This window comes from Geotrypetes seraphini, chromosome 10 (assembly GCF_902459505.1).
Source record: "Geotrypetes seraphini chromosome 10, aGeoSer1.1, whole genome shotgun sequence".
Classification (NCBI taxonomy): domain Eukaryota; kingdom Metazoa; phylum Chordata; class Amphibia; order Gymnophiona; family Dermophiidae; genus Geotrypetes; species Geotrypetes seraphini.
In genome coordinates this window covers 120804447-120855080 of record NC_047093.1, presented here as the reverse complement: position 1 = coordinate 120855080, position 50634 = coordinate 120804447, and the positions used below count along the sequence as shown (strand labels likewise).

Sequence of the window (50634 nt, the reverse complement as noted above, 5' to 3'; positions counted from 1 at the left end):
AACATGACATTTTGTGTTTTTCCATTCACCTATGATAGTGAACACTATTTGCACAGAGGGTGCACTATTTCAGAAAGACTATGTACTCTCAGTGAGCAGTCTTTTCTAATAGTGCATGCTCCTTGCTAATGGCACACATGCTTTGCTAAAAGTGAGCAGGTTTTGCTAATAGTGCAGGTGTGTTTGGTAGGAAGTACAGTGCAGCAAAAAAGCAGCCGCTCTTGGGTCTGCACATATTAAGAGTGGTTCTAATATTTGTAAGCTGTGATTCAGCTAATTATGCATGTTGTTAGTGAATTTTATTAAAACTGCAGATTGCCAAGGAATTGAATAAGTGATCAAGCTCCAAAATTCAAACTTTGCCATTCTGAGGTGGTTTTTGAACACCAAAGAGAGAAGCACAATTCACTCGTCAATCACTCCACCAAACCTGAACTCTAAGCAAAGGGTTAGCAAGGGACTATGTACGACTTGACACAGGTTTAAATAAGGCTTGGGGATTTTTCCTGGATAAACTTGAATTGCCATTGATAAATATGGGCTATAAAATAATCTGAAGGATGACCCAGAATATGCACCCAGCAATCTGTGCACGCAGTAACGTGTACTTCTTAAGAAGCACCTCTAAGATTAATTTTTACTTCTGCGTACCAATCTGTCTAGTACATACAGTCACAGCCTGTATTCCTAGAAAATCATCAAATAGAAATGGCAGTGGTGATCAGTGCCCATGACAGACATTCATGTCAACACTGGGGTTGTATGTGGGGTTGGCTTTATAAGAGACCACACACAGGTATATCTTGGCTTGTGTATTGAGAATCAACCTGCTTAACGTAATCCAATGCTGGAAGCTGATTTGCTGCTGGATTTCCAGAGGATGAGCAATGGTGTTGAAGAGGACCTGACAGCTGAAGAGTGAAGGGAAGGGGATCCCTGACACATCTCTCTGTGTAGGTAACAATGAAAGGGAACAATGGAGGATGAGGCAGAGGTGACACCTTCAATGCAATTGATTAGGGGTAGATTGAGTAAAGCTTAAACCCAAGGTAAATCTGCAAGTCAAGTTATTACAGAATTTACCTTTACGTGTGTGAAAATTATAACGAGAGCCATGTTGAGTGAGACCCAAATCCATCGCACCCAACAGAAGCCAGTCTGAGCCACCTGGCAGATCCTAAAAAGTAGATGTTTCTCCTAGTTCATTTCTCGAGATGAGCATTGGCTCTCCCAAGTCTACTTGGCTAATCATGTTTCTGTACTTCTCTCGAGGAACTTGTCCAATTCTCTTTTGAATCCTGCTATATTGGCTGCCTTGATCACATCCTCCAGCAACAGATTCCAAAAACCAACAACAACTTTGCATGACTTCTTTTCCATGGAGTGTCCTCTTGGGGGGGGGGTTGTGTTGTTTGAAAGATTAAACAACCATTCTTTTCAGATCTCCCCCTGCAGACCCTCCCTGTGCTGCTATGGCTCCTCCACTCCTCTACAGAATTAGGACAATGTGACTTTGGATTCACCTTCGCTGCCAAGCCTTGGGTAACTAACATTCATCTCATGAATGTCCCAGCTGCAGGATATATAGGAGAGATGCAGATTCCAGCCATGGCAGGCCAAGTGGGTAATAGGTCATTTTCTGCTAACAACAGCCCCAGTAAATTGTATAGAAGAAGGAAGCCAATTTACGGCAGTGCCGGGGAGGAGGTTGGCATGAGATGTGTGTGTGCACGGTCATGATAGTAAGCCAGTTCCTAATATCCAGCAGAGAAGGGCAGCAGAAATGTGGCCAGGTTTTGATGTTGGGGAGAGCAGACCTTTTGCAGAACAGATGCTGATGTGAGGCACCCTTGCTCCCTTTGCACCCCACCTAGCTACACCTCGACAGCAGTACTGGTGAGGAGGCTGGCAGCCATCTGATCCAACAAGGAGACACGAAGCATTTGCACATTATCGCTTAGTGCATCTTTGCTTGGGGAATGGTATGGGACACTGGGCAGTTTCATTGAATGAACACATCAAAGTCTGATAGATGTCTGATCCGCCCCTTGCCAGGTTGCCAAAGGATCACATGGCGTGCATTTCCTGTGGTTCCTGCATCCGGATATGTAGGACATAGGCACAAGGTATAATAGTGCTGGGAATTGCTTAATCTTACTAATACAAAAACAATATCTTGTAGAATAAGAAATTAGGAGGCAGAATCCACTGACACCCAGGGCCTTACTGAATAGTTTCTGTCCCTAGTTGATCAAGCTATATTTAGTGAAGGTCTGTGTGTGCTCAGTAAGAGTGTATAGGCAAGATGGCTTCTTTACTTTATCCATTAGCAAGGAGCGGAGTGTCGGGGCATCAAAGTTGCAGAGCTGCCTTTTCCTAGGTAGGCTGCTTGGCAGTAAGAGCGGTTTGGGTGTGGTTGGTGCTGAGCTGAATTTAAGACTAGCCTTACTGGGTCAGACCAATGGTCCATCAAGGCCAGTAGCCCGTTCTCACGGTGGCCAATCCAGGTCACCAGAACCTGGCCAAAACCCAAAGAGTAGCAACATTCCATTCAGAATCCTAAAGAATAGCAAGATTCCGGAATCCCAGAGAGTAACAAGATTCTAGACCCCCAAAGAGTAGCAACATTCCATGCGGAATCCCCTGAGTAGCAACATTCCATGCTACCAATCCAGGGCAAGCAGTGGCTTCTCTCATGTCTTTCTCAATAACAGACTATGGACTTTTCCTCCAGGAACTTGTCCAAACCTTTCTTCAAACTCTTACCACAATCTCTGGCAATGCGTTCCTGAGCTTAACTAGTCTCTGAGTGAAAAAAATATTTCCTCCTATTGGTTTTAAAAGTATTTTCCTGTAACTTCGAGTGTCCCCTAGTCTTTGTCATTTTTGACGGAGTGAAAAATTGATCCCCTTGTACCCATTCTACTCCATTCAGGATTTTGTAGACTTCAATCCTATCTCCCCTCAGCCGTCTCATCTCCAAGCTGAAGAGCTCGAACCGCTTTAGTCTTTCCTTATACGAGAGGCGTTCCATCCCTTTTACCATCTTGGTCGCTCTTCTTTGAACCTTTTCTAGCGCCTTTTGCTCATTTGTCTGGTTGCACAAAGAGCTCATCATATCCTGCCACAGCAATATACAGCACTGGTAGCTGAGATTTAGGATAGAGAATGACACGGTGACAAAATTCATCACTGTTCCCGTCCCCGCGGATAACTGCGGGAAACCATCTTCATGTCATTCTTTAAAGAGAGAGGGAAGAGTCAGAGTATGAATGGCCACAACCACTGACCCGCAAGCTTTGCTTTGAAGAATGCTGGTGTAGAAGGACTGAGGCTGAAACAGACACTACAGAATGACAGTCTCTGGTATCCAGAGCAGATATTGTGATGTCATAATGCCTCATTCCACCAGTGCCTAAGAGCCAATCCCATCAGTGATGTCACAATGACTCACATAAGAATCAGAGTATGAATGGCCACAACCACTGACCCACAAGCTTTGCTTTGAAGAATGCTGGTGTAGAAGGACTGAGGTTGAAACAGACACTACAGAATGACAGTCTCTGGTATCCAGAGCAGATATTGTGATGTCATAATGCCTCATTCCACCAGTGCCTAAGAGCCAATCCCATCAGTGATGTCACAATGGCTTTATTATCCTTGGCTCACACAAGAATGAGAGTATGAATGGCCACAACCACTGACCCTCAAGCTTTGCTTTGAAGAATGCTGGTGTAGAAGGACTGAGGCTGAAATAGACACTAGAAAATGACATGGGATTATTTCCCGCGGTTATCCGCGGGAACGGTGATGAATTTTGTCACCGTGTCATTCTCTAATTTAGGATAAAAAATCAACGGGGAGCTGGTGGAATTTTCTCCAGAAATGTCCAAGTAAAAATCCAATGTCTGTTTTATGAAATAAAAGCCAATTATAAGGGAAATGTTGGCTATAGATTCAGGCCCCATGTTTCCTAGTCACACATTGCGCTCTGGCTCCCAAATTACCTCTTAATGGGACCTAAGGAAATAGCACAGAAAACCATTAAGAACAGATAGAAGATGGATTTAAGGAGTCTCATTTTCTGGTGGAGATTGAGGCAGAAAAAGAGAGTCTTTGCTCCAAGCCCAGCAGGGATGCTAAACACCCCTTCAGTCTGAGGCAGGCTTATGCCCCCCTGTGGTAGTTGCCCCCGTTGCTACCCTCTAACTCCAGCCCTGAAGCCCAAGAGCAGAAGGGATAGAGCCTTTTGCACACCTCACGCTCTCTGGAGGAAAACCATTTCCTCTGATTTATTCTGACTTTATAAGCTTTTAAAACCTCTTGTGACATTTGGAAGGAACTGGGCTCAGATCCAGAAGGTCCATCATTCTGACTGAAAGGAGCAGGGGCTTTGCCAGCATGGGATGCCATGGTGAGACATGCCAAGTGGAGTCTGATGCCGCCCCAGGGCTCTGAGATCTGCTTCCTCCACCCAGCCCTTAAAGCACGGCTCTACCCTTCCTCCTACCGGTCATATCGCTCTATGTTAAGTACCGTAAAGGTATCCTAAATTCACATCGTAATTGTACACATCACTGCCCCTGGAGTACAGATGTGGTTTCTAGTCTCCGGAACAAAGAAGGGGTCTGCTCATGCCTACAGAGAACAGGTCGACATCCCATCAGATTTCGCAGTAAGGAAGGTGCACCGTTGGGATTTGCCTATGTCCTGGTATGCCGTTACCACATGAAAAAAAGCACAAGGGCATGCTTTGTCCTTTTCAAAAACAGCGCACGTGCTTTGCCACTCATGGGGACACAAACCATTGTGTGTGCACAAACTTGGGAAAAGAGTGTGCCCTGTTTCATCACAAGTTGAAAATAGGTCAAAATAGCCCGAAAAATCCGAATAAAGTGAAAATTACCACCAGCTCGGAGATATGCATCGATTTTTAAGGAGGGCTGGCTTCACTCCAGACTTTATGTAAGAGATTAAGGGGGGCCATTCTCCTTTATTTTTATTGCTTATATAACCTATCAGGTACCCAGAATCTGTGAACCCTCGTACAGTATTTATTTGGTTAAGAATTCTCTGGGAGGCTGTGGCCATCTTCTCATGCTCTTTCCTTTTCTTCCAATTTCCCACAAACTGGCAAAGTCAAATATTTACTGCAACTATGACCCAAACCAACTGAATTAGTTAAGTTAGGATGTCTTTGGTACTTTGTACTCTGAAGTCTAAATCCCCAGAGAAAGATGAACTCTCCTATATGAAGGTAGCAGTTCACAAGTCGGTTCTTGTTAGGACTGGTAAGGCACTCTGATGCGGGTCTTGGAAGTCTGGATCAGATGGGAATCTTTCCTCAGCCAAGTAGGTGTTCGGGACCACCAGGGGATGGAAACAGTCCTGATAGCCTTGTCCTGCAGCCCAGGATCTCCCTTCTCCTCCCCATCCCACCAGCATCTGCAGCCCCAATTCACCCAGGGAGTAGAATAATGACCTGAGCAGGGAACTGATCAGCTTACAGGCATTTAAACAAATTAAAAAAGTCTGCAGTGTGCAGTTTAGGGGGAGGAGGGGAGAGGGAATGGCAAAATCATTATTGCAGGGTCTTGGCACTGTTAATGTGGCCGCTGGCACTGCTGTGAGCGATACTCGCCATGCCATGTCCGTCTGGTTCTCTGCAAAATTCATGCATTTTCTGGATCAGAGAGTCAGAAGGAGTGGAAAGGCTGAGGGGGTCACACATCTCACAGCATCTAAAGTAAGGAAGGAGGGACACCGCAGAAGAAATGCAGGTGTGGATATTCAAGAAACAAGTGCATGCAGGGACTCAGGGCAGAGCCCGGGCATCCTGAAGGCTCCTTACCCCTGCCAATTTTACATATCCCATTGCTGCCTTACGATCAGGCTGGCTGTGCAGGCTGATTCCCAGCCTTCACTCCTTTCCATGGAGTTTCTCAGTGCCCTCTTCCTCAGCTGGAGTGCTCACGAAACCAGGTGGGCACAATTCCAGAGGGCTGGTTTGGCTTACATGCGTGCGGATACAAGCAGGCACAATGTAAGCAGGGGTCAGCTTGTGTGCTCACGAAGACATGTGCGCACAATGCAAGCAACACGGAACCTCGTGCACCGGATCCAATCAGTGGACGCACAATTCATGAGGGTCCAGTGCATTCATCCTTCTCCTGCATCCCAGGTATTTCTTTGATGATTCAAGGTGATGAGCAGAAAAGTTGTAATGGAGAGCTGTAGAAAATCCGACCGATGGGAACGGGCGGAAACTAAAGACTGGAGATTAGGGGGAAGCAGGGGGAAATGGGTAGTGCTCGGGCATGCCCAGTGGGGCCCAGGCACTGCACGTGCTCAGAGAGAGAGAGAAAAAAAAAATCTCTGAGCTATTGGAGAGCTTATCCGCAAATTGGGAGTTGTTGGGACAACATCCATATGTGGCTGACTCATCCTGCTTGTCCTAGGGGAGAAACAAGTTACACAACATCAAGAGAAGGATAGAGTTATGGATTTGACATACCACCTTTCTGTTTTACAACATAGAAACATGATGGCAGATAAAGGCCAAACTCCTCCTCTCCCTATTGGCTAAGGCTCTTAACAGTTGCATTGTGATGTCATAGAGCTTTATGGTTATAGAAACATGATGGCAGATAACCATCCACAGCATCCACTATCTCCTCCTCTCCCTATTGGCTAAGGCTCTTAACACATGCATTGTAATGTTATAGAGCTTTATACTTACCGTCGTGGATGTAATGTAGGGGAAATATTACGTCACAGAGAGATTCCGATAGAGATCAGGGGGGAAGTTAATGCCGGAAGGGGCCATAGGCCATGTGGCCAATGTGTACATTGTCAATTTGTTAAGCAAGGTCTGGAATTAGAGATTCCAAACTGTGGTAGTAATAAGAAAAAGTTCAAATTGCTTACGAACACTGATTGTTCCTCCGCGGCAGTGGTATATTGTATTATATGCCCTTGTGGCAAACTTTATTTTGGTCTCACTAAAAGAAGGATAGCTGAACATTTAAGTAATATCCGATGTGGCCGTATATCTGCCCCTCTGGTCTCCCATTGGATAGACATGGGCTATGTGAGCTAAGATCTGCGATATAGTGTTATTACATGTGCCAGTATATAGGGGGGGATGTCACTCAGATTTTAATGGAGAAAGAACACCATTTTATTTATAATTGGCAGACATTGAGCCCTAAGGGACTTAATGAAATCGATTGGTTTCAGATTTAAGGTTACCGTCCCTCCCCCGTATATGGCTGCAAGTACGTTGATCACCAATGAGTTAGAGGGAGGAGTTAGGGTTATGCCGCTGTTCTCTCTATTTAAGTTGTGGTGGAGAGTCAGCGTGTTGAGCTCTGTTGGAGCGGTTTGGATGTGTTCATTCATGGAGGCTGGTTTAAGGTATTTCATTTTTGATAAGTTTATTAATGTATTTCATGAGGAGTAGTTTAGTGTTTATGTATTTTGGGGGTAATGTTTTTTGATTTGGTAGATAATCCCTTCCTGAGGAAGCACGCACTATGCGAAACTCGAGTCGAAGGGAGGACTCGTGTTTCTTGGCTTCCAGAAGTTTTTATAATATGCACGAGCACTTTATAACACTAAGCTGCCTATCACGTGACCATCGGCTGTGAATCAACCACCATAAAAAGATAAGTTAATTCTACAGAAAATGGACTTGAGATTGTTAACTGGTGGTACAGACATGAATAGTGCCATGATGGTCTGACGGCTGCCGGTGTTGTGTGTTTTTACACTTTAACACTAATGGTTGTGGGTCTGAACACTATTTAAATTAATTTATTAATATTGTGATATGAATGTAGTTTAGTTTATTATCACAATTGGACATTATTTTCATCCCTACATTTATTTATAGAAACATGATGGCAGATAAAGGCCAAATGGCCCATCCAGTCGGCCCATCCGCAGCATCCACTATCTCTTCCTCTCCCTATTGGCTAAGGCTCTTAACATTTTCATCTCCTCTTCCTATTGGTTAAGGCTCTTTACACCTGCATTGTGATGTCATAGAACTTTATGATTATAGAAACATAGAAACCTGATGGCAGATAAAGGCCAAATGGCCCATCCAGTCGGCCCATCCGCAGCATCCACTATCTCTTCCTCTCCCTATTGGCTAAGGCTCTTAACATTTTCATCTCCTCTTCCTATTGGTTAAGGCTCTTTACACCTGCATTGTGATGTCATAGAACTTTATGATTATAGAAACATAGAAACCTGATGGCAGATAAAGGCCAAATGGCCCATCCAGTCGGCCCATCCGCAGCATCCACTATCTCCTTCTCTCCCTATTGGTTAAGGCTCTTAACATTTGCATTGTGAGATCATAGAGCTTTATGGTTATAAAAACATAGAAACCTGGGCCAATGATCTCCTTTTGCCCAGGGTCAAAAGGAGCTGCAATGGAAATAGATCCCAGTTCAACTAATTTTTCAACCCCTGTCCTCCACTAATGTGAAAGACCACCAGGAACAAAGTCCAGAGTGCTCCTCCATTTCCCAGCACTGGGCTGGTTTCTCAGAGTGAAATACAGAAACCCAACACTACCTAAATGAAACCACCACTGATGTCAACTATTCCTAGGGGAAATGTATGAGTTCCAGTCTTATCTCGGTGACGCTGTCTGGAGCTGTAGCACTGGAATGTCTTATGTTGACCTTGGCTTCCCCTTCACACTAGTCAGCCTTTGGATTAGACTCAGTTCAGAAGAGAATAGAGATTTTTATCTCATCCTAAAATAGAATAACAGTGCCCTGCTTCCCCATCTTCCTGCTTATGGCTTTGGAACTGCCAAATCTATTGTGCTAAGTACGGACTAGGGGGCCTTAAGGCATTTTCAATGATCCAAACTGGTGAGTGATTTGCAATGGCCAGACTTTACCCCTCATACTTAATGATTCTCTGTGCTAATCCCAGACTTTACCCCTCACATCTAAGGATCTTCTGTGCTAATCCCAGGCTTTACCCCGCACACTTAAGGATCCTCTGTGCTAATCAAAGACTTTACCCCCTCACACCTAAGGATCCTCTGTACTAATCCCAGGCTTTACCCCTCACACTTAAGGATCCTCTGTGCTACTCATAGACTTTACCCCACGCACCTAAAGATCCTCTGTGCTAATCCCAGGCTTTACCTCTCATCTAAGGATCCTCTGTGCTAATCCCAGGCTTTACCCCTCACACTTAAGGATCCTCTGTGCTACTCATAGACTTTACCCCACGCACCTAAAGATCCTCTGTGCTAATCCCAGGCTTTACCTCTCATCTAAGGATCCTCTGTGCTAATCCCAGGCTTTACCCCTCACACTTAAGGATCCTCTGTGCTACTCATAGACTTTACCCCACGCACCTAAAGATCCTCTGTGCTAATCCCAGGCTTTACCTCTCATCTAAGGATCCTCTGTGCTAATCCCAGGCTTTACCCCTCACACTTAAGGATCCTCTGTGCTAATCAAAGACTTTACCCCCTCACACCTAAGGATCCTCTGTGCTAATCCCAGGCTTTACCCCTCACACTTAAGGATCCTCTGTGCTACTCATAGACTTTACCCCACGCACCTAAAGATCCTCTGTGCTAATCCCAGGCTTTACCTCTCATCTAAGGATCCTCTGTGCTAATCCCAGGCTTTACCTCTCATCTAAGGATCCTCTGTGCTAATCCCAGGCTTTACCCCTCACACTTAAGGATCCTCTGTGCTACTCATAGACTTTACCCCACGCACCTAAAGATCCTCTGTGCTAATCCCAGGCTTTACCTCTCATCTAAGGATCCTCTGTGCTAATCCCAGGCTTTACCCCTCACACTTAAGGATCCTCTGTGCTAATCAAAGACTTTACCCCCTCACACCTAAGGATCCTCTGTGCTAATCCCAGGCTTTACCCCTCACACTTAAGGATCCTCTGTGCTACTCATAGACTTTACCCCACGCACCTAAAGATCCTCTGTGCTAATCCCAGGCTTTACCCCTCACACTTAAGGATCCTCTGTGCTAATCCCAGGCTTTACCTCTCATCTAAGGATCCTCTGTGCTAATCCCAGGCTTTACCCCTCACATCTAAGGATCCTCTGTGTTAATCAAAACCTTTACCCCTCACATCTAAGGATCTTCTGTGCTAATCCCAGGCTTTACCCCTCACACTTAAGGATCCTCTGTGCTACTCATAGACTTTACCCCACACACCTAAGGATCCTCTGTGCTAATCCCAGGCTTTACCCCTCACACCTAAGGATCCTCTGTGCTAATCCCAGGCTTTACCCCGCACACCTAAGGATCCTCTGTGCTAATCCCAGACTTTATCCTGTCATAAAGCATATGTGGCAGGCTTAGAGCCCCATATACTTTGGAGGAAAGGCAGGCGAGGGGAGATATGTTTGAGATGTTTAAATACTTACATGCCATAAATAGGCATGAGGCCAATCTCTTTTAGTAGAAAGAAAACTCGAGGGAGAAGGCATGGGATGAAGTTGAGAGGCGATAGGCTCAGGAGTAATCTAAGGAAATACTTTTTTACAGAAAGGGTGGCAAATGCGTGGAATAGTTTCCTGGTAGAGGTGAAGGAAACAAAGACTGTGTCTGAATTCAAGAAAGCATTGGGATAGGCATGTGGGATCTCTTAGGGAGAGGAGACAGTGGATGGAGCAGATGGCCCTTTGGTCTTTATCTGCCATCATATTTCTATGTTCGAGAAATGTTCTTCAATGTGATCTATTTTGATGTATCATTGCTCACTTTTAATATAAGCTTGTTCTCTTCTGCTGTTGGGTGAATTTCTTCAAAAAAGCACTTAGGGCTAGTTTCACTACCCCCCCCTTTACCTTTCTGATCTGATCCGTGGCCGGGTGAAATATTCATGAGTCTTCATGTAAATTGACGTACTTGGAGGTACGCCCCACACCGACCACACGGATCACTGAAGAGCGATCCTGACACATGCGCAGATCGCACAAGCGAGACCAAAACAAAGAAGGGGGGGGGGGGTTAACAGCAAAGGCCCTGCTGCTCCAAGAAAACCCCCCAAAACATGCTGCTGTCTTGTATGGAAACCTGTCTTGAATTATTCTGGATCTGCATGATAGAGACTTTCAAGATCATGAAGGGCATAGAGAGGGTGGAAAGGGACAGATTCTTCAGATTATTCGGAACCACAAGCACAAGGGGGCACTCAGAGAAGCTGAAAGGGGACAATTTTAGAACCAATGCTAGGAAGTTCTTTTTTACGCAGAGGGTGGTGGACACCTGGAATGCGCTTCCGGAGGTTGTGATAGGACAAAGTACACTACGGGGGTTCAAGGAAGGATTGGATAAATTCCTGAACGATAGGGGAATTGAAGGATACAGATAGAGGTAGAGATAGGTTTTAGACAGAGTATGGATAGAAGGATAAAAGGGATTAGAGAAGGATCACATTACAGGTGATGGGCCGCCGCAGGTGCGGCGATGGACCTCGGGTCTGACCCAGCGGAGGCAACTTCTTATGTTCTTATGCACAAAAGGTTTTTAGAATTTTTGCTTGACTAACAGAGTATGGTTGCATAAACTAAAGTTGTTTCCCCCTCATGTACAACCCACAAATCGCAGGATCCAGACATATGTATTTGGACAAAACAGCAGGGTGGACTTGCGAGCCTGTGGTTTTAACCCACGGGTTTAAAGCGGGGCTGCACTACGGCTCGTTCTGTTCGGTTTCAGAACATGACGTAGTGCAGCCCCGCTTTAAACCTGCGGAGAGAGGCAGGATGGCAGAGAGGAGGTTTGCTTCTATTTCAGACCCTGTGCACCCAGCAGGATCAGTATAAATATATCTTCCCTACCGCTTTTCTGGATGTAATTGATATATGCTGTCAGTCCAGAGAGGCAGGGTGGCAGAGACGTGAGTGGCTGGTCCTCAGCAGTCGCTTCTTTTTTGATCGGTGCTCTTGAAATTGTTTAGTGAATTGCTGCCTCGCCATTTAACTCATTTGCATGCTCAGATCGGGAGGAAGGTTAGTGAATCTGGGCCTTAATAATGCTCAACAAACCAATACTGTTGGTCCTTCTAGCTATAGGTGGATTTTTTCTGTGCATTCATAAGGATACCAGACATCCTTGATTTTCGGGAACTGACCACTAATTTAGAGTCTTAACTTTTCTTCATGTTTACTAAAAGCATAATTGGAAGGAGAGCAACAATCTCCCTATTTGGGGTGAAATGTGGCTAGTGGGTGCCATAGTCTTCCAAATTAAAGCTATTGAGGAGGTGGGGATTCTCTTTTATTTCTCCTCCTCTTGGGAGGGAATGTGGCCAATCAGTGGGGATTCTCTTTTATTTCTCCTCCTCTTGGGAGGGAATGTGGCCAATCAGTGGGGATTCTCTTTTATTTCTCCTCCTCTTGGGAGGGAATGTGGCCAATCAGTGGGGATTCTCTTTTATTTCTCCTCCTCTTGGGAGGGAATGTGGCCAATCAGTGGGGATTCTCTTTTATTTCTCCTCCTCTTGGGAGGGAATGTGGCCAATCAGTGGGGATTCTCTTTTATTTCTCCTCCTCTTGGGAGGGAATGTGGCCAATCAGTGGGGATTCTCTTTTATTTCTCCTCCTCTTGGGAGGGAATGTGGCCAATCAGTGGGGATTCTCTTTTATTTCTCCTCCTCTTGGGAGGGAATGTGGCCAATCAGTGGGGATTCTCTTTTATTTCTCCTCCTCTTGGGAGGGAATGTGGCCAATCAGTGGGGATTCTCTTTTATTTCTCCTCCTCTTGGGAGGGAATGTGGCCAATCAGTGGGGATTCTCTTTTATTTCTCCTCCTCTTGGGAGGGAATGTGGCCAATCAGTGGGGATTCTCTTTTATTTCTCCTCCTCTTGGAAGGGAATGTGGCCAATCAGTGGGGATTCTCTTTTATTTCTCCTCCTCTTGGAAGGGAATGTGGCCAATCAGTGGGGATTCTCTTTTATTTCTCCTCCTCTTGGGAGGGAATGTGGCCAATCAGTGGGGATTCTCTTTTATTTCTCCTCCTCTTGGAAGGGAATGTGGCCAATCAGTGGGGATTCTCTTTTATTTCTCCTCCTCTTGGAAGGGAATGTGGCCAATCAGTTCCACAGGAAGGTGGGGAATCTCTGCATACTCCACCTCTTAGAAGAATTTGGCTAGTTGGTTGGCAAATACTGTATAGGTCTATCTGTCTACCTACCTATGTACCCTGCTGCTGGCCCTCACACCCTCCCATGTCTCTCTGCTGTAGCCCAAGATTTGCAAGGTGCAAGGAGGATAGTGGGATCTAGAGAATGACACAGGGGAAAAATTTCTGCCCATCCCCGTGAGCTCAGTCCCCATCTTTGCAAACCATCAAATAGTTTTATACTGAGCTTATTTTATTAAAGTATAAAAAGAAACAATATTCTGTACAATTGTCATTTTATAAATCAGAGTTCTGGCTGCCGAACTAGCGGAAGAGATCTTCAGCTGACAGGGGTTTTGTTTATAAATGTTTATCAACACAGCTACAATATCCTAAAGCAAAACAAAAGAAAAGAAATAAAAAATGTTTTCTACCTTTGTTGTCTGGTTTCTGCTTTCCTCACCTCGTCATTCTCTTCCTTTCATCCACTGTCTGCCTTCTCTCTGCATCTTCCATATGGCATCTGCTCTGTTTCTATGCCTCTACCAGAAACTGTCTGCCCCTCCATTCCATCTCTTCCTCCCCCCCCTCCATTGGTCTGACACCCATCTTCGTCCCTCCGCTCTCCCCATAGTCTGGCATCTCTGTCTTCTTCCCTTCCATCTCTCACTCCCTCCACTAGATGGTTTTTAGCATTTCTCTCCTTCTTTCCTCCCTTCAGATCTGGTATCTGTCTCTCCCTTTCCCTTTTCTTTTCTGCTCTTCTCAATTTTGTTTTCTACCTCTTGTCTGCTTTCTTACTTTCCAGTCCTCAATTTCCCTTTCATTGTGTCTACCTGCAGCTTGCCACCTCTTTCCCTCACCCCCTTCCAGTATCTCACTAACTCTATCCTCTTCCTCCAAACAAGCATGTATCCTTTTTTCTTTATCTTCTCCTTCCATCTAGTATGTGCTCCCCTCTCTCTTTCTCCTCCCCACTTCCCTTCAACATCTGTTACCCTCTCTCTCCTCACCACTTCCATGCAGCATCTGCTCCACTCTCTCTCCTCCCCATTTCCCTTTGGTAACTGTTCCTCTCTCCCCTTCCCCCCCTCTCCACTTCCCTTCAGCATCTGTTCCCCTCTCTGCTTCCATCCAGCATCTGATCCTCCCTCTCTATCCACTTCCTTTTGGCATCTTCTCCCCTCTCTCTTCTCCATGTCCTTCCAGCATCTGATCCCCTCTCTCTCTCCCAACTTCCATAGGGCGTCTGCTCCCCTCTCCCTCCCCACTTCAATGTGGAGTCTGCTCCCTCCTCTCCTCCCCATTTCCTTTCGGCAACTGTTCTTCCCTGCCCTTCCCTTCGGTGCCACTTGACCTCTTCCCCTCGTCGGGTCATCTCCCTCTTTTCCTGTCATCTTCACGGGCGCTTTTCTGAATCGAGGTTTTCTCTCTGAGTGGCCCAGACATCAGTCTTCTCACAAGTCACGCACAGCTTCCTCGAAGCTTGTTTCCTCCTGGACGGCTCGCATCAGAATAGTAGTTTTGGGGCAGTCACATGTGACTTGTGAGAAGGATGTGGTGTCCGAGCCGCTTGGAGAGAGAAAACTCTGAAAAGCGAAGGTGAGAAGGGAGGGAGATGGTTCAATGAGGGGAAGAGATGCCCGGACCACGGTGATTGGGAGGGAGGGGACTGCAGGGCTGCGCAATCGTGAGGAAGGCTGTTGACCGGGAGGGGTGGGAAGGGAGGCAAATGTTGCAGATACTTTACTGTGGGGACATAGCCATTTATTGGGGCGTGAATGGCCTTGTCCCCGTAACCATGGCTACAAATCTTTTTTACGCCCCATTTCTGCGGGTTACCCACGGCTACCTGTGGGTAACAGTCACCGTGTCATTCTCTAGTAGGAACATAAGAATGGAGGGTGAGGGGTTAAGGGAAGAGATATGTGTGTGACCTACATGCCATCAATTCACCTCGTTCCTGCTTTGCAGCTCACCCTGCTATTCCACAATTTCGAGACTCACATACCCAGCTCTACCATTGCACCTCATTCCTCTGCCCTTCAGTGCTCCCTGCTATTTCCACTTGTATTTCCTGGCCAATGTACATTGACACCGGACCTCAAGATATGTAATATTTGTAAATGTGCATTTATCTTGCTAATTTCTAACCAAACTCAGGTCCTGTCTCATCTCATCCTTCCAATGCCTCAGTAGACAGCTGTTCTGTCATCTACAAAATCTGCAATTAGCCGATTCTGCCCTCTGCTGGTAAGAATGGGGAATGCAGCAAGCTAATCCCACTGCCATGTCTTGTGATCCTGGGCACGTCATATAACCCTTTAGTGCCTGGGGTACTAACTTAGATCATAAGACCACAGGGAAACAACTTATAAACCATATGCAGCCCTGATGTTAAATGCTAGGTCGTGTCTGGCCTCTGACTTCAGTGCAACAGCCCAGAAACTAATCCCGTCCTGATCAGCATTTAACCGGTGACCAGTTAGCTTGTCGGATAAAGTTAAAACAGATTTTCACCTGTCTAACTTGCTAACTGCCTTCACTGCATTCCCAGACCACCCCTAACCTTTGGCAATCACAAGAGATATTGAAGTGCCATCGAATATCGTGGTATGGCTTACTCAGTGGGGTTTAACCATGCATGACCTTCTCCTGCCCCGTTAAACCCTTTTGAATAATTATCTGGTTAACAGGCTAAATAACTTCCACCTCTGCCCACCTCTGAGAATCACCACAGTCTTCAGATGCTCTCTGGGTAATGCATCTCAATATGGGTAGTTGGGGGTTGGTTTTTTTTGCTAACTTTATTTCTTGTAATCTGGGAATGTTTTCATTTATTCAAATATTATGGGGATATATGGTTCTGACTGTATATTTCTAAGCTCTCCGAACCTTTCTGCCCCCTTTTATCATATGCATCACAGCTCCCTCACCAGACCTCCCACCCTGCTCTTCTCCTGGGGAGGGGGCTATTTCTTTTTCTTTTTTGGTCTCTCTTTGTCCTTGGTTGCAGACTTGCTCAGCTCTGGGCTGCCATGTTTGGAAAGGGTCCTGAGGAGGTTGGCGAGTTTGCTTTCTTTCCGTACAACTAGAAAGAAAAAGATGAGAAGGTTTTTTATCAGGAAAGAAATTGCATCAGCAGAGACCTCTGAGACTAAAAGGCTGACAAAGAGAGGCGGGAATGTGTAGGAGACATTGTAGAGAACTGCAGGAATGCTGGGTATAGTGGCAGTTGCAGTCCCAGCCTCTCCCAGCAGGAGATACTATAGAGAATGAAGCAGATGTGCTGGGTGGGGGGATGGGACATAGCCTATGGAACAGATTGATGATTTATCTTCTGTCTTTGTGTGCGCTTTTACAGCAGTAAAGGCCACTGAGACAATTGTCTGACAAAGAAAAGCAGAAATGAGGGGATGCCCTGCAGAGATGTGCATAAATGCTGGGTTTCTACATTCCTTTTCCAGCAAGAGGTGCTATACAGAAATACTGGTTTACCGAATGTAGGGGGCGCTCACAACTCTGGCACTCCTTCCTTTTCCCAGCAGAGGATGCTGTAAGGAAATGCAGAATGCTGGGTGTAGAGGGAGCTCGTGGCTCCTGCATTCCCTACTTCTTCCAATAGGAGGTGCTGTAGGGAAGTGAAGAAGCACTGGATTTCGGGGAAACATGGCTCCTACCCGCCTTCTCTTTTCCAGCAGAAGACACAGCAAGGAGTGCTGAGTCTCGGGGATCTCACTGCTCTTGCAGTCCCAACCTCTCCCAGCAAGAGGTGCTGTAGAGAATGAGATAGATGGGCTGGCTGGGAGGCAGGAAGAGAGCATGACCTAGTAACAGACATGGGGGTCTTACCTACTGACTGTGTAGCCTCTGGTTTTGTCCTTGAGGATTTCTGTTTGCTTTTCTTGGGTGTTCTTTTTGCATCTACATTCTTTCTGGGCTTTTTCTGAATCTTTGGTAATTCTTTATTTTCACTCGCCAGAACTGCTTTTTCTTTTGTTGACTCATCTCTGCCAAAAATCAGAAGAATGAAAAGATAGTTTTCCACATAGGGGAGGATTCAATTTATGACCATAACCACCGATTCCAAGAATTGAACAGGTCTGAATGATCCAGTCAAGGTTACATAATAAGCCCAGGGCAGCGAGGTCAGTGTCTATGGTGTAAAATTTCATGAGAATAACATATTCATCATATTTCAGTCTGTCTTTCTCTCACACACTCCTACTGCAAACTGCCAGAGTTAACATAAGTAATTAAGTTTCACCATACCAGAGCAGACCAAGGGTCCATTAATTTAATATCCTCTTTCCAACAGTGGCCAGTGTAGGTCACAAGAATCTGGCAAGATCCCATAAGAGTTAAACAGACTTTATGTTGCTTATTTCAGGAATAAGCAATGTATTTTCTCAAGTCCATCTTAAGGACTTGTCTAAACCCTTTTTAAACCCCGCTAAGCTAACTACTTTTAACACATTCTCTGGCAATGAATTCCAGAATTAAATTATATATTGAGTGAAGAAATATTTTCTCTGGTTTTAAATAGCTTCATCACATGCCCCCTAGTCCTAGTATTTTTGGAAAGAGTGAACAAGCGATTTACATCTAACCTTTCCACTTCACTCAGTATTTTATAGACCTCTATCATATCACCCCTGAGCCATCTCTTCTCCAAGCTGAAGAGCCCTAGCCGCTTTAGCCTTTCCTCATAGGGCAGTGGTCCCCAACCCTGCCCTAATGAACATGTATGAAAGAGATTTACATATAATGGAAGTGACAGGCATGCAAATCTGCTCCATGCATATTCATTAGGGCAATCCTGAAAACCCAATTGGCCTGGTGGTCCTCCAGGACAGGGTTGGGGACCATTGTCATAGGGAAGTCGTCCCATCCCTTTTATCATTTTTGTCGCCTTTCTCTGTACCTTTTCTAATTCCGCTATATCTTTTTTGAGATACGGCGACCAGAATTGCACACTGTATTTGAGGTGTGGCCATACCATAGAGCAATACAAGGGCATTTCCATTCCTTTCCTAATATTCTATTGGCTTTCTTAGTCGCCGCACATTGAGCTGAGGGTTTCAACATATCCTCAACAATGACACCTAGCCCCTTTTCCTAACGCAGAACCCAGCATCACGTAGCTATAGTTTGGGTTCCTCTTTCCCACATGCATCACTTTGCATTTGCTTACATTAAGCGTCATCTGCCATTTTGATGCCCAATCTCACAAGGTCCTCCTGCAATTTTTTACAAACCTTTTGCGATTTAACAACTTCGAACAACTTTGTGTCATCAGCAAATGTAATTATCTCACTAGTTATTTCCCGTCTAGATCATTGATAAATATGTTAAAAAACAGTGGTCCCAGCAAAGACCACTGAGGAACCCCACTTTCTACCCTTCTCCATTGAGAATATTGACCATTTAAACCGCACTTCATTCCATAAAAGGACATTACTTCCTATCCCATGACTCCATGGGGGGCACAGGAGTATTTCCTTTCCTTCCCTCTTCCCCCACATTAGGTATCATACATTTTCTGGTGTGGATACCGAAGCCCCGCCAGCTAAAGAAATCCATTGCTGTCACTGAAGCAAAGAAGTCAGCAGCGTGTCTCCAGCCACTGATGCAGGCACTTTCAGAGCTTGCTCAGTTCAAGCACAAACTGATCATGCTTGGTGAATGCAAGTGTCCGTGGCCTTCTTTGCTCCTGAGAAGAGAAAAGGCTGACATTGAAGAAGCACCGTAGCTTTGGAGGGGTTCTGAGCTCAAAGGAGGGGGCCTAAGTCTCCAAAGCCTAGGGTTATCAGACATCCTTATTTCCCCAGACAGATATTTAAAACCCATATTGCACTATCAAAGTTTTAAAATCAAAAAAGATTTACAAAAAAAAAAACAAAACAACCCGGCACTTTGGGTTTTGAAAAGCTGTGTCGGGCAGGGAGGAAGTCTGCACTTGCACAACCGTCACGCAATGACAAGAACAGGGAGCAGGGGGCGGAGCTAGGCTGGGCTTGGGGGTGGGATTAGAGCGGGATGGGCATAACTAGGTGGGCCTGGGAGCAGGGCTAGCGATCCAGATTTTCCAAAGGGAAAATCTAGCAACCCTACCAAGCCCCCCTCCCCACCAATATCTTCTTTTCTCCTACCCTCCAGACCAACTCTCTCCCTCCCTCCCCAGGTCATAAGAACATAAGAACAGCTATACTGGGTCAGACCATTGGTCCCTCTAGCCCAGTTTCCTGTTTCCACAGTGGCCAATCCAGGTCACAGGTATATGGTAGAAACCCAAAGAGTAGCAACATTCCATGCTTCTGATCCCAGTGTAAGCAGTGGCTTCCCCCATGTCTATCTCTCTCCCCTCTCTTCTAACCCCACCCCTCAGTCCATCACATCTCTCTTTTTCTTCTTTCCCTCAACACCCCAGCTACATCATCTCTTTCTCTCTCTTGCCCCTCCTTCCTCTGAACCATCATTCCTCTCTGTTCTCTCTCCTCTTCCGTCCCTCAGGGGCATCTCTTCCCTATTTCCCCCTTTCCTCCCTCCCTTCTTGATCCTCCCTCTACTCCCCCTGCATGGTCTGGCATTTCTTATTCCCCTCCTGGACTTGATCACCTTTCACTCTCTTCCCCACTCCGGCACCTGACACTCGGCATACCTTTGAAGCCAGTCTTTGACCCTGTAGCGCCAGCAGCAGCTGTACTGAAAGGCTGCCTATGGACTGTACCAAGCTTTTCCCTCTGACCCAGCCTATTCTTCTGAAAACATGAAATTGCATCAGAAGGGACAAGACAGGTTACAGGGAAAGGCTTAGTGCAGGGTACAAACCACAGGCAGTCTTTCAGTTTGGCTTCTGCTGGCTTCAAAGGTATGCAGGGTGTGAGGGAGGGAGAAAGCAAGCCACAGTCTGGTCTGGAAGGGGAGAGAAAGATGGCAGACCATGCAGAGTTGGGGGAGGAAGGAGGCAGGCAGAAGGTGGGCTGCATGTAATTAATAATCATGATTAAATTTAAGTGTGATTAATAATTAATGCATTAACCACAATATTGTGATTAACGTGCATACCATCTGGTCCAGGGGATTTGCTACATTTGTCAGTTTACCCTTTTACATCTCAGTTCCTCTAATTCATCAGTATTGTGTACCAGCCCTGGCATGAGTATCTCCCCCCCCCCCTAACCTTCCTCAGGGAAGATCAAAGCAAAGAATTAATATAGTCTCTCTGCTGTGGCCTTGTCCTTCCTTAGTGCTCTTTAAAGATTATTGAGCAAATGCAACTAGTATACCTAGTAAGTGAACAATCCCTGCTACCCTTCTTACTAATTATATACCCCTTCTAAAAATATGAGTCTCTGCTACCATATATACTATGTACAGCCACTCTGCTTCCATTTTCAGTAGAGTAGGAGTATCAAAGTCCTCCTCAAGGGCCACAATCCAGTTGGGTTTTCAGGATTTCCCCAATGAATATGCATGAGATCAATTTGCATGCACTATTTTCATTATATGCTAATAAATCTCATGCATATTCATTGGGGACATCCTGAAAACCCAACTGGATTGCGGTCCTCGAAGAGGGACTTTGACACCCCTGCGATAGAGGCACCCTTGTGCTCCTGCTAGGAATACATGTAATTTCTCTTTGATCATCAGAACTATTTCAGACATACTGGACTTGTTTTTCCTCTATGGCAATCTCTGTCTCTACAGTTTGTTTCTCCTCTACAGCTTGTTCATTTTTGGCTGGATAATCCTCCTCTTCCTTTTCTATGATTGCTTCTTCCAGTTGTTGTTCCTCCTCCTCCTCTTCCCTTTCCATACTTAGTTCCATTTTGCTCTGTAAAAGGGGGAGAGATGAAATTTGTTTCAATCCTTTTGGCCTAGTTCCTTCTCAGGGTCATATGTTTCTCTCTTCCTAATCTGGTCAGAAATACTTAGTTTCTACTGCACCCTGCCAGGTGAAACCTATTTCTATTAATAAAGGCTGTCCCTCTAAACAGAAATTCCCATCTTCGCCTCCACCCTGCAATATGAAGCCTTCTGTTCTTATAAATAGATACTGTCCCTCTAAACAGAAACCCTCATCCTCTTCACCCTATAAGGTGAGATGTTCTTATACATAAGTAGATGAGAAAGCAGAGGTCAAAACATACAAGTATTCTCAAAACGGAATACCATAGGGCAGGATATAAAATCTGGCTTATAAAGTGAGGATGGGAGGAAGTGAAGTCACCAGCACGCATGGACGCTTGCTAGGCGAGCTCCGTTCGGGCCCAAGCTAAAATCCCCTTGTTGGCTGTGAAATTGTGCTTGCACTCTCTCCTGCCGGGTTCCTGCAGTGTGGAAGAGTGCTCTGGTTATGGCAACCCGCAAACGGCTCCCCGGAGAAAAAGTGGGGCAGCGCACTTTAGAGCAGACACTTGGCAGAGGTGCACGTGGTAGCTCAGCCATGGAAGATGGCGGCGGCGGGGCTGTGTTCTCTGCGGTGGGCCCGTCTTCCCCAGCGGCATTGGGATCCGACACGGGGGTCTGTGGAGCCGCTGACCAAGGCTGACATGCAGCGCTGGATTCAGGAGGTGAAATCTGAAATTGCGGCTGTGGCGGTGCAGGTTCGGGAGACGGTGCAGGAATTGGGGTCGGATCTCATTGAGGTGGGCTCTCGAGTGGATGTTGTGGAGACCCAGCTGGACATGTGTGAGGTGACCGTAACTGGGGTGCAGCGGAAATTGGAGGATGCCAGAGCTGAATACCAACTCCTGATGGACAAGGTTGAGGATCTGGAGAACCGCACCCGTAGGAATAATTTGCGGGTGCGGGGTCTCCCGGAGGCGCCTGAGTACAGGGATGTTAGAGATGCTGTACTGCATCTGCTACGATGGCTGCTCCAGGATGACTTTTTGGACCCGGGTATAGAACAGGCGCATCGAGCTTTGGGCCCTCGACTTTCTGACCAGCCAAAAGATGTGGTGATTTGTTTACAGAGCTTTGTGGTCAAGGAGTGGGCCTTGCGGAGGGCCAGGGATCTGGACACAGTGAACTGGGAGGGCCATTGTCTGGAATTCTACTAAGACCTGGCAGCCAGCACTTTGCAGAAGAGGCGCTCCTTTCGGGAGGTCACTAAGGCTCTTCAGCGGGGCAATTTTCATTACCACTGACTTATCCTTTCAGAGTGGTTATCACCATCAATGGAGTACACACCAGGGTCACCTCTGTGCGGGAGGCCCGTGCCCTGCTGTTGAATGCAGGCATTGAGGTGCCAGAGGCTTCGTGCCTGGAACCGGGGAGCGGGACCAGCCCCAGCCAAGCTTTGGCCCCTTCTAGATTGCAGCGAGTGGAGTGTGGTGCTCAAGGGGGCCATGGTGGATGTGGTGGTGGACTCCCCTCTCCAGCGCTGGCCTCTACCTCATCGGAACCTACCTGAACTGCACTGGGGGTGGGCTGTGACTGTGCCAGCCTGGGTGGTGTTTTTGTAGGGCGTTTTGAGCCCTGGTTTTAGGGAGCCTCCGGGACTGAGCGGGTGGGTAGTGGTGGGAGGATGTTGGATGGGGGCTTGTTGTTGCATTGTGCCTTGCTTTCTATTTCACCTTGCATTCTGGATTGTTTTTGTAAGGTGGGCTGGGGATCTTTGTGGGGAGGGGGGCGGTGGGGGGGTTGCTGACTGGTATGGTGTGTTACTTATGGGGATCTGTTTTGTTGTTTGTCTTGGGCTGTGTAGAGGGCGTTAGGGACTGTATACTTCCTTGTTTTCAGGTGGGAGGTTTGGATGCTCCCGTTGAGGGGGAGGGGGGTGGAAGGGTGTGGTGGGTGGGGATAATAGGGTGTGGGGTGGGGTTGGGATGGGGGAGGTGACAATTCCTGGGCAGGGGTTCTATATTGTTGCTTTTGTAATGCATCTTGTTTCTCTTTTTCTCTCTCATGGCTGGTATCAAGTTAATCTCATATAATGTCCGGGGGCTTAACTCTCCCAGGGCTCTCTTTTGGGAGCTGGCTTTGGTATGCTTTGTCCAGGAAACACATCTGTTGAGGTCCCACGAAAAGATGGTTCACGACCCTAGGTTTCCTACTGCACTATGGGTTTCTTGGGTGGGTCACTCTAAGTTGGGAGGGGTTGGGATTTTGATCAGCAAGCAATTGCGGTGTGAGGTTCAGAGAGTGGTGCGGGATCCTCAGGGCCGCTATAACATGGTGGAGGCCCTGTTGGAGGGTTGTTTGTATTGCCTGGTAAATGTTTACACTCCCAATGAGGATCAGGGACTTTTTGTGCAGGGTCTGCTGGCCTGAATCTTGCAGTTTAAGGGGGGTGCTTTACTCTTGGGTGGGGATTTTAATCTCACTGTCACGTCGTACCTAGACAACTCGGGCTCCGCTGGGAGTTATGGCCGGAGGGATTGGAAACTGTTGCAGGCTGCGCTCACTGACCTCAATGTTGAAGATGGGTGGCGCTGGCTGTTTCCTCAGGAATGGGACTATACCTATTTCTCGAGGGTTCAAGCTTCCTACTCTAGGATTGACTATATCTTTGTGGATGGGGCAGGTCGGATCATGCTCCCGTTTGGTTGCAGCTTGCCGGTACTGGGAGTGGGGAAACTTTGTTTCTCTCTATCGATGCCGAGAAGGCTTTTGATAGGGTCTCCTGGCCCTTACTCTTTCAGGTTTTGGAGGCCGTTGGACTGGGGCCACGCTTGAGGGAATGGATTCGTATTTTGTATACTAACCCGATGGGCTGTGGTAAGGTGAATGGGGGATACTCAGCTACCTTTCCCTTGGGGGATACGACAGGGGTGCCCACTCTCTCCCATCTTGTTTGCGTTGGTGGTAGAACCTCTTGCACAGCGGGTTCGTAGTAGCCCCCATATTCGGGGAATCCATACACCTGGGGACTATAAGATGAAGTTGTTTGTGGATGATATGCTTTTTACGGTGGAGGATCCGGAGAGCTCCCTACCAGCGGTGTTGGTGGAGTTGGAAGAGTTTGGGGCAGTTTCGGGTTTTCGGGTTAATGTTGGGAAATCAGAAGTGTTGAATGTGAATTTACCAGAGGCCCGGGTGGGGGTGCTTCGACAGCACCTCCTCTTCTTCCAGGCTCTCCCACTGTGGGTCCGTCGGTGGATGGAGGGGGTGCAGCGGTGTATCCTTCATTTCATTTGGGGCAGTCGTCGTCCGCGGGTGGGCCAACGGGTCCTTTATTTGGGTAAGGGGGAGGGGGGATGGCGGTCCCCAATGTGCTGAAATATCAAGCTGCACAGTTGCGTGCGCTCTTGGAGTGGCAGACCCAGGACCCGAAGCTCTGGGTGAACCTTGAGCAGGGTCTGGAGGGGGGGAATGCCATTGATGCACCTGCCGTGGGTGCCTGGGAAGGTGGGGGGTGGGGGGAGGTTATCCTCGGTCCGGACTGCTGTGGTGTGGGGAGCAGTGAGTCGAGTGCTCTTACAGGGGCGATGCTACTCATGGTTTACTTCTTTGCATTATAATTCTGAATTTGTTGCGGGCCGGGGAGCAGGGGTGTTTGTGAGGTGGGAGACTCAGAGCTTGGTTTGTCTGGGACAGTTTTGTAACTTGGTTACAAAGGGGGTGCGATCTTTTGGAGAACTTCAGCTCCATTACCACTTGTTACCACGGGATATTTTCCCCTATCTGCAGGTGATTCACTATGTCCAATCCTCCGGCTTCATGTCAGAGATGTTGGGGGGGGTAAAACGGCTTTTGAGCTCTTACTGGGTCCAGTGTTTCGGAAGGGAGCTTTATCAGTGATTTATAGGTGTCTGAATGCTGGGGGTGGGGTTGTGTTACCCTATATGAAAGCCTGGGAGGATGATTGGGGTTCTCCTATCTCTAGCGAGGTGTGGGTGGGGATTTGGCGGGCGGTGTCATCCTCTGGCATCACTACTGTGATAGTGGAAAATGGGTTTAAGGTTATGCTTCGGTGGTATTATACCCCTCTACTCTTGGCTAAGATGTGGGGGGAGGTGTAGGTTTTTGCTGGAGGGGCTGTGGGGAGGTGGGTACCTACCTTCATATGTGGTGGTCTTGTGGGATTGTGCGAGATTTTTGGACCGAGGTCTTTGGTCGCATCTCTCGCATACTGGGACGGAGGGTACCGGCTGACTGGCATCATGCTTTGCTGTTTTGGCATGAGCTGGACTTGGAACGGGGAGAATCCTCTTTTTGTATCTTGGCGCTCACTGCCGCCCGCTTGCTTTTGGCCTCCAGGTGGAATCAGCCGGTGCCTCCGTCTTGGCAGGGGGTGGAACAGAGTTTGCATCAGTGGCAACTCCTGTATCGCATTACGGTGGCACAACATGGTTACCGCCATAGCTTTGATCACATTTGGCAGAACTTTTGCTCGCTTACTTGATTTTTGTGAGGGGTCTATTGTGGGGGTTTGGGCTTTCTGGACTGAGCTTCAGCGGATTCAGAACACCGCGGCTAAACTAATCTTCGCAAAAAGCAAATTCGACCACATCTCCCCGCTTCTGTCTAAGCTTCACTGGCTCCCAGTAATCCTTAGGGTTCACTACAAATGTGCCTGTCTAGCCACGGTATCCTTCCTCCTCTTTTCCCACTATCTTGGATCTCCTCGAATCCTAACTCCACCAGATCTACACAAAAATTCAAACTATCCTTCCCCTCTTTAAAAGGCATATCCCACACAGGAAAACTAGGGACATCCCTTCTCTTCAGGATCACCGAGCTGTGGAACGGCTTTTCTGCCCCACTTCGGAGTACGACCTCCCTCCAACGCTTCCGAAAACATTTGAAAACCTGGCTTTTTTCTAAATTGTAACTACTCCCCCCCTCTTCGATATGCTAAGTCCCTCTATCTTCCTCTTTACTAAGTCCTTCCCCTCTTCATTGGAGTTCCTTTCTATATCAATTCCTGTAAATTGTGTTGAGCTCTACTTTTGTGGAGATGATGCGGTATACAAACTTAAGGTTTAGTTTAGTTTCAATTTTGGGGGTGTTTTTCGAAGGGTACTTTCCTGTTTGCTGACTGTTCTTTGGAATTTTCCTGCCTACTTTAGGAGTGGAGTTTGGGGTCTGTCACCTGGTGAGGGGGGGGGAAATTATATGGTTTTTGATTTTGTACACATTTGTCTCTCCTATTGTATTGTTTGTTTTTGGATGCTTATCTCGACCTGTTATGGTGAGACTGCTTTTTTGTTGGACCATTATTTTCTTGGTTGCTTTTTGTATTTTTCTTGTTCTATTGTGCATTTTTCTTAATAAAAGTTTTAATTAGAAAAAAAAAAAGTGAGGATGATCAGAAAGACCTGAGTGGAAGAAAATCTACCCGAAGAGGTAAAGTGAGGTGACAGAACTATAAGGTACATTAGTGAAAGGAGGAAAAGCAAAGGTGGCATTGTGAGATTAAGGAAGATAAGGAGATGTATATGGATGTGTGATGAGAACCAACAGAGAAATGCTGAACAAATAACTTCAGTATTCACTAAAGAGAAGGACTGTTCATTGCTGGAAAGGATTTGTTGACTAGTGGGCTAGGGAACAGGGTGCTGCGTATGGCAGAAAGTGTCTGTGTGAAACTAGGAAGATGGAACATGGACAAAGCCCCAGGTCTATACTCTAGAATATCAAGGTGTAGATAAGGGTTATAATGCCAAATTTTGGGACTATAGGAGACAGAGCAGATAGAAGGGATAGAAAAGAACGAACTGTAGATTTTACCCCAGGACTATGAGTAGCAGAAGATCAAAGTTGAGCAGACTGCATTTTGATTCTAAAGAATCAATTGTGGTTATGAACAAAACTAGCGGCTGTTTGCCTGTTTTCTTTCAGACACTCTTAGGTCAAAGAGAGAAGTAAACGTGGTTAATACAAATTTTGGTTTTGCCAGCACAGGGATTTTTTCTTCTAACTAAGATACTAGGGTAGGGTAGGGAACTCCGGTCCTCGAGAGCCGTATTCCAGTCGGGTTTTCAGGATTTCCCCCAATGAATATGCATGAGATCTATTTGCATGCACTGCTTTCAATGCATATTCATTGGGGAAATCCTGAAAACCCGACTGGAATACGACTCTCGAGGACCAGAGTTCCCTACCCCAATACTAGACCCCCCCCCCCTCTCCCTAATGCTAATGCTGCACAATATCTAACTGAAAGTAGGTCAACTGTCTAAACTATTTACCTTTTGGTCTGAGCCTTTTTGCGATCTGGAGTAGAGAGGCAGAAAGCATAACACACAGATTGACACAACACGGCAAAACGTCATATTGATCTATCTAGAAGCCCCCTCTTTACCCCTGCATATGAGCACTCCCTCCCAAGATTACATCACAGAGGACATAGACTGAGATCTGATAAGGCTAGTACCTTCGGCAAATGTAGAGAGAGGTATGTCATGAAAGGCAATGGCAGAAAGAACAGAAGATAAAAAAACCAGGAACAAGAGCAGAAAGGACGACATCAGAAAAGAGAAAAGCTGCAACATAAAAAGAACAGAAGGAAAACTGCATACATAAGGAAGCAAGAGGCAAGAAGTCTCAGAAAAGACCAGAAGGAAAATGCCAACCATGAGGAGACAGAAAACAAGAAGTCCCGGGGAAACCCCCCCAAAGGAAGCAATCAACCATAAGGAGGAAGAAGGCAAGGAGTCCCAGAAAAGGCCAGAAGGAAAGTGCCAACCATGGAGAAGAAGAAAACAGGGACACCCAGGCAAAAATGAGAAGAAAATGCCAACCAAGAGAAGGAAGAAGATGAGAAGTCCCAGGAAAAGCCAGAAGGAAAATGCCAACCATGGAGAGGAAGAAAGCAAGAAGTCCCGAGGGGGGGGGAGGGGGGAGGGGGGAACAGCAGGAAGAGATCAACCAAGAGGAGGACGAAGGCAAGGAGTCCCAGAAGAGTCCAGAAGGAAAATGCCTTGAGAAGAAATCAGGGAGACCCAGACAAAAATGAGAAGAAAATGCCAACCAAGAGAAGGAAGAAGATGAGAAGTCCCAGGAAAGGCCAGAAGGAAAATGTCAGCCATGGAAAGGAAGAAGGTGAGGAGTCCCAGGAAAATCCACCTGAACAAAGTTTAGCAACATTCGTAGGTGAGACTAATCCATGGCTATTCATATTTTGTAGGTTAGTTAGCTTTACTAGTCTATCAGATTATAGCTAAAGACAGTCCAGGAGATGACATGAAAGAGGACTGTGAATGAATTTAGAGTGTGAACTGCTTCTTTCATTGGCACAACTAGTGCATTATTCATTGGACTTTAATATTTAAACAGGACTCTTCACACTGGTTTTCTTATTATGATACTACTTTGATGACATGTAACAGAGTCAACACCAATAACATAACCCGTTACTGATGGTTTCAGCAGGAACAAATCTAAATACAGGAACTGCTTTTGTCAAAAAATTGGCTTTTCGTGACTTACCAGGTGTTTGTGCAATGCCCTCCAGTTTCACTCTGAATCCAGCGTCAATCCAAAGTTAATGCTGGCCTGCCTCGTTCCTCCCTCTCTGCTTCTTTCCTAGCCCTTGCCTTGCTTTTGGCCACTTTGTTCAATCTCGTCTAGATTCCAAGAACGTGCCGGCGTTACTCACGGGCTCTACGGAGCTGCTTGACACAGGTCTCAAATCCTGGCTGTACTCTGTTTCGCTCTCTGGTGGCGGTGGTCTCAGGAGATTAATCAGCTTCACCCATCTCTTAAAGAGGTCATCAACCTTTTCAGGCGAGGCGTTGAGCTGTACATGGAAGGCCCGCCCACTGGCCAGTTTGATTTTCAACTGCCGCTGCTCCGTGTCGTAGATGGTGATTTTCACAAATTTTAGGGGGAAGAGTCTGAGGGAAGAAATGGATTGTGAATGTGATGAGCTGTCAGTGCACAGAAAATATTTCCATTGCCAGGTTTTATGATGTATGATCTAAGAGGAGGCAAGTGCATTGTAGAACCACACAAACGCAGTTCATTTCCAAGCACGGATGTTGCAAAAAGTCGATTTCAGGTAGAAAACTCCAAAGGCAATGGAAAAGATCTGAACACCTGAATTTAAGAGCCAAATCTTCTTAAGAAAAATTCCGTCCACCTAGCACTCACATTTACTGAGCTGGGTGGGACAAAGGCACAGCCAGGTCAGGGAATTAAGTTACCTGGCCAGAGGTGATTTCCAGCTCTGGACTCCATAACTCGGGTGAGGCCATAGGCAGCTTATAGGGTGATTATATAATGGCGCACCCACTCAGAGTCAGTTTTGCAGAGGAACATAGAAGCCTCTTTCCTTTACAGCATGCATACATGCTTAAACATCAAATGTGAGCACAGAAATTTGCAGAATAACCCTTATGTAGAATTTTGGCAAATACATATCTGCATGAATTATCTACAAAACACCAGCAAATCAGGGATACAAAGTATGAAAGAATATCTTCATACACGTTTCATCTTGAAAGGAAAGAGCCTCAAACACTGATATGGAGGAAATTCATGACACGGGCTCAGAAAACCTTCCAAATGACAAATTCAATTTGAATAAATATCAATAAGTGAGAAATGTGAAAACCAAAATATAATATGGGGTTGAAAAGCTGGCCAGAAACGGCTCCTGGAAGGGTCAATCGCGTGCTCGGGGCTAAGTGGTTAGTGTCAGTGAATATCACCGTGGATGGCTAAACTCAAAGTTTGTGGGCAATCTGGGGGTGGAGTCAGATGAGCGCTAAATCAGACCATAAAAAACCGCAGTCCTGCTTAGGTGGGTAAGAGCTGAATATTGCAGATATTGAATGCTGAAGCCTGGACATCTGTATCCTCCATATTAGTGTTTAGTGGGGAATCTGTGTGCATCAGAGCTTTTACTGCTGTGGACAGCGATAGAAAAAGCCTAACATGGCTTCATAAAAAGGAGGATGGGAGGGGGGCTTAAGTCTCTTTCCTTCCTTGATGGAAACTATTTTGAGTCCTCGTTGTCGCAGTAGATTTGTAAGTAATTCTCTTCCAGTTCTGTTTTCTAAACTAAACTAAACCTTAAGTTTGTATACCGCATCCTCTCCATAAAGATAGAGTTCGGCACGGTTTACAGGTAATTCAATAAATGAGGGAAAGACATAATAAGAAATTATTGGTTATAAAGAGGATAGATAGCTTTACAGTTTAGAGAAAAGCCAAGTTTTCAGATGCTTTCGGAATAATTGGAATGAGCCTAGATTCCGCAGCGGGGCAGGAAGGTTATTCCAAAGCTCAGTGAATTTGAAGAAAAGGGATTTCCCTAATTTACCTGCATAAATGACGCCTTTTAACGAGGGGAAAGATAGTTTAAGTTTTTGGGTGGATCTGGTTGTGTCAGGTCTCGAAGAATTCCAGGATAGTGGAATTAGGGGAGGAAGAACGCCATGTAGGATCTTGAATGTAAGGCAAGTACATTTAAAGTGAATCCTAGAAATCAACAGAAGCCAGTGAAGTTTTGACAGAAGCGGGGAAACATGATCAAATTTACTTTTTGCAAAGATCAACCTAGCCGCAGTGTTCTGGAACCGCTGAAGTCTTTGAAGACTTTTCTTGGTTAGACTTAGATAGATGGAGTTACAATAGTATAAAGGGGATAGTGGGGAGAGAACATACATGGAAGGATAGATAACGCATGTGTATTTTAGGCCTAACTGCTTACACCATCCTTTGATTGCTAAAAAAACACAGGTAATTTAGAGGATTCTCTCATTTATATATTAACTGTGTGTCATGCCCAGGAACCTCCAAGCTACGGGGCTCATTTTCCAAACAGAAAGATGTCCAAACAACGGCACTTGAATGCGTGTCTTTTCCCCTCCAGTACATCTAGGGGGTGAGTTTTGGACGGGATTAGGGCAGCCTTAGGACTTGGACGCCTTGAACCAGGGTGTCATTTAGACACTTGCAGTTAGACCTGTTTTAAAAGGACGTAAGGACCATTCAAGGATTACAACAATTTATAAACTATCATTTCCATCCTCTAGAGGACTTAAAGGTGCCGGGAAGCTCAGTAAATCTCTGGCATTTAAACTGGTGAAAATTTGAAATAAACTACCAGATTCTTTAAGACTGTTAGATCAGCTACATCATAAGAACATAAGAAGTTGCCTCCACTGGGTCAGACCAGAGGTCCATCGCGCCCAGCGGTCCGCTCCCGCAATTTCGGAAACATATAAAAACTTGGTTGTTTATCTAAGATCACCAGTCAACGAAGATCAACTAAGTATATTCTATCTTTTAACTATTTAAATATCTATCTAATCTTAACTAATAATACTCTCTCCATTTTGGCCTTATTAGTTTGTTACCTTATTTTTAATTGAATTGTAAACCAAATCGAGTTCCTTTGGGAAATGATCCAGTATATAAACTGAAGACTAGATTAATAATCCAAACTGACCAGATGACCACTGCATGACCCTCCCCCCCCAAATTCCCTCAGTGGTCACGGTCCCACCCCACCCCCCAAAGATGTGAATAAAACAGTACATAACAGCTTCTATGATAGCTGCAGATATTATGGGAAATCCTAGTAGAGCAGCAAGCAGGTGTCTGGAGTATTCTGATGGGGGGTGAACTGAACTATATCCCATGCGACCCACTACATTTATGGTGGAAAGTGTGAGGACACCAAAACTCACCCAAAACCTACTGTACTGCCATGAAGGTGACATGAAAGAGGAGCGGAACTTGGGTATGATAGTATGTGATGGCCAAACAGGGAGAGGAATGGCCAGTAGATAAAAGGAGGTATTGATGCCCCTGTATAAGACTTTGGTGAGACCTCATTTCAAATATTGTGTACAATTCTGGAGGCCGCACCTTCAAAAAGATCTAAAAAGGATGGAGTTGGTGCAGAGGAAGGCTACTAAAATGGTTATGTGGTCTTCATCATAAGACGTATGGGGACAGACTTAAAGATCTCAATCTGTATACTTTGGAGGAAAGGCGGGAGAGGGGAGATATGATAGAGACATTTAAATACCTACATGATATAAATGCGCATGAGTCGAGTCTCTTTCATTTGAAAGGAAGCTCTGGAATGAGAAGGCACAGGATGAAGTTAAGAGGAGATAGGCTCCAGAGTAATCTGAGGAAATACTTTTTTATGGAAAGGGTGGTAGATGCGTGGAACAGTCTCCCAGAAGAGGTGGTGGAGACAGAGACTGTCTGAATTCAAAAGGGCCTGGGATAGACACGTGGGATCTCTCGGAGAGAGGAAGAGATAATAGTTTCTGCGGATGGGCAGACTGGGTGGGCCATTTGGTCTTTATCTGCCATCATTGTACCTACAGCCATAAGGGTTATTGGGGTGGAAGACAGGTGGGTATAGTAGGTTTTGGGGGAGTTTTTGAGGCATACATTATAAGGGGGTTATGGTGAAATGTGTACCTGGCACCCTTCATGTGAAGTTCACAGCAGTGTCCCCTAAGGTGACCCACTGCTCTGTTGGAACGTCTGGGTGGCTAGTCCATTAAAATACTTTCCCCTCCCACATCCAAATGGACTTGTTTTAGACGTTTTACATTAGGACATTTTGATTTTCGAAAATGGCCAAAAAGGATAGATGTCCTAAAGACCAGAACGTCTAGACGAGTCATTTTCGAAAAACAAAAAAAGACATCTTGCAGTTTTTAAAATGGTCATTTTCCCAACCTGACTTTTGGACTTCCTTGTGGAAACGTCCAGCGTCAAACTTAGCCATCCTATTGAAAACGCCGCTCCATGTACCATTGCATTAAAGTGCCACCCTGCAGCTGCAGAGAACGCCCTGGGATCAGCAGGGGCAAGCCAGATGTGGTGACATTTGCGAGTTATGTGTAGAGCTACCTGCTTAGCTGTAACTTGTTCCGATGTGATGTTTTGTTGTTGCAGGGGTCACAGAGTGGTCGTGCCACGAGCATGATGTTAGGGAGAGGCAGGACAGGGCTCGTGGCTGCAATTCCCAGTGTGACTAGTGGTTCCTTGTTATAGATGTTCACCATTTCTCCCCTTTTCGTCACCTGGAATAGAATGATGTCGACAGTCACTGCTTTCTGCTTGTGGATCTTTTGCTCTCGAGCAGAGTTCTCCGCTGAGAAACACCACAAAAATTTATAGGACCCAATGTTCAGAAAATGCTGAGCTCCTAAATTTATCCTCTTAAATTAACCTCTTAAAGTCTTGCCTTACTTTCAGCCAAATTTAGGAGTGTGACTTTTCAGCTAAAAATTCATCCTAATTTAAGAACTTGGAACAAATTTGCAGGTTAGAAGGGAGATGGTGATCTTAGATGTCTGCTTTAGATCACACTCTTTCAATGGGAAGGCAGGTCCTCAGGGTTATCCAGGGTGACTACTCGTAGTTACGGACACTTTATCGATTAAAGCCAATGCTGTTGCCATACGGCTTTCGTTTGGTGGTACAGGCATTGATTTTGACACACCTAGATTACTGTATTATACTTTATTTAGGAATGACTAAAATTAGATATAAAGCGTTACAGCAATTGGTGAATTCTATTGCGAGGTTAATCTCGGGAATCTCACGCACAGAACTAAAATTGTTGTACTGTCTTCCAGTGCCACAAAGGGTTTGTTATAAATTGTTGTCAGTGATACATCAGAGTTTGTATGGATCTGTTCCTCTGAATTTCCAATCTTTGTGGGAGGTGTATCAGCCAAGGAGGAACTTAAGGTCTACAGATACTATGAGATTAACCTCTGAAATGGAGAAAACTGTCTGGTATATTAAATCCAGAGTGGCAATGTTGTCTGGAGCAGGGGGCACATTTTGCAATTCCCTCCCTGGTATCCTGAGGACCTGTTCCAACTGCTTACAATTTAGAAAGATGTTGAAGACACAACTGCTTGTGGAGGCTTTTTTTAAACTACCTGGTAGATTTATTTTAAGAGTTCTAAGCTGTGGTTATTGCACTTTATTGTGCAAATTTTTGAGCTCTTGAAACTATTTTTAGGGGATGATTTTGCAATGTTATTTGAATGCACTTTGTAAATGTATTGTGTGTAAATTATTGTGAATGTTTTTCAACTGTTAACCGCTTAGTTTTAGGTGGTCTAGAAATATTAGAAATAAATAAATATTTTGGTTCATAAATCAACTCATCAGACAGATCCTATGGCTGAACTCCAAGATTCAAATTGGCGGATTTAAGGTCATCTGGAAGTATTGGATGAAGGTGGGTATACGTACTTTGGATGATGTTATTGCAGATGGTAAGCTAGCTTGATTTTTCACAATTGCAACACAAATTCGGTCTTAATAAATTACAAAATTATAGATGGTTGCAGTTGAAGCAGGCCATTCAGGTTGGGTTCCCTGAATGGAAAAATCTCAGTAATCAGTATAGTTTGCCACTCTTATGCTTTCAGGTGGACTTCCTGGGACAGCAGGCCGCTCAGTGGTATAAATTAATATCTGGATTTTTAAATAAGAAACCAAAGACTGGTCTTCGGGACATTTGGAGCATTGAGATCAAGCATCAAATTACTGCATCTCAATGACCACTTATTTGGGCTTGGAGGATGAGATGTACAGTGTCGACATCTATGAGACAAACTTGTTTTTTTCTGGTACATAGAACATTTTGGACCCAGGTTTGTTTACAGGAGTTAGATAGCTCTAAATCTAATAGATGCTGGCACTGTCATCTTGAAGCTGGGACATTAGATCATTTGTTATTCTATTGTCCATTGATATTTGCTTTTTGGAAATCAATATGGGGTCAAATAAATAGCTTGCTAGATAAACTGGTGGCATTATCCTATGACACAATATTGTTAGCATGTCAATGAGGGCTAAAAGCCAAATATCCTCCAATAATAATAAGCTTCTACTCATTATGACAGATTACGAATAATTGGAAAAATTGGGATAGGCTGAATTATAGCTTTTGGTGGAACTCTTTATGTCACATATTCAAAATGGAAAGGATAATTGCCATGCAGCAGGGAAATTTTAAGAAATTTTAGGTTATTTGGGAGCCATTAACAAGACACTGTAAAGATTGAAATTGCTGCATAGAATAAATATTCCCTTTTGTTCATACACGTCCAGGGTGGGGTAGGGGGGTGGGACTATTTTATGATTTTTTATGCTTATAATTAATTGTTGGATATTTGATGTGAGTTAGAATTTCATGATATATTAAGTGATATTAAAGTATAAAATGATTGTATTTTATGTTACACTTATGAGTTTTAAAAATGAATAAAGATTTATAAAAAAGAAAAAAATCCCGAATAAAAATGATAACATTTAAAAATAAATAAATAATGTGGTCAATATGTAAAATGATTGAACGAGCCAGAAATAGCTGCTGACTGGTTAAACCACCTCGGTTAAAGCTGGCTGTTTTGGTAGCATTTGGTCAGTTCAGTGCCAGTTATTCAGGGTAACTGCATCATAAGAACATAAGAATTGACATCTCCGGATCAGACCCTGGGTCCATCAAGTCCGGTGATCCACACACGCTGAGGCCCCGCCAGGTGTACCCTGGCCTAGTTTTAGTTCCCATATCACTGTATGCTTCTCAAGGGAGATGTGCATCTAATATACCCTTACCCGTATCACTCTATGCCACTCTTAAGGAGATGTGCATCTAGTTTACCCTTAAATCCTAGAACGGTGGATTCTGCAATTACTTCCTCTGGGAGAGCATTCCAGGTGTCCACCGCTCGCTGCGTGAAACAGAACTTCCTGATATTCGTCCTGGACCTGTCGCCCCTCAGCTTCAGTCTATGTCCGTGTCACATTGGACATTGTAAATAACTGCTTTCCCTGCTCCATTTTGTCGAATCCTTTCAGTATTTTGAAAGTCTGGATCAGATCCCCTCGCAGTCTCCCCTTCTCAAGGGAGAACAACCCCAGTCTGCTAAGTCGTTCCTCGTAGTCCAGGTTCTCCATACCTTTCACTAGCTTCGTTGCTCATCTCTGCACCCACTCTAGCAGTTTTATATCCTTCTTTAGGTATGGAGACCAATGCTGGATGAAGTATTCCAGGTGCGGTCTGACCATGGCTCTGGGAGCAAGTAACACATAGCACTATCTTATGCAGCAGCCAGCAATTTAGTGAGCTATCTGAGGGCAGTGCAGCTGTGCAGAGCACAGTGGGTCCCGATTTTAGTCAACTAAAATCTGGTAAACCTAAGTTGGGGTCTCCAACATGCTGTCCTCTACTACCTTTCCTGCTTGGCTGCGATGCAGTGGTCAGGGGAGGAGCTCTAGGGGGCATGTTTCTGGCACAGTCTGGAAACATCATCTGGATATGTGATGGTAGCGAGCAGAGCTCCAGGCCAGGTCACAGGATGGTCCGGGAGTTCTGCTGACATCATTAATCTCTGAACCCTATTGGCTGGTTGGGACAGGCTCAGCTATGATGTCAGACTGAGGGCCTTATGATGTCATTTTACAGGAAAGAGCAGTGTAGCACAGATGGCTCTGGCACAAGGATCAAGAGTCAACACCTGCCAGAGGTAAGGACAGCTATGGTTTTCCCTAATTATTTTTCCTGCTGCAAACATCTGAATGGCTACACATTGCAGGCAAAGCATTAAGAAATCACATGCCTTCTGAGCTCATTCTGTGCAGTCATCCCACTGGGTCAACCTGAAAATTTTTTATTTAAAAATTTTTTATTCCGCTTAAAACCTACGTGGATTACAATAAAACAAACATCCACTTGACGACAATGACATTCATTCCCACAGTCTGTCTCCACAATGTTCACTTCCAAAATCGCCTTAAATCTAATAAAAAGCTCACACAAACAAATGAGTTTTCAGGTCTCTCCTAAAAGATTTTTTTTATTTACATTTTTATTAATATTTGTTACATCAATAACAAAAATCAGGAAAAGCAAAAGGAAAACAATTCAAAGAAAACAACTTAAAATTCAAATTAAAACTTATGCCAAGTCCACATTAACAAGGGCCGCTCAGTACAACCTAAAGTACAATAAAAATTATAAAGAAAACAGTTCACACTCATCCTTAACAGGCAAAATGACCAAATCCATTATCTGAAATTTTCAGTGTAACCTTATCAATCAAGAAATTCTCCAATTGCGACGGATCTACAAAAACAAATTTATCAGCTTTATAGTTTTCAAGACATTTGCAAGGGAATTTTAAGAAAAAAGTAGCTCCCACAGCTATAACTGTTTCCTCCTAAGTTGTGTCTGTCTGGACACATCAGGAAAAATCATTAATTGTTGTCCACAAAACAATGCTTGTTTAGTCAAAAAATACAATTTAAGTATAAGTTGTTTTTCAATTTCTGTTTTAAATATCACCAACAAAGTTGCCCGTTTGGTAATCAAATCCTTAGCAGAGTCTAGAAACTGGGAAATATTTAAACTATCTGGAGACACAATCTTATCCAATTCTCCTTAATACTCCTGGGGATGTAATATAAGTTATCAGGTGTAAAAGATTCCACCTGAGTATATTGTAAAGCATCTCTCATATACATCTTCAGGAGTTCCAAAGGTGCCAAGTACTGTGATATAGGAAAATTTCATATTTTAAGATTTTTTACTCTTGCCAAGTTCTCCATCTTTTCCATTTGATTATGTAAAGATAAATTATCTTTGATACTAGAAATAGCAGTTTTTTGCAAAACTTCTACAGAGTTATCCACTTTATCGAATCGAGATGTAAGTGAAGATATAGCTGAGTTTGTTGATCATTTAACTGTTATATCAGATGAGAATTGGCAGAAATTAATAACAGTGCTCTGTAATGAGGAGTCAATCCTATTCACAACCAGCCAGACATCATTGAGAGAAATTACCTTGTCCTTGGGTATAGAGTCTTGACTTGACTCTATCACCATATGGACAGGAGTTAGTTTTCCTTCCCTGGGTAGATATATTTGTTTGTGGTATGTCCGTACTCACATTTGGTATAATTATTGATTCTGGAGATGAAGCTGTCTCCTCTTCAGGAGCAGATACAAAGCTCTCCAACGAATTCATTACTGGTTGAAGAGGTGGGGACGGTTCGCTCGAGGAGAGAGATGCAGTATGAGGAGATGGAACCGTCCTATTTCCCAACGTTGGTGATGTTAAAAACTGGAAATGGGATCCAATGGCCCTAGTAAAGGCAAAGATGAAACTATCTTTGCCTTTCTTTTCCCCAATCCGTTAGGGAAATACTCTCCTGCCCTCTGCTCCTCTAGGGCTCAAAAGGGGCGTGTCCTGCCCCTTCGGCCACGCGACCATGGGCCGCGGCACCCCTCGGTCTTTTATGGAGCCTCCAAGGACCCCTCTCAGTGCGGTGCTTGCGTCTGATGTTCTGTAAAGTGCTGCTGGCGGCTCCTCTCCTAAAAGATTTAACATCCCTCAAATAGCCAGGCAAGCAATTCCACAACTGTGGACCTGCCACTGGTATTGCTGTCACCTGCATTCTCCTATCATGTTTCTCCAACAGACTCAATTGACTGTCTCTTTGCTGACTTCGATCTCAACAGACTTGCTGGCAAGGATCAAAACCTGTTTAATTGTCAAAACTTTATACTGAACTTGAAAGTTAATTGGTAACCAGTGTAATCGTTTCAACACTGGAGAAATGTGTTCATATTGTGACACCCCAGTAATCATTCTGACTGCTGTATTCTGTGCTACCTTCAACGCTTTGACCTTAGATTTTACAAATAACGCATTAAAAAATTGAATTATTTAATTACTGGACTTTGCACCACGGCCCGAAAATTTGGCACAGACATCAATGCTTTCACTCTGGATAACCCCCACAATTGGTTAAAAGCTCCCCTAATGACCTGGAATACATGTACCTGCACGGTAAGCTGTGTATCCAAATACACCCTTATGGAAGTGTAAATGTGTTTTTAACCCCCCAAATACCAAGGCATTAGATGGATCTTCAGAAACAAGAGAATGAGAATCCCCAGGATTGGAACGGGATGAAAAGCGCTAGAGATGTGCTCCCCAGAGGAAGGGACAGGGAGGCAGGAAGGAAAAGTCTTTAGGAGGCATCATGAGGTCTCATGCAAAGAATGAGCATTACAAAACCCGCCTGGAGCTATGATTTGGGGAGGTGAATAATCCCTTTCCACAGGGTTGTTGTATGAATTGGGAGGGAGAGGCAGACAGTGAATTCCCAGGTCAGACACCAGTAGAAGCTCTGAGAGATGGATGCCAAAGGAACCGTGTGAGACCTTCCTCTCATCTCCAACACTTCTTGTGTTACCAAATGGCTTCTCCTTTTTTCACTTACAGGGGTAAATGGAAAGGGAGAAGCCATTTGGTAACATGAGAGAGTTTGGAAAGGGACTGGGTAAAATGAGGACCCCACAGACCTCCCGGATCTTAACTACGCACCCTTAAAAAATCTCACCTCGGGGGTGAGCGGGAGCCGTGAGGTCCGAGGGAGTTAAAATGAGGATCTCTGCGGACATGGACGTGCAGTTATGATCCGCGAGGTCTGCAGCCAGCAAAGCTAGAACATAAAAAAAGGATCTTGCAGACCCAATAAAACTAGAAACGCAGGTCCTTAAAAAGAGAGCAGCCTTAGGGGTGGGGGGGGGGGTCTGCACTGATTCTTGTATTTTAACCCCAGCGGACCTCATCTCCTCACACACTTTAAGGGTGTGAGGTTCGCGTTTTGGAAATGAATTTGCTAGCAGTGAACTGGGTCTTACTCTGAAAGACCTGATTTTTCAAAGAGGAACTGGGAGAAGTTTTCTTTTGAAGGTTCCTGGGTGTAAAGTGTGCAGACCTGCAAGATCTCTGTGGGCTTTGAAAAAGATGCTTTGTCTGAGACTTTCCCCCTCTTCGTGATTATAATCTATGCAACTGTTCACCTTGTGTGGCTCTTTACATGAGCTAATTTTCAACACACACACAGAAAGAGACACAATGTCCCAGCACCATCTCTTAACACACACACAATTACAAGCGGCTTTATCCAGTACATAAATGTCCATTTTTCTTGAATTTTAGTGGGTTCTACATCACCTGATTCTGTTCTGAAATATCGCTAAAGCTTGAAACATCCTAAGCTGGATGTATCAACTCAGACTTCTGGGTCCTGCCTAAAATGGGGGTTGATATGTCTAATACAGGGATCCTTTTACTAAGGTGGGCTAAAATGGCTAGCACACCTTAGCAAAAGGACCCCACAGTGCCATTGGCTGTTGATTTTCCTTCCCCCCCCCCCAAAATTAAAAAGAGTGGCCATTTTCAAGTGTGAATCTAAACAGACTCCCAAAATATAATCTCCTGACAGTGTGATAAATATTGCCATAGGATATATTTTTTGTCTCCTATCCATTACATTTTAATTTTTCACAGGTTGATGCCTTCAGTCGAGGATAAGACAAAAGACTGTCTCTATCATTGATAAGTAGATTCCACAGAATTTATATAAGGAAAAAGTCATGCTATAACATCTGCGAAGGAATAATATCTCAAATATTTCACCTAAGGATTGGCGCTATAGGGGAAAGTGGCAAAGCCTGAGGATGCCAGGGGGAGGATAGATCCCCATTCCAGGTTTCTCTCAGCTCACAATTGTTCAAGAAGACTCTGAACCAGCCAGGAGCCTCAGGTGCCCCCCCCCCCCCCAAAGCTCATTTCTGTCAGTAAAAAAATGGTGATTTGCCACATAAAATAACCAGGACATATTTAAGGCAAGGTGTGACTCCTGCTGGAGTGTTCCTTGATTTTCAGTCCTGCGTGAAGTGGGGGGAAAGGGAGGGGGAGTCTGTAAAAAGAGTTGGTTAGATCCAAAGCCAACGTCTTCAGAAATCTTACCTCACCTAGAACATGTAAATATGTCTTCCTCTGTCAAATATTGTCTCGTTTCCTTTATTTTAGATATACTGTTTATCAAACAGGTGTCTAAATGGTTAATAAAATAAATTTAAAATATATATATAGCTATCTAAGGCTAAAAGGAGGGAAACATTTACACAACGGCGGACATGCAAGAAAAGGGAGATGGAGCCTGTTCCCTTTCCAGACGTCTTTTCCTTCTACACTTGCTGTGGGAATCCTCTGCAGTTATTTACCTGCACAAAGTTGCTCTCGAATAGAGGTATATATTTGAACAGGCCGTACTCTCCTTGGCAGAGGTGTTTCTGCAGATCTCCCATTTCTGGGAGAAAGAGCTTTAACTCAGTGCCATAAGCCCACATTTCTTCCAGACTCGTAAAAGGAATGCTCATATTAAACCTGAAATAGCAAGACAAAACAAGCAGATGAGGGTGCAATGTATATGATATTGAGAGGTAGCCTTAGCTTGAACCCCATCCTGGAGAGGCCAAGCCCCAAACTAACCAGGTGCTAATCCCTTAATGTGGCAGAGCCCTGAAGAAACTACAACTCACTTCTGAGGTCAGGATGCGCCTGGACACTTATCCTGGACATGGGAACAGGGGCATCTTGCTTCATTAGAGGGACAGTTTGCAAGAATGGCAGAGCCTTGGGTGAATTTCTTCAAAAGTTGGTCGATAAATTCTACTGTCTAAAGCTGACTAGGACTAGAAGAGAATGGGTTCCAGTCCTTACCGTGCCAGGAGGAGAAAATGGTCCAGATGTCAATCCGGCGCCTTTCTTGCTTTCTTCTGCCTTTACATTGTCTTCTGAGCTGTTCAAGGGCTTGTCTCCATGTTGGCCACGTTTGCTGCATCCAGGAGGTTGCTGAGTAAGCCTGGTCCGTTTGCAAACTCTATGTAATGGTTGACCTTTGAACTGTCCAGGTGTCTTAAGTATCTGTGTGGTGTGCTCGACCTGGAGAAACCAGGTAGAAAGTGATCAAATAAAAGAACTTTTTTTTTTTTTTTTTTAGCTCTTTTCCCATAAGCAAAAGCAGAGAAGTGGGCAGGATCCAGACACTAAACCTGGACAGACTTTTCTCTTCTGCTCATCAGATAACCGAGAGGGCTAAAAGTCTTAAACCTATGGTGGCAGTCAGGCTTTATATACAGGCTGGTGGAGGGGGACAGGGGGGAGTGCAATGGTGTGTCATAGAGAGAGAGATGCAGGATGGGGTTGGCAGAGGAGGAAAAGCAGTGAAGGATTTGGGAGATGAGCCGCAGATCAATCAAAATCCACGACCCAGAAACTTCACATGAAACCTACAACCTTTCCCCAAAGCAAAGGGGATCCTCACTTACCTCTGTTAAAAGCCCCGACTCTCTGTCGCCTCCTGCCGTTTGAGCCTCTGGCCCGTCTCTGCCGTCAGCCTCCCTCCCTCCCTCCCTCTGTGACAGCAGATACCGCGTCTGGGGATTGTACCCGGGTATGGTCAGGGTAAGCTCTTCTAGCAGTGCTCCAGGTCTGCTCTGTAAACGGCACCCAGTAGGATTTGGGGCCTCCCCAGAAATTGGCCATTTCTTTATATATCCCTGGGAAGCCACGATAACCCCCTCCCCCACATCTACCAGGGCCAATATAGAGCAGGGCGGCTCCGGATCTGGGGTGTCCCCTCTCCCCCCCCCCCCCGAAACCTGACTTCAGGAGCTATAGGCCGCCGAAGCTGTTTCGAGGCTGCAGTTCCACGCATGAACAGCAGAGGGCAGAGGCAGCCTTGGCATCTTAGGCTCCGAGGAGGGGTTTTAAAAGTCGAGCCTGAGACTGGTTGCATTTGGAAATACTGTAAGTCCAATACAACTGGCTCTTTGCAAAGCTTTCTTTTGACCTTGGAAAGTGATATTCAGGTACTGAGAAAACCCTTTTTTTTCTGGGGGAAATTAATTAGGACTTACACTAGGCAAAGTGTGAAAACCCACTGACCCTCTCTACTCTGTGTGCTGTAAACCAGTGGTTCCCAACCCTGTCCTGGAGGACCACCAGGCCAATCGGGTTTTCAGGATAGCCCTAATGAATATGCATGAAGCAGATTTGCATGCCTCTCACTTCCATTATATGCAAATCTCTCTCATGCATATTCATTAGGGCTAGCCTGAAAACCCGATTGGCCTGGTGGTCCTCCAGGATAGGGTTGGGAACCACTGCTGTGGTCCTCTCTTAGCAGGGGTAGGGAACTCCGGTCCTTGAGAGCCGTATTCCAGTTGGGTTTTCAGGATTTCCCCAATGACTATGCATTGAAAGCAGTGCATGCAAATAGATCTCATGCATATTCATTGGGGAAATCCTGAAAACCTGACGAATATGGCTCTCGAGAACTGGAGTTCCCTACCCCTGTGCTGGAGCCTTGCCTGTGCTTGGAGAGGGCTCGCCCCACCTTGCTCACTCCACTGCTACAGACAACCCTGTGAGTCATTGAGTCGGCTTCCCTCATTTCCCACCCACATTTCTATTCTTAGGACAGGGATATTCCCTCAGTGCTGCTTGGAGATCCAACTCCTCTTCTTCTCTGGGAGGAGAAATGCAAGAAAGTAGGGAGATTTTCCTGACAGGAACTGCAGCTGCTCTGTGCAGATGCTTTTCGTAATACCAAGATTCCTGCATTTCATTGTTCCAGCACCTGGAGACTTGGGGAATTCCCAGCTCATTCTCTGTCCACCCGCCTGCAAGCTCCCATTCCATCAGCCATACCATGGGAAATCCTTGCCTCTCTCTGTCTCTTGCCTGCCCCAGGGGCTTCTCCTGATGTTCTTATTGGAGGGGAGTTGTGCTATACCTCTGGCTCTCTGGTTTTTCCTGCTGTCTGCATGGGGGGTCTCCAGGCCCTTCTTGCACTCTCTAGGGTCTGTGGAGTTTTCTATCCTACCTGGTCTCTTGGGGGGTCTCCTCCCTCTCCTGAAGGTGTCTTTCTGCTGTTGGGTTAGCATGTCAGGCGTGTTCTCCGCTCTATTCTTGGCTTCAGCTCTGCAGTGCCAAACTGGGTGGCTATTTTTATCCTGCAGCAGCTGCTTGTGTAATAATCGTGAGCCTGAAGGTGAATTTCTGCCACTCTCCGACCAGACACAGAATCTGCCAAATAGTAACAGCATTTCACTTTCTATTGTCACATTCCCCAACACCAGACAAACACAGCAATGCATCCCCCTCCAAGTAGCCCCTTCCCATATCCCACGCCTTTGCCTTTCTTTAGTCTCTTCTTTGATTAACAGCCAAAAAATACAAACAAATAATCATGACAATAATGTAAAGAAATAAATGACCATCAATTTATTACAAGCTCAATGTGTGGCGGCAGCTAAGAAAGCAAACAGAATGTTAGGCATTATCAGGAAAGGAATGGAAAACAAAGATGACAATGTTATAATGCCCTTGTATCGCTCTGTGGTATGGCCACACCTCCAATACTGTGTGCAGTTCTGGTCGCTATCTCAAAAAAGATGTAGCAGAATTAGAAAAGGTACAGAGAAGGGTGACGTCCCCATGAGGAGAGGCTAAAGTGGCTAGGGCTCTTCAGCTTGGAGAAGAGACAGCTCAGGGGTGATATGATAGAGGTCTATAAAATACTGAGTGGAGTGGAAAGGGTAGATGTGACTCGCTTGTTCACTCTTTCCAAAAATACTAAGACTAGGGGACATGAAGCTACTAGGACATATGATGAAGCTACTAAGCAGTAGATTTAAAACAAACCGGAGAAAATATTTCTTCACACAAGGTGGAATTTGTTGCCAGAGAATGTGGTGAAATCAGCTTAGCAGGGTTTAAAAAAAGATTTAGCTAATTTTCTGAATGAGAAGTCCAAGGGCCATTATTGAGATGGACTTGAGTAAATTCACTGCTTATTCCTAGGATAAGCTGCATAAAATCTGTTTTACTCCTTGGGGATCTAGCTGGGTACTTAGGACCTGTGTTGGCCACTGTTGAAAACAGGATATTGGGCTTGATGGACCTTCAGTCTGTCCCAGTATGGTAGCTCTTATGTTCTCCCCCTTGTGCAATTCCATGCCTTCTTGTTCCCGGGTCACTTGTTCCATCAGTCAACCGCTCAGCAGACAAAGCTGGAGCGAGCAGATGATAGATCCTCTTTTTAACATCTACCTTTGCTGGCTGGGATTGCTGGTACTGAAAGCAGCCGTGACGGTGGGGTCTGTAGATATTCTCATGTAAACTCATGTGGACCTCACAGATCCTGCTATCCCCCAAGGTAAGCAGATTATTTTTAAGGGCGTGCAGTTAAGATCCGCGAGGTCTGTGACGTTCGTGTTCTGACCAGTCCCCTGCACTGACGTGGAACTTGTGACTGAAGTATTTCAAACTAGAGAATGACACGGTGACAAAATTCATCACCGTTCCCGTCCCCGCGGATAACCGTGGGAAACCATCTTCATGTCATTCTTTAAAGAGAGAGGGAAGAATCAGAGTATGAATGGCCACAGCCACTGACCCGCAAGCTTTGCTTTGAAGAATGCTGATGTAGAAGGACTGAGGTTGAAATAGACACTACAGAATGACAGTCTCTGGTATCCAGAGCAGATATTGTGATGTCATAATGCCTCATTCCACCAATGCCTAAGAGCCAATCACGTCAGTGATGTCACAATGGCTTCATTATCCTTGGCTCACATAAGAATCAGAGTATGAATGGCCTCAACCACTGACCCGCAAGCTTTGCTTTGAAGAATGCTGGTGTAGAAGGACTGAGGTTGAAATAGACACTAGAAAATGACATGGGATTATTTCCCGCGGTTATCCGCGGGGACGGGGACGGTGATGAATTTTGTCACCGTGTCATTCTCTATTTCAAACCTGCCCTCAATAAGGAATAACACAAACCATTGCTGAAACCTGCCTGTCCCTAAATACCTGCAGCATTGGACGCATTGCCTCAATTATGAGTACAGTACTTGAAATTAGTGTGTCACTTGCCATCTGGAACGGACCCTCCCGGTCCTGTCATGGGACACTTGGGGGCTGCGTGATTCCGACCACTATGTGAACACGCATGTCTAAATTTGCAACCCATGAATGGACGGAGAAGGGTGTACCATATGGCTCCAGAAAAAGGAGGAAGGATTGAAAAAATGGAATTCGTTATGTTAAATCTAGAATATCGATCTTCTCACTTGGTGGTAAGAATCTCTGGAATTCAATTCCAGGTATAATGAGATGATATAAAGATCATGTGTATTTTAAGAAAATGTTAAAAGCACAATTATTTGTGGACGCCTTTCTCTAACTCTATTATTTGTTTTAGATTTAATGAATTCTGTATTGAGAAAATTTGTGGGGAAGATTTATTTGTTTACTGCATTTTACAATGTTTATGCTTGAAATTGTGGATGTAAATGTTTTGTACATCGCTTAGATTTAAGCGATTCATAATTTTTTAAAAATAAATAAATAAATATCCGGGTTTTACTTCTACTGAAAGCAATGGAAGTAAAACCCGGATGTCCTCCTTTTTCTGGAGCCATTCAACAGATGCCCCAACCCACCCCACCACCGGGGGCAGCAGTGCAAAGTTCACACACTTTTCAGGAAAGAAAGGCAAGATGGTGATGAGCAGGGGGTATTGGGAGAGGAGACTGTGGATTGTGAGACTTTATTAAAAAGAATTGAAGTGGAAGAAATTAACTATAAACAAACCAGTGAAAGAGAAGAAGTAAAGATTAAAGGTGGAAGAATAAACCAAGGATAAAAGAATCCCTGTACACCAGTGGGAAAGAGGTATTTTGGTTGGACAGAGGAAAATCCAAACCTGTGGACACAAAGGTGGAAGAACAAACCCCCAAAGTTTTGAAAACTGAAGGCACTTCTTTGGTGGAGCAGCCCAGGCTGATGGGCAACTGGGGCAGCAGAGAGACCCTGGAAGAGCTCAGGTATATTTTTCAATTATTGGAGAGGGCAGTAGAATCAGCTGTGTTGTAGCTCTGTAACTTTGTAGCTTGCCAAGCGGAATCTCTGCTGGCCACAATCTCTTCAAGGGGTCTTGTGCTGCTGCTGTGTGTAGGACCTCAGGCAGCGTCGAAATACCAGATTGTAAGAACCCTGCACAGAAATATTAGGACACTGCCTCTGGCCTGCGCCCAGCCCCCCCTTTTAGGGCCAGATGTGCAGAGCTCCAGCAAGCTGGAGGAAATAGCCTGCAAACGGTGAAAAGGGCTCCAATAACCAGCAAGGGCAAGAAAAGCCCTCCAAAAACAAAGCTTCCAGCAGCAGCAAGTTTGGAAGTCTTGTGTTTTTTTTTAAGTTTCACAGTGCAATTTGGATGCAGCTGTTGTGTGCCATGCCTATGGTCAGGATGGGACACTCACCCACAGCAAACAAGCACAAACAGCCCCATGGACTCTGTCCACATCTGGACAAGCCTCAAACACTTACGATTTGAGGTTAGCATGAGAATTTTTCGTGTACATGGAATGCTTTACTTATTAATATCGGTCAGATTCCAGTGCTATTATCCTTCCACAGGTCGTTGAAGGCTTAGGTTTTTTTTCAGAAAGCTTTTGGAAATGGAGATCTGTTCAATTGAGCTGTGGAATCATTAGCATTTGCTTTTTTTCTTATATACCATTTAGACTTTTTTTTTTTTTTTTTAAGAAATTGTGTTGTTTATTGATTTGTGCTGTACTTTTGTAACCCACATAGATTTTTTGGATATGTGGGATAAAAGTGTTTTTGTTGTTTAAAAAAAAAAAAAATACATAAGTTTCACTATAAGATGTTTTCCCCCTCTCCCCTGAGATAGGCAATACCTGAACTCCGACTATATGAATGTACTCCTGATCCATATTGCCACACATGGGACACAGGCCGTAGAGGTCCACCTGGAATTGGCCACTCTTCCCCATCGCTGGAGTCGCCATCAAAGCGAACTCCAGCCTGTTCCGATACTTGCATTCGATAGATACTGTTCCATCTGGTTGGAACAGCCTGTTTAAGCTAGTTTGAAGCTTTTAAACAATGACATCTCTACGGGCTCTGACCCCATCCCCGCCCTGTGGGCTCTGTCCCTGTCCTGCGGTTATCCACAGGTACCCGTCCCCATGAAATTCTCTGCTCCAGGAGGAGGGAAAGATTAGCTCATTCTCCAATGGCTGGAATTAACCTGAATTTCAGGCCCCTCTCTTTCTTCTGTGAGCTTGATTTGTTGAAGTGATTGAGGATGGAGGGCTGAGGGGAACGTGTAATGCACTTGACTTTCATATCTTTCAGTTCTTGGAAACTTTATTATGTACGCTGTTTGTTCTGTGTGGGTTGCAGCGTGCCTGATTTTAAGGCCAAATGGGATAGATCTATTCACTGAGTTAGGTGGGGGAGGGTCATTGCGGTGGGCAGACTAGATGGGCCGTGGCCCTTATCTGCCGTCTATTTCTATGTTTCTATGTTACGTGGACAAGATGGTTGAAAGTCATTTAATTTTTATGAATGCTTAGAACTTAGGCGGTTTACAAATTTTATAACTAAATAAATATTCAGATGAAATCAGTACTCCTTTTCTTGCACTTGCATGCCGCTCCGATTTCCAACATTCTTCATGCATAAACGCACAGATTTGCATGTGCTTGCTTCCAGCATATCCTCACATTACATACCATATAGTTACAGCATTGGGAACAGTTTTGGGGTTGTTTTTTTTAATGTGTGCATTAGGAAACCAAACACTGAGCTTTAACACATGGCTAGCTGCATCAAAGCCTGGATCTGCACATAGCGCTACAGCATTGCACTACAAGACACTGCGTCTTGCTGCCTTTCTTGTCTGCCAGTGTCGCACCCTGCTTTGTCTCTCTCTGTGCTGTCAGTATCACTCTTTTGTGCATCTTCTCTTAGCCCTGCAAGATGGCAACGTAATATTGCTTTGTTCCTCTTCTGCGTCCTGCCATTATACGCCTGCCGTACTCACTCAGATGCAGCAGTTACAAGAAAGCAAGCTCGGTCTTTTCTAGGACTGCAATATGAGGACATCGCTGGTGAATAAATGTTATGAGGTGAAATAGTCTAAATGCTCCCTTTTAACTGGAGAATTGGGGAAACTTGTACAGACTACACCGATGCACACACGGTGTGTTCAACCCCAGTCCAGATGCAGTGCCACCCTTTCCCTGGCTCCAGCAGAGGAGACACGTGCCTTGTAATATCCCCAAGACACAATTCTGAAACTGGCTCACTGTATGATTTTCTCACTGGGACCATTTCCAGTTTCCTCTCCTAGTTGGACCAGTTGACCTCTATCCCTATTATAACAGGGATGATTAATGTTGTTTAGACATTATGTTATTTGTGATAATCGGAGGGAAACAAGATTATATGTATGTGGTATGGAAGCCGAAATATTTGTATGCGGTGCTGTATATGAATTTTTTAATCCACTGACTTCTCTTATGTATGGACAACCAGCTCCACCCCTCCAAATGATCGAGGGTTCCAAACACAACTACCATTCACCCATCTCTGGACACAGTGGAGAAGCTTTTGGAGGTGCTCGGCATCCACAAAGTTGGCTCCTACAGGGGAAGGGAAGAGACCCCACCCAGGACGCCCCAAGTGTGGGAGAAGCAGGGGAATGGAAGGGCTGCCCCAAGCCACATTTCATATACTTTAGGGTAGAGCTGGGGGGGGAGGGCGGTGAGTCAGGGGTCAAATATAACCCCTGCTGGGCTATCAAAGATAGGCAGTATACAATAAAAATCAATACTCCACTCGTATGAAATGATCTGTATTCTGTCACTCATTCTTATATTCTTCTTAAACCAGCTGATTAATCATGCGTTGAATATTTTTTAAGCATTTTTTTAAGCCCACTGTTTATGCAGGAAAAGGCCTCAGAGTTAAGGAGTTCTACGCTTATAGTCTCATCGACATTCACGGTCAGCGTAGATATAGTCCGAATGTATACTCCATACTACAATCACTGGCCAAAAACCTGCTTAGTGCATTTTTACTATTAGTCTTTAACTTATAACTCTTTAACTGTTTTTAACCTATTTTATCTTTTTTTCTTAATTGTAACTTGTGATTAATATAACCAACACTGTTGGTAGCAGATTAAATTTATATTTTCACTGGCAATCCCAAGTAAACTCTCTGTGACTCACTCAAGTTTCAATACTGTATGTTCATATCTGAGATGTTATAACAGTGAATGGGAAGACGATTCTGAATTAAGGAATTGGATCATTAATTGGACTGGAATCCAACCAAAAAAGAACTGTAAAACATGAACTTCAGGTCATCATATTAAAGAAATTCTCCATTTTCATGGCAGGTTTTATTTTGGCTTATTTTGGAGGGTAGGTCCACAGCAAAACCAGGCTTAGCAATTCTGAAAACTGAGGAGTTATCAAAGCCCCTCTCAATACCAGCTTGAAAATTCCCTCCCCAAAATCCCCATGGAGGGGCGAAACACACTAAACCAGAGAGGAGAAGGAAGTGCAGAGTTTCTACTCATTGTTAGAGAAAGGATAACCCAACATCCCCTTTGCAGGGTCACTTCACATGGACAAGAACTTAAAATTACTTTCTCCCAGTAACATATGAAAGAGACCAGGACAGGGAGGTGTATTAGGACTCAGGATTTCCTTCCAGTGACATTTGAAGGGGGTCAGAGCAGGGAGGGGATTAGGATTCCCTCCCAGTGACATGTAAAAGGTACCAGGGCAGGGAGGGGATTATGGCTCAGAATTCCCTCTGAGAGACATGTTAAAGCAGGGATC

General features: G+C 45.0%; 1 protein-coding gene across 3 annotated transcripts; it reads right to left on the bottom strand.

The window, feature by feature from the left end:
• Positions 1–15989: 15989 nt before the first annotated feature.
• Positions 15990–43847, bottom strand: FAM71E1 (family with sequence similarity 71 member E1). Of its 3 annotated transcripts, none has more exons than XM_033961652.1 (8): positions 43788–43847; positions 41621–41842; positions 41122–41284; positions 32920–33092; positions 28691–28928; positions 20808–20974; positions 16987–17144; positions 15990–16225 (listed from the first exon to the last, which is right to left on the bottom strand). In XM_033961652.1, exons 3-8 carry the CDS (start codon positions 41275–41277, stop codon positions 16107–16109), a joined length of 1011 nt encoding a protein of 336 aa, XP_033817543.1. In that variant the 5' UTR covers positions 41278–41284; positions 41621–41842; positions 43788–43847; the 3' UTR covers positions 15990–16106. The 3 variants fall into 3 exon arrangements, with proteins under 3 accessions (XP_033817543.1, XP_033817542.1, XP_033817544.1); XM_033961651.1 differs by lacking the exon at positions 43788–43847 and adding an exon at positions 42229–42297; XM_033961653.1 differs by lacking the exons at positions 41621–41842; positions 43788–43847 and adding an exon at positions 41440–41575.
• Positions 43848–50634: the final 6787 nt, after the last annotated feature.

Coding starts and splice junctions, on each gene's coding strand:
- FAM71E1 (XM_033961652.1), bottom strand. CDS start 41,277: ATGAGCATTCCTTTTACGAGTCTGGAAGAAATGTGGGCTTATGGCACT. Junction 17,145..20,807: donor ATAGAGGAAAAACAAGTCCA/GTATGTCTGAAA, acceptor GATTTTTGGCAG/AGATGAGTCAACAAAAGAAA. Junction 16,226..16,986: donor AGAGGCTACACAGTCAGTAG/GTAAGACCCCCA, acceptor TTTTCTTTCTAG/TTGTACGGAAAGAAAGCAAA.